This window comes from Mesoplodon mirus (assembly GCF_964341445.2).
Source record: "Mesoplodon mirus genome assembly, chromosome: 6".
Classification (NCBI taxonomy): Eukaryota; Metazoa; Chordata; class Mammalia; order Artiodactyla; family Ziphiidae; genus Mesoplodon; species Mesoplodon mirus.
The window spans coordinates 144,788,834-144,859,161 of NC_138982.1; the positions used below are offsets into that span (position 1 = coordinate 144,788,834).

General features: G+C 57.4%; 1 long non-coding RNA gene across 2 annotated transcripts; it reads right to left on the minus strand.

Annotated features, from left to right (window-relative positions):
* Positions 1 to 29,705: 29,705 nt before the first annotated feature.
* Positions 29,706 to 34,305, minus strand: LOC309806412. Of its 2 annotated transcripts, none has more exons than XR_014294379.1 (3): positions 34,080 to 34,305; positions 33,715 to 33,854; positions 29,706 to 33,470 (listed from the first exon to the last, which is right to left on the minus strand). It is a non-coding gene; the product is annotated as an uncharacterized lncRNA (long non-coding RNA). The 2 variants fall into 2 exon arrangements; XR_014294380.1 differs by lacking the exon at positions 34,080 to 34,305 and having other exon boundaries at positions 29,706 to 31,427; positions 31,884 to 33,470; positions 33,715 to 33,849.
* Positions 34,306 to 70,328: the final 36,023 nt, after the last annotated feature.

Here is a 70,328-nt window from a genome sequence, read left to right on the forward strand (position 1 = left end):
GAGGGAAAGGGAGCCCCAGGACCGGCCCCTGGACCAGCAAGGCTCGGGCAGCATCATCTGTGCCAGCCCGGCCTCCTTCATGCTTGCGGTCAGAGCCTCAGTCTGGGTTGGGGCGTTGGTGATTCTTCATTTCCACCCTCCTTCCAGGGTTCACATCCTACCTCTGCTTCTATTCCAGCACATTCTGCTGGAACGGCTGCCGAAGCCACACAGCCAACGCTTCCGTTGTCCATGATCCTGTAATCCCTTCGGAATATGCCGCCCCTGGACCAAGCAGGCCTGCCAAGCCCGAGCGTCCCCACCTGTCATTCTCCTGCCCCCTCCACCCCCGGCAGTCGGTGACTCAGTATCACTAATCCCCGCAGCTCTGTCCCACGAGAGCGACTTGGTTCTCTGCCGGGGCTGGAATCCAGCCGCTGCATCTTCAGATTCCATGTCGCTGTAACCGCCTCCACCTGCAGGCTGATTCCCTCCTCCCTCCCTGACCTCCAGGGTCCTCGATGCCCTGGTCAGGGGCAGACTCTGTTGCCTCTGGGGATCCCCAGGGCTGAAGAGGATTCTGCCCCCCGTCTCCCTCCTTGCCCACTCCCGCTGGCTGTTTCCCACCACACTGCCCAGCAAACACTTGGGGACCGTCTCCTGGGATGTGCCCGACAGGGAGAGCAGTAATGACCAATGGAAACTACAGGAAGCCCAGGCCTCCGCTGCCCAAGTGAGGCTGCTCCCGGGGGAGATGGCGACAACCCTCTGCTCAGGGCGCCTCGGGGCAGGACAAGGATGGGGTGTCTCCTTTCCAGAAGAACAGACCTGGGGTCTCCCTTTCTAAGGGTTTTCCAGAATCCTCAGGAGCAAAGATGGTCCTGCCGTGGGGCAGAGGGATCCGGCGGGAGGGGTCCAGGTTCCCAGCCAGAGTCACAGTGGCTCACGGCAGTGTCCGCAGTGAATGCCCGGCCCCAGCAGAGAAGAGGCCATCCCACCCCAGGTAGGGCCCGGTCAGTGTTCGAGCAAACAGACATCAGAAGGGGCAGTGCTGGAAGCGGGCTGGCGCAGACCAGGCTCTGCCTTGCTGGTGCCTTCCTGGACGGCCTGGCAAGACGCTCCTTGCCAAGCTCGGAGGGAGGGAGGGCACTGGCCCCCTTCTGAACGGAGGTGTTCCTTCCCCAGAACCTGACCCCTGGGGGGCTCTGGGCAGAGCCTGGTTCCATGGGTCAGCTGGTTCCGGGTTTGGACTTTGACAGGCCCCCTGGGACCCCTCGCTCTCACTTACTGGGAGAGCAGGCCCTGCCCTCCTCACCCGCATCCTCCGGGCGCCTGAGATTTTGAGCTTTATGCAAATTGAAGCCTATGTCATGAAGCCTCCTTCAATGAGCTCTTTTTCACTCAATACAAGCAGACCTGGAAATACTGAGGGTTTGGTTCCAGACAACCACAATGAAGCAAGTCACACGAATTTTTTGTTTTGTGTTCTGTTTACACTATATTGTAGTTTATTCAATGTGAAATAGCATTATGTCTAAAAAAAGTGCATACCTTAAATGAAAAATATCTTCTTGCTAAAAACTGGTAACCAATATCTGAGCCTTCAGCCGGCCATCATCTTTTTGCAAAAGTAACATCAAAGATCACTGATCACAAATCACCATAACAAATATAATAATAATGAAAAGGTTTGAAATATTGTGAGAATTATCAAAGTGTGACCCAGAGACGCGAAGTAAGCAAATGCTGTTGGAAAAATGGTGCCAATAGACTTGCTCAACTCAGGGTTGCCACAGACCTTCTATTTGTAAAAAAACAAGCAAACAAAAACCCCCACAGTATCTATGAATCACAACAAAGCAAAACGAGGTATGGCCGTACTGTGTTTCTAAGATGACCCACATTGTTGCATGTAACTAGGGGGCATTCTTTTTCAGTGCTATGTATTATTCCACTATCACACGATCGCATACGGCATCACCGGTGATGAGCAGAGAACCTGGAACATTCTTACATGTGTGTCCTGGTACGTGCATGGCTATATGTACCCAACTCAGGACACGTCTCTATCCTGCTTCCATTGTTCAACCAGCTGGGCAGAGCTGGTGCCACGGACAGGGAAGGGGGGGTGTAGGGCGTGGCAGAGTACACCTGGTGATGACAGGTGTCTAAATCAACGAGTGTACATTGCTCGAAGTTATTTGTCAGTTTCTTGATCATCGTAGCTTCATCCTCAAGACAAGGGGTCCTTCCAGGTCTGCACCTTGACAGCCCCTCTCATACCTGTCTCTCTGAGTGTGGATGGGTGGAGGTCAGAGGGCCTGAGCAGCGGGTCTGGCCATGGCCAGGCGGTCTTCCTCCCTTGAGGCTGTAAAATGGGCATGGGGGTGCTCAGAGGCTAAGGCCTGGTGCCTGGACCTCTCCAGCCATCCAGAGAAGGGCCTACTAGTATTTGTCAACCCACCGAAGACCGACGCTTTTGCAAAATACGGTAAAAAGGAATGTCTAGAAAATTGAAATAAAGAAGCCAAGGGATACAAACTGCAAGGCCAGTGTTCTTACTGCTGTGTCCACAGCCATGGAGCCACTCGTGGGCTGGTCATCAATGTCTGTGAGCATCGCTGGCATCGCTGCTGGTCCTGCTGTGGAGCAGTGACACGCGGTTCTCAGGCCTGGAGGCCACCTTTGCACAGCTGTGCTGCCCACAGCCCAGCCTCATCTGTGAGGGAGGAGACAAGCCAGCACCAGCTCCGGCTTCCAGAGCTCCGTGGGCGCCCACATCTGTGTGTGTTGCTGCGGTTCCCCGGGGGTGGGGAGCTGGGGAGGGCGTGAGTCGAGGGGCCGGGCCCGCCGCGCCCAGACATCAGGAACTGGCACTTGGGGCTGGATCCAGACCACCGATGGTGCGCTGTTCAGGGCGTATCATTTTGGGGGTTGACTTTTTTCAAATCACATACAGTAGTGGGTTGAATAGTGTGCCCCTCAAATTCATGTTAACTTGGAACTTCAGAACGCAGCCTTATTTGTAAATGACATCTTCGCAGGTGTCACCAAGCTGAGATGAGGTCATACTCGAGTAGGGTGGGCCCTACTCCAACGACTGGTGTTCTTGCAGGAAGAGGGAAATTTGGACACAGAGGAGAAGCCACGTCCCGACGGAGGCAGGGATTGGAGGGGTGCAGCCACGAGCCAACGAACCCCGAGGATGGCCGGCAACGCCAGAAGCCAGACGAGGCAGGAAGGATCCTCCCCTTGAGGCTTTGGAGAAAGCACGGCCCTGCCCACACCTTGATTTCAGACTTGCAGTCCCCAGAACTGGGAGAGAATACTTTCTCGTGCTTTAAGTCTCCAGTTTGTGGTACTTGTTACAGCGGCCCCGCGAGACTCACACACCAACACTCGGCTGTCGGGAAGCATCCCGTCCGCGGTGGTTTCTGCATCTTCCGAGCTCGTCTGAGGCCCTCTTGGCACGTGGCCAGCACTCACTGGAGCTGATGGTGGGCGGCTGCCACCTTAGTGGGGAACCCACACTGTCCCCAAAGTCCCCCCCACCCCGGCCACTCGGGCACTACCGCCTGCAGGGCCTGGGCCCGGGGCTGGCCACCCCCTCCTGACCACAGGTGATCCCGGAGGGAGGGTGGGGGGCCGCTCTGGGGCTCAGCCCCTCCCTGCTCTGGCCATGCAGCAACACCACCTCCAGGCCAGCCACCCCGCACCAAAGGAACGCTCTGGAAAACCTCGCCACCAAGCTCCACTTACGCCTGAAGATGGGTGGTCTATGATTTCCAACAAGACGACATTCCCACAAACCCGCCAGACAGGCTGAAATTCCAAAGGCTGACAGTACCAAGTGGTGTTGCTGGAAGCCCCTCATCCTGCTGCGGTGTGGGGTGGTGAACGGACTCCCCACTTGAGAGGCCCCCCAAGACCCAGGGATCCCACTGCTAAGTACACACCCAGCAGACACCAGTGTGGCATCCTAAACGGTGCGTGCAGGAACGTTCAGGGTAGTCTTGGTCCTCCAGGCTTATTCACAAACGGGGACCACCCGCACACCCCCGCGCTGACAGAGGGAGAAAGGCATGGCAGTCTGGTCGCTGGCGATACAGCCCTACAGAGAAAGAACCGACCACCGCTGCCCAGGGCTGCGCGGGGTGTGTGAGCGGTCATGGAGCTGCGTGAAGGAGCGCTTCCTTGCGTGAAGTTCAAGAAGGGGCGGACGGGGTCTGATGGAGGTCAGAGGTAAGGAGAGCGGTTGTCCCTGGGGGTAGTGACCGGGAGGGGACACGGGAGCACGAGGGGCTCTCGGGGTGCTGGGAGTGCTCTCGATGTCAAGCCCGTCACAGGGACGGTGGTGACATAGGTGTAGACACATGAAGATGCATGAGCTGGACCCTTAGGATTCTGACTCTTCTAGTATGTAAGTTACACCTCGACTTCAAAACGCGTCTTTTAAAAAGTCATCCTAGGCGTCTGCTTTTGCCAGAGTCAAAACCCACCTGGAAGACCGCTGGCGTGGAGCTGGGGGCAGAGTCTCCAGGACCTGCCAGGGAGCCCCCGGTCTTACTCCGGGATTCTCTCTGAGAGACTTCAGTGACCAAGCGGGCGTCAGGGGGACGGAGCCCTGGCGGCCTTGCTTCTGAGCCTCCCTCCGGCTCCACTGAAGCAGGGGCTGCGCTGGTCTGCCCCGTGTGACAAGTGTCCGCTGCGCGTGCGGTGTTCCAGGCAGTGCTGACGGTTCAGGGCTCCAGGGACCAGACGTGCGGGCTGTGCCTTTAGGGTGCCCACAACCCCTGGAGGACAGTGACCAAAGAGGTGAACTCAGGACCACGGGAGGCCCCCAAAGCCCTGGTGACCTTCTGCCTGGGCAGGAGAATGAGGAAGTTCCCAGGGCCAGGTGACGGGGACAAGCAGTAGTTCCTGGGGCAAAGACGTGGGGGGATGTGGGGAGGGGGTGCTTCTGAGCGTGACGCCTGGTGAGATTACTGGGGGGCAGGAAAGTCCTGGGACGCTCGCGGGATTATTGAAGAGAGGGGCCAGGCGGGAAGGACCCCACCCCCCAGGCCCTCTCCCCATGGGGTGCCCAGATCAGCCAGAAGCTCTGCTGTGCACCCACCAGGTGAGACCCCGCACAGCTCCTGGCCTCTGAGACTCAGTTTCACCATCTGCAAACCTGGAGGAACAGTGGTACCTACCTCCAAGTCGGAGTGAAATTTAAATGATGAGGCCACGCCAAGCATTTACGTCATTCCAGTAGGTCAGGGGTGACCTCCTTTGACAGGCAGGGAAATGAGGTTTGCATGAGGTTCCAGAACAGAAGAACTGACTCAGTGGTGGTGATGGGGGTTGCTGAATGGCACGAAACTGACCCGCCTGATTCCTGGGCAGATGAAGCCTCATCTTCAATAGAACCGCTTGGGGTTTTCTCTGCGTTAACAGCCCCAGTGTCTGTGTTCTGATCGCAGACCCCCTGGGAGCTATAGGGCCACTTGATGAGCGCCTTCCATGCGGGAGGACAGGCCAGCCTGGGCTTATCTTCCCTGCGGGCCGGATGCCTTTCTAAATCAGGGCTTTCCAGGCAGCCTGGGGCTCCTTGAGTGGTCCAACATGGCCTGGTTATGCCAGCCTTGTCGTCAGCTCTGGGCTCAATCACCTGCCACGAACCGCAGTTTCCCTGGAGCCATCTGCGGTGAGAAGGGTCACGCCAGTCCCCACGCATGCCGGGTCTGCACAGCACAGCCTAAGGAGCTGCTGGAAGCCGCCTCGTCTGAGCACTCAGAGCTTGGCTGGGGGCTGACCTTGGCTTTGGGAAAGCACCCCCAGCTCTAAGGGAGCGGACAGCGCTGTCAGCTTCAGCAAGTTACCAACCTGCCCTCCCCAGTCAAAATTCACCTGCACTCCCTGGTAAAGAGAAACATTTCTGAAATCAAGGAAGATTCTAGCTGGAAAAGGCGGGTGATGCATCTCAAGGGCTCCAAGCAGAGCAGACCCAGGTGTCACCAGTCTGAGGGGGGCCGGCCTTGAGAGGCACCCTTGCAGCAGCCGGGATTACATGGCCGGGAATGGGCCAGGTCCACCAGGAGGGGTGAAGCTGAGGGAGCAGCGGGGCCATCCCTGCTTTCACGCCCTGGTGGTCCTGATGTCCACAGCCCCTTCCTCTCTCAAGGCGTTCCAATTTGGGAGATAAACCACAGAACCCTGACTGATGGTGCCACCCTCTGTATGCCAGGGGCACAGAGGGGCTGCACCTGGGTCCTCCTGGGGGAGAAGAGGTAATGCTGGGAACAGCCCCCCGTCCTGGGCTGGCTGTCAGGGGCCTCCATCCCAGCAGGGAGGTCTACACATGGCAAGGACACCCTGGGCGCCCAGGGGCTTAAGGAAAATGGAAAGTGGGTCCCTTATGTGAGCTTGGCACACCCAGTCCCAAGGAAGAGTTCAAAATACCCCCATCCAGGTTCGCCCCCTCCGTGAGCTCCCCGGCACGGCTTCCAGAAGGCTATTTGAGGACTATGTTCCCGGGCAGAGCTCAGGACCCCTCGGCATGAGGCCTGGCTCTCGTAGGGCCTCAGCACACAGTGAGGGCTCATGAAGGGTCACCGTGATGGTGACAGCAAGGTCCTGGCCCTGAAGAAATCCCCTCATATGTGGAGGGACAGGGCTGCACCCCAGCGTCTCCCAAGCCCTGAGACCTTGGTGTGGCTGCTTGCTGTGTCTGGTCTCCACCGCTTGTTCTCGGCCCCCTCTGTGACTTTCGTGACCCCCGGCTCCCACTGAGGGGAGCATTTGCTCCCCGGGCTGACCCATACCCCTGCGGTGGGGGGATGGGTGTCAGGCATTCGGGTTCACATCAAGATGGGAGGAGTGACGTCCCCCCCCGACCCCCGGTCCATCACTGTCAGCACTGGGGGCCTGCCGAGCGGCCCGGTGGCATTCAAAGACGTCCGTCTATCCGTCCGTCCAGAGCACCCCTCCAGCCCCCCACACCCAGCTCACCACCGCCCCAACTCCGCAGAATGAAGGTCCCCAGGAACCAGCCGCTTCCCTGCCCGCTCCGCCCTGCACAAGGGTGCTCCCGGCGCCCAAATCCTCCCCCTCTTTGCCGTCTGCCCGTGGGTCTGGGGCCTGTGCTTTAGGCCACACTCAGGGCTCCACGCCCTCCTGGCTCCCTTATGGCCACTGTACAGCTGCACGGAGGTGGGGAGAGAACCTGCTGCTCCAGAAAGCCCGGGGGACCCATCCCCTGCAGAGCCTCAACAAGCTCTGGGGCTGCGGGGACCCCCAAGAGCCTGATGGTCTGTCAGCCAATGACCTCTCTTAGGGGCTCAGAGGTGGACACAAGCTACAGGGCCGACCCAAGATGTCAGCGCAGCAGAGCGGAGTTGAGGGGTCGAGGGGGGTTCCCATCTTGCCAGACGTCCCAGCGCATTAGCAGAAATGCAAAGCCTCCCTGTGACCCTTGCAGGTCAGGCCACTGCAGCCAGACAAGAGGTGTTCATAGCGCCTCTGACGGCCTCCTCCACGAGCTCACGCATCGGCGGCAATTCTTCCATCAGGGCCTCCCAGCATGGGAAACGCAGCTCTTGAGGGTCGCCCCTCGAGCCCGGTATCCGCTGATCACTCAGCCCACGTGGGAGTAGCACAGTGGCACGTCCGTGGGCCCAAGGTCCCGAGGCAGGTTCCTGTGGAGAGCTGACAGCCTGAGTGTTGGGCCTTGGGGACACCGTCTGGCTGTGGGCCCCGGGCAGGATCCCTGGAAGAGGAGGCTGGGGGCAGGACACGGCACAAGGGTCCTGGGGCCACCGAGACAAAGCCCCCAGACCCGGTGGCTTAAACAACAGACAGTGGGTCTCTTTCAGTCTGGAGGCCGGAGTCCCAGATCCCCGGGCGGCCGGGCTGGTCCTTCTGAGGCTGTGACAGAGAACGTGCCCCGGGCTCTCTCTAGCCTCCGGTGTTCAATGGCCGTCTTGGGTTCCTTGGTTTGGGGCATCCCAGCTCCAGCCTGAGAAGATGGGGGCTCGGGGGATCCACGCGATGCCAGCTGTTCAGGGCAGGATCCCCCCCCTCCACTTACCCCGAGACCCCACCTTGGTGACCGTGGACTTGGCCCCATTGGAGCCCTGGCTGTGCCGACCACAGAACAGGGCTTGTGGCCAAACTGTTGCCCCTCCAAGCCAAGCGAGGGAGGGGCAGGAGAGCCTGGTGACAGAGAGATGACAGGGTCCGAGGAAAGCCGTGGCCAGCCGGGTCAGCCCTCAGCACGGTGGCCTGGAGCTCTCATCCTCGTCCTCACCTGCGGAGGTCAGAGCTGCTCAGAAATCTGGAGGGGAGGGACTTCCCTGGTGGTCCAGGGGTTAGGGCTCTGCGCTTCCAATGCAGGGTATGGGGTTCAACCCCTGGTCGGGGAACTAAGATCCCGCAAGCCACGAGGCTCAACAAAAGAAAGAAAAGGAGGGAGGGAGGGAGGGAGGGAGGAAGGAAGAAAGCTAGAGGGGAGGGGGCTGAGGAAACACAGGGAAACAGGAACACTGGGCCGCGGAGGCCGGGCAGAGAGCAGATCGTGTGAGTGCAGGGTTCTCAGCTGCGTCCTTCTGTGGCCACGTCTAGAAGAAGCCAGCTGGACGGAAGCAGAGATGGGGCTCATTCAGTGACTACTGTCGGGGGAGTGTGGAGGGGGATGGAAGCAGGGCTGTCCAGGGTCACCGCCGTGGGCCGTCTGGGGAGGAGAGGTCCTGTCCCTGGCCCTCCGCTCACCCTCCACAGACAAGGCAGCTGCCAGGAAGGCCTGAGCCCCACAAACACTGAGGGTGAGGCCTCCAGGGAGGACACTACCCACCCCAGGGAGCCCTGCGAGGCCCATTCGGGCTTCTTATTTTAGTTTGGGGTTTTCTTTTCCTTTCAAACCAAAGCATCTGAGACCGATGACTGTACGATGTGTGTCAGGAAGACCACGGCCTGAAGCCGGACCCCAGAGGGGCCTTGGGAAGTGCCCGTGAGAACCAGCGAGCCCAGGAAGCAGCGAGGGCATCCCAGGTCCTGTCTCCCTGAAAGCCACGTCCAGTGCCCTGCCGCCTAGCGCTTCCTTCCCACGAAGAAACCTCTGTCCCAGAGCGGGCCGCGTTCTCTTAGAATCCACCCAGATTTTGTAGTTCCGAGTTTAGACTTAGCCTTGAGAGTCTCAAAACCACAGGAGGATACGACCGAGTGAATCTGAACTCTAATTCTTTAAATCTCCCGAGTGTGTCTTAAATGGGAGAACCCAAAAGTCCTTTCTCAGAGGAAAAAAGTAAAGGACCATTTTTACATTTACAAGATTTTTTAACTGAAACAACAAATGAACTGAATTTGTTTCCCATTCTAAAAGGCATGCTTTCCCATGAGCCCCTGAGCACACAGGGTGGTGATGGGCAGGCGAAAACCAGGACACTCGGGGCAGAGGGGCCTGCGGGCTTCAGGGTCATGGGCGGGGGAGAGGGGTCCGCACGCAGCCTCCGCTCTCCTCGTGCTGCTTCTTGCCTGACCGCCAGGTCACAAGGCGTCCACACTTTCCTTTGCGAACAAGTGCTGTCCCTCGCGGCCGGCTCACCAGCCCCCGGGCCCTCCTGGCCCCTCCCAAACCCTTCTCTCTTTTCATGCAGTTTGTTTCGTTCCCTGGGTCGTAGAAGGCATTTGTGGACCCACTTCTCAGATGGGGACACTGAGGTGCAGACAAGGCTTTTGCTGGACCCCGGGTCACATGACCAGTTAGGCGCCAAGTGGGGACGCCTCCCCCCCTCCCCCTCCCACACGCCTCCCCCCGTGTCCCCGCCCAAGTGTCCGGGAGGCGTTGTCCTCCACTGTGGCCCTGGCTCCACCTCGCTGCTGGCTCCATGGCCATCCTCACCCCTCCATGCTCTGCAACGACCTTCTAAGTGAAGGCCACTGTTTAAATATTAAATAGTCCTTGGAATGCCTGGGCTCCCGTTAAGACCCTGAATCAAAAGAGAAAAAGAAACACTTTAAAGATCGCTGAAGTTTGAAAAGCTGAATTATCGATGTCTGTGCTCCGAGGCTGCACCCACGTCCCCATCTCCTTGGCCTCGGGCGCCCGGCTGCAGGGCGGCTCTGGGGTCCGCTGGGCACACAGGGCAGGAGTGTGCACGGTAGGGGAGGGGGCTCTGGCCAGGCCCGAGGTGATGGGCTGGGGGTCCTGGTGCACAGTGGTGGGACTGGATGAGGAGACCCCAGGACCCTGTCATGGCTGCGCCTGCTCGGTCACCAGGGGGAACCCAGGCCAGGACAGTGACCGAGCACCAGCCCCCCACCTCCAGCGCTAAGCTCAGCAGGGCCAGCTGTGCAAGGCCCCCGACGGGGAGGGAGGGAGGCGCCCCGCTTGTTACAGGCACCTCCAGCTACCACTCCCGCCACAGACCTCACGCTTTCAGCACAGAAAGAGACCTTCCTTTGTGAGCGCCGCTAACAGGCCCTGCAGAATTGAGCAGGGCAGGGTCCCGCACCCCCACCTGCCCAGGGGGCTTGGACGGCGCCTTCTCCCCTGGATGCTGTCCTAGGAAGGCCCCCAAAGTGACGGCCCTGGAGGATGGGCGAGCTCCCTGCAGACACCCTCCCCGTGTCCATCTACGTAAGGGGTGTGAGCAGCCACAGGGCCACTTTGCCACGTGCTGTGACACATCGCAGCCAAGGACGTGAGGCCCAGCCGCCAGCTGGGAGGCCTGCTGAGGCCGAGGGGAGTGCATCCTCGGCCCGCCGCCCACACCACGGTCACGGTCACCGGGGGGGCCCGGCCCAGAGGTCTCCCTGTTCCTCGGACCCCATCACTCCCAGGCCCACAGCACCCAGCGTCCTGGACACACCTGGCATGTTGCAGCTGGATATTCTGTGCCCCGTGAGCGGTCTTTGCTCTGGCGCCTCTCCTTCCATCAGCTCGGAGCCCAGGGGCACGTGGCCTGTACCCTGGATCACTGCCTCTACCGTCCCGCCCCGTCTCGTCCACTCCCCTCTGCACCTCCCGGAAAGCTATCCCTTTCCCCAGACCTGCCCCGTGAGCTCCTGGCACTGCTTCCGGGGCGCCCCTGCCCCCTGCCCGGGCACAGGGGCCGATGCCAGGGCCTCTCAGCCGTGGAAGGAGGCGTCCAGGCCACGGCCTTGGGTGGACGCCGTCCGGGTGTGGGCACCAAGGACACTTCCCGTGGCCCTGACTCTGCCGTCCGCCTCCCCTCCCCCAGCCCGGAGCTGCCCCACATGAGTCTGGGCTCACCTGGGTGCCAAGGCTGAGCTCCACTGTGGGGACACGTCCATGGTGACCTGGTCACGCTGCAGCCGGCCTGCCCGTCCTCTCCCTGACCGCAAGCAGAAGGGTCCTCCGCACCCTCCCGGGCCTTAAGTAACTCGTCCAGGGTCGCAGGATGGCCAAGACACCCGTGTCCACGTGGGAGGGGGACGTGACTGCCTACGGCTTTACGCGGAGCAGGAAGCGCTGGGTTTATGAAGCACCTCAGCTGGCGTGGAGAGGGGTCTTCACTTCAGAAACCCCAGGGCTCACCATGGGAATCCTGAACACTCTGGGGGGAACCCCACCTCATGGGTGCAGACGTGGAGGAGGTGGGGTGTCTGGGGTCACTCTGCTTCTCAGTGCCCCTGCTTGGGGCGGGGGGCAGGCCCCATGACCCCTAGTCCCTGGGGCTAGGAGACTCCTTGCACCCAGGGACCTGGGGGCTCTGCAGTGGCTCCCACCTGGGTCCCGGCCTTGCCCCTCATGATCACGGGTGTCCTAGGGGAGCTCCGGAACCCCACGACCTTTCAGATTTTACCCCCCAAATTCTGCCTAGCTGTGTGGCCTTGAGCAAGTCACCACACCTCTGTGTTCTCATCTATGAAATGGGCAGAGGAAAGCCATCCCCAGGGGCTGGTTGGAAAAGCAGCTGTGAAAAGGTGTAGCCGGTTGGATGCCTGAGAAAGAAGCGGACAGACAGATGGACACAGCACAGCCGGTCTCCTAGCAGAAGTTCAGGACACGCCAAGAGCACGAGGCCGCGGGAGGTGGGGGCCCCTGACCACAGCCATGCACATCGTTCGTTCTGAGGTCACCCTACCATCTGTGGAGCACAGTGCACCTCCCGGTGCTGGGAGGGTGAGCGAGCTTAGCGGTCCACCCACACGGAGAGCTGGCCCTGTGTGGAACATCACACAGCCGTCTCACTTACACACATTCCCCTGTGGAGGCCAGGCCATGATCCCTTACGTTGACAGATGGGGAAACCGAAGCACAGAGCATTCAGTGACTCCCCACCAGAGACATATGTGTGAAGTGGCCAAGCAGCACTGGGACGTGGGCAGCGTGGCCCCCCACCAGCCCTGCTACCCACGGTGCCTGGACGTCCAGAGCTCAGCCCCTGATGATCAGTGATATCTGTCCCGCATCTTTTCATGTACCTGTTGGCCATTTGTGTGTCTTCTTTGGAGAAATGTTCATTCAAGTCTTTAGCCCATTTTTCAAGCAAGTTATTAGTTATTTTTGCTACTAAGTCTAGGAATCCCTTATATATTTTGAATATTAACCAGTGATCAGGTCTGTAGATATGTTCTCCCATCCTGTAGGTTGCCTTTTCACTCTGTTGGTTGTTTGCTTTGCTGTGCAGAAGCTGTTTAGTTCCGTGCAATCCTGCTTGACTAATTGTGTTCCCGTTGCTTGTGCTTTTAGTGTCAAATCGTTGCCAAGACCAATGTCATAAAGCTTTTCTCCTATGTTTTTTTCTAGGAGTTTCACAGTTTCAGGTCTTACATTTAAGCCTTTAACCCATTTTGATTTTTGTGTCTGGTGTAACTAAGTGTTCAACTTCATTCATTTGCGTGTGGATATCCAGTTTTCCCAACACCGTTTGTTGGAGGGAGTGTCCTTTCCCCATTGTGTGCTCTTGGTTCCCTTGTCAAAGACCAGTTAACTGTATATGTGTGGATTTATTTCTGGATTCTCTATTCTGTTCCATTAGTCTATATGTCTGTATTTTTATGTCAGTACCGTACTGTTTTAATTACTGTGGTTTGTAACATATTTTGAAATCAGGGAAATGCAAAGTAAAACCACAATGAGATACCACCTCATACCTGTTAGGACGGATGTCATCAAAAAGACAACAAGTGTTGGTGAGGATGCAAAGAAACCGGAACCCTTGCCTGTGTACTGCTGGTGAAAACGCAGAATGGCACAGTCACTACGGCAAACACAATGGAGGTTCTACAAACAACTAAAACCAGAACTACCGAATCATCCAGCAGTCCAACTTCTGGGTATTCATCCAGAAGAATTGAAATCAGGATCTGGAAGAGGTATCTTCACTCCCCTGTTCCCTGCAGCACTGTTCACAACAGCCAAGACGGGGAAGCAACCTAAGTGTCCATCCGCAGATGAGCAGATAAAGAAGATGTGGTCTATACGTACAACAGAGTATAATTCAGCCTTTACAAGGATGGAAATCCTGTCGTATGTGATAACACGGAGGAATCTGGAGGACATTATGCTGAGTGAAACAAGCCAGCACAGGACAAATAAGGTAGGATTCCACCTCCATGAGGAAGCTAAAATAACAAATTCATAGAAGCAGAGAGTAGGAGGTGGTTGTTAGGGGCGGGGCAGGGGAAATGGGAGTTTCTGGTGGATGGGTAAACAGTTTCAGTTACGCAGGGTGAATAACCTCTCGAACTCTGCTTACAGCATTGTGTCTGTAAATCCTGAGATCTGTTAAGAGGGTAGATCTCATGTTAAGTGTTCTTACAGAAAAAAAAAAGGAAAAAGTGGGGCAGAGACAGCAATCTCACCCCCGAAAACAGCTCAGTGGGGGTCCCAGCTGGGGCAGGCGTCATTTTATTTAGAAAATCTTGCCCAGGGGAGCAGGGGTTTTTCCCAGCCTCACCTTCTTTTTTTTTTTAATTTTTAAATTCTTTTTATTGTTATTTATTTTTATTTTTTGGCCGTGCCGCACGTGGGATCTTTGTTCCCCGACCAGGGATCCAACCCGCGCCCCCTGCGTTGGAAGCGCGGAGTCTTAACCACTGGACCGCCAGGGAAGTCCCTGGCCTCACATTCTGAACAAATATGTAATCATGTCCTTTTCTTATTGTGACATTTAGTGTTAGGTTTGGGGTCACTGGGGGCCCCCCGCTTCCGGGGCGGTGCTGATCAAGGGAGAGGGTGAGGGTGGAATGGGAGGTCTTCTGAGAGCCGCCAGCATCCCTGGGCCCCAGGCTGGGCTGCCCTGGCCCAGCGGGGGCTGCTGGCTGAACTCCAGTGTGGCTGGCAGGGTTGGGGTGTGTCCCAGGAGCAGCGGCCTGGCATCTGTCCCACCCCCTGCGACCCCCGGGCAGGCCCAGAGCCGATCCCAGCGTGACCCTCTCCTCGGCTGCGGGAAACGCTTCCCCATATCTGACTGGAGGCCCCTTTGCCTCGCAAACCCCTCTTCTCTTGTCCTCACGTCATCTCCTGGGGTGACAGCTGAGAGGCTCAGCCACATAGTGAGGGCGCACAGGCCCTCTCCTGGGGGCTGGCAACATTGCTGAAGGGAGTTCCCGACCTGACTTTGTCCGCCGGGCATTGCAGCTGAATGCCCTTGATTTTCTCAGCCCTCTGCTTCCCTGAGGGGCTGCTCACGGCAGGGCCGGGGTGGGGTCTGGTCCCTGCAGGCGCAGGCCATCCCTACCTCCTGGCCACTCTGCGGGCGGCAAGACAAGGGCAGAAGCAGCGGCCCCACCAAGGACCAGGTCCCGCAGAGCCTCCGCCTAACCACAGGCGGCCACTCCCAGAAGCAGCTCCCTGTGCGCGGCGGCCGCGGAGACCACGGGGCAGGTGGGCAGCAGGAGACCGTGCTTCCAGCTGTGGCCGCGGGGACGGTGCTGCAGGCACTTGGCCGCTCATTGCCCCTCCTGGCTCTCCTCTATCCCGCCCCCTCAGCCCCTCCCTCACCCTGTTCCCTGGAATCAAACCTCTAAGGAATCCCCTGTGCCCCAAGTCCTCGTCCTGGCTAAGACGAAGGTTCTAGGGCCCGAGGGCCTGAGCAGCTGCCTGCACACCTAGCCATCCCTCACTCAGAAGTCACCCAAGGCTCCAGCTGTGACAGAGTGAGCTCTCAGTCCCCACCCCCCCGCCCCAGGAGACCCTGGACTGCCACATCCCTGGAGTAAAGGCCACGGTCCCATCAGGCAGCCTCCACAAGACACCTCTGCCAGGCTCGTGGCTTTTAAAGGGCTGAGTGCAGAGACAGAGCATTACACAGTCCGTGCTGCCAACCCGGCGACTGACAGCTGTGCACTTGACCAGCAATGCCGAATCCCCCCTCCCAGCAGCCTCCTGCCCTTGCCCCGAAAGCTGCCGCGGGCAGCCCATGACACCCCCTCCCCAGGAAGTCTCCACCCTGGGCACAAGCTGGCCATCCAGCATCTCCGGCTGCCCCCCACTGGGTCCCCACACAACCAGATGCCCAGTAGCCTACCTGGGTGACCCCAGACTTGCTGGTCCCGTTGAGTCCACAGCAGGACATCCTGAGTCCACTTGACCGAGGTGAGCAAGTTCCCGAAACATTCTGTCAGCGCGGCTGCTGCCATTACCTGTTGGTGATCTCTCGCCGATACCTCCTCCACCATCGCCAACATCTCACCAACACCGACACCTGCCCCATCATCCCCACCATCACTGCAATCCTCAGCTCTGGCAAGAGAAGCCTGGCACACAGCAGTGCCCAGTGTTCATTCGATACATGGGGTCTCAGTTCAACTTGAAAGTCTTCATGAGTAAGGACTAGCTCGTAGGCCATTCATGGAGCTCCCAGGGAACCCAGCCCAGAGCCAAGCGCCAGGAGGCCCCCCATGAAGATCTGAATGAAGAAGGAAGGGAGGGAAGGGAGCAAAGAGGGAGGAAGGCGGGAGGAAGGATGGTGGGAGGGGGAGGGAGGAAGGTCCAGGCCTCTTGGCCACGCAGCCGTGACCCAGAATGGAGCCTGGGATTTCCTAGAGTCGGACGGGAGATGAATGTAGTTCTGACTTCTCCTTCCTTTAAAATCAGGACTCAAGAGGTGCCTTTGACCTTTGATCTATTTGAATGACAAATAGAGATCAGAGAAGAGAAGCTAGGTCTCCGCTCTCCCCACCTCAGCAGCAGCCTGCTTCCCCAGCCAAGCAGGCAGCTCCCGGCGCGCCTGTGCCCACAGCATCTCGGCAGCTCTGGCTGAAGCCACAGGACCTGGAACCTACCAGGAAGTGGCAAGGGGCCTTGAGCCCACCAAGGCAGGATAGGAACCAACCCCTGGTCTCCAAAAAGGCCGGGTAGATGCCTCGGAGCCCAGGAAGGGGGAGGCGGGGGTACAGGGGCAGCCCCCTCCCTCCACGGTGCTCCTCTGAGACTTCGGTGTCATTCCAGGTGTGGTCATGACCTCATCAGCAGTCCTGCCATCAGCTGTGAATCACAAGGAGCACATTTAACGTGCTGGGTCCCAGAAAGCCCTGGTCTGGCCGCTGTCCACCACAGCCTTGCTCCCGGCCGGCAGCTCAGCCCAGCCCAGCCTCACGGCCTCTGCTCCCCGGTGTGGGGAGAACCAGCGGACAAAGGATCAAACAACCACATGCTGGCTAAGAGGACGAGAAGGACCCTGCATCGTGCTGCCTGGGGGGTTGGAAGACAGATTCAGGAAGGAATGAGCTACAGCCTCGGTTCTGCAACTGTGTCTACTTCCTGATGCTCCTCTGGCAGAGTCACCACTTCCTTCCTCAGGCCAACAGTCACCATGATGCCATCCTTCCGGTGCCCAGGGGTCCCCCCCGTCACACACGTGCAACACACCACAGATGATCATGCAACATGCGTGCAATGCACATGCAATTCACTCACCCAAGACACACATGGTCACACAGCACATGCACAGCACACACCAGCCAGCACACACTCAGGCAATGCACATGTGCATGCTCGTGCTTGGACACTTTGTGCAGATGAGAATGTGCTGTGTTCTGATAGGCGGTCCTGTTGAGGCCTCAGACTAAGGCTACCCCCTCCCCTGCAGGGTCAGAGCTGACTAACCCAACTGACCACATGGCGGGGGGAGTTCTTTTTTGCTGCAGGCCCTGGAGAAGCTGCAGACCCTGGAGAAGCTGCAGACCCTGGAGAAGCTGCAGACCCTGGAGAAGCTGCAGGCCCTGGAGAAGCTGCTGGCTCTGGAGAAGCTGCTGCTTCTCACCCTTTCCTCATCTGCCCTAGATGGAGACTGAGGCCTCTCCAGCCTCGACCCTCCTGGTATCCTGAGCAGTGAATCATCCCACACACCAGCCCCACCACCTGAGGAAAAGTTTGTACAGATTCAAGTGCAAAAGCAGAAAAACCATGAAGGAGCCTGGATGGTGTCACCCGCTTTCCTGGCTCTGGACTCTCACACGCTGTGTCATATAAAGGGTAACAGGCCAGGTATGTATGCCTTCGACTCTATGATGGTCCAGAAAATGCAGGACAGTGAAAAGATTGGTGGTTGCCAGGGCCTGGGTAGGGAGGGATGAATATGTGGGGCACGGGATTTTTAGGGCCGAGAAACTGTCCTGTATGATTATGTAACGGGGCACACACGTCACCATACCTTTGGCAAAGCCCATAGAATGTGCGCCCCAGAGAGTGAACCCTGATGTCAACTATGGAGTTTAGTTAATGACGGTGTATCAACGCCAGCTCATCACTTGTACCAAGTGTAGCCACCAAAGCCAGATGTAAACAATGGGGGCGGGGAGGTGGGAGTCTGTACTTTCCATCAATTTCTCTGTATAGGGGAAAGTGCTCTAAAAAAGTTGTCTATGAATTTAAAAAGGAGGAGGAGGAGAGTCAGGCTGGAGCGTGGTCACTTGGGACGAATCCAGCTTGTGTAGGTCACCAGCTGCGCCCCTGAGGCCCCCCGTGCCCCTCGACACGGCTCCACACGGGCCACCTCGGGATCTGTGCAGCCCGACAGCCTGGGTGGCCGGCCGGGCGTCCGGAGCCTGCGGGCCGGGCTGGGACAGGCCGCCAGGCCAGGGCCTGCCAGCTCGGGTTTGCTTTGACAAATCTCCACTTGGCTTCGTGGTGCCAGAAACATGATTTATGGGAGCACAGGCGAAGGAGGTTCCTGGCGGGGGGCCCGCTGGAACGCGGTGTTTGGGGCATCCCTGGAGAACCTCCCTCGGGGAAGGAGCCGATGAGGACCACCCGGCCTGCCCCCTGGAGCTGGGTGCCCGCGGCCTGCCTGGGGCCAGGGCTGTGCCCACCGCACAGCCGGCACCACCTGGCCCACAGCAGCCCTCGGGGCCCCAAGAGAGTGAGCAGCAGCAAAGCTCTGCTCTTGACGACGGCGACTGGGCAGGACTCCTTCCTCTTTCTCGCCCGAGGCCCATCTTTCTGAGCAAATTCATTTTTCTAAGCACACACTCCCACATTCCTCGATATTTCTCTGCAGAGCGTTGCTCTGGCCAGCTTCTCTCAGCCAGGATTCCAGGCGTAGAGGTGGCCTCACAGCAAGTCATCCAAGGGGCTGTGTTCTCCGTTCTCCCAGGCTGTGGGCAGCCGGTACCTTTCATGATGGCGGGGGACAAGGTAACTCAGGGGGTCTCAGGGCAGCGCTTTGCTCCCTCTTGGATCCCCAGGGGAAGGACATCGGCCAGCTCCTCTACTGCCAGGGCTGTTGTTTCCTTGGATACATCGGAACAAGCCCGACCTCCACGTACAGGAAGCCTGAGGCCCGAGGAGGTGAAGGATGTGCCCACGGTCTTATTGGTGAGGGCGGAGCCAGGCCGAGAGGGGACCGTGTCACTTGCTGTCCTTGGGGGGGCAGCCTCCTCATGACCCACCTTCCGCACCTCCTGGTAACAGGTGGAGCTGATCTCTCAGGTTTACAGGAGACTCTACTGGACAAGTGACCGGGTGTCTTCAATCAGTGAGTGACAGCTGGGGTGGAGGGGAGGAAGAGGTGAGGGAAGCGAAGGGAAAGGGGAGGAGGGGAAACGAAGGATTCAAAGAGCCTTCAGGGTCCTAGCAAACTGTGGACCAACTCTGAAAAGCAGGTGTCCTTTAATATTCAGAGCTACTTATTAAAGTAATTTTCTGAGGAAATGAGGTCCAGGGATTGCTTTAAAAGAAACTAGGGAGAGGAAGGGGTGAGGAGAGCGGGGGAGGGGGTTATTAGGTCAAATAAAATTGTCCATGATACTCTTCACTCTAATGTTGTGTGTAAAGATTCTTAATAAATAGTTTAAAATGTTTGACAAAAAATTAACAACAGCAAAAAGCAAGCCTGTCCTTCCTGTGAGGCTAAATTCTCTACAGCCCCCTAACTCTAAACCAGGGTCAAAACAACAAAGGGAGATGCATGCACCCCAGAAACGCACGAGGAGAACCCAGTGACACTTCCATTATGCTGTTTTGTACCTCATCTTTCTAAAGTGTTTAAGATGCCTATATTTTATAATGTACAGTATTTTAGTATGCTGGTCCACGTGACTTGCAAAAATAAATGCACCTGCATATATTGAGAGTATTTCCTCAAATACTCCTTATTGTTAAAAAATGGGATGTCAGTGTCTTAGTCAGCTCCGGCTGCTATGACAAAAACACAACAGACTGGGGGCTTAAACAACAGAGACATTCATGTCTCACAGCTCTGGAGGCTGGGAGTCCAGCACTAAGGCACTGGCAGATCTGGCATCTGACGAGGGCCCACTTCCCGGCTTGTAGACGGTGTCCTCTTGTGTCCTCACTGGTGGAGAGAGAAGCAAGCTCTCTCTGAGGTCTCTTCTTAAAGGGGCACTGATCCCATTTACAGGGGCTCCAACCTCATGACCTAATCACCCCCAAATGTTCCACCTCCTAACACCATCACACCGGGGATTGGGGTTTCAACATAAGATTTTGGGGGACACAAACACGCAGTCCATGACGATAATAAAAACTTGGAGGCCACCCTTCTGGAGAACTCCCACGGCACCAAAGGCCCTGCCCTCCTTGACCCAAGGCCATCCTGAGTTCCAAGTGAGTTCCAAGCCCACCACAGCCTGAGCCACAGCTGAGCGACTGTGATGTGCCCTTGGTCCCCAGCCAGCTCTGACCCTCTGCCCGCCACCATCACCCTGATGTCGTCCCCAAGTCACAGTCTTCCTGGGAGCTGCTGGTGCCCCTGAGGTCCGGCTGCAGCTTCCCCCACAGGACAGAAATGCCAGGGTTGCATTTCCAGGTACATCCTTTAGAAATCACCCTCCAACAGAGAGTTGGGGACTAAGGCCCCCGACACCCCATCCAAACAAGGCCCCAAGGGAAACCACAGGGGAGACGGAGTGTCCCCAGCAAAGCAATTCCAACACATCCTGCCCTCTCCACCCACTCAGAAAGCATGCTACGCAGGCTTCCGCAAAAGCAGAGGCCACCAAGGGAGGGGCCTGGCCGTCACTTCTTCAGAACTAAACACTAAAGAGATTTTAGGAATGCCAAGAATCACAAATTTCACTCAAAGGTCACTTTCCTGTCATTTCAGATCACAAATCACAAAGTCCGTGCGTGTTCAGTCTTTGGAAATGTCCTAATACTCGAGGAACCCTGACTGGTCGGTTTAACCTGAGTGTGGCCTTGTTTCAATCCCTGTTGAAAACTTCCTTAAATCTGCCAGTCCCACTCCCTGGCTCGGGAAGGAAACAGAAGGCCTAGCTGACACTTTGGGGGCCCAGAATATTCTGGAGCTCTGGTTTCACTGCTCAGGGCCAGCAACCATGCTGACCATAATGTCCTGAGCTCAGGATGGCCCCTTGAAGTTACTCGCATTTTCCCTAAATCCCTTGCATTAAAAAAAAAAAAAAAAATTAAGAGTTCCAGTGGCCGCCTTCTTAATTCTCAAAACACTTATTTCGGGGCGGAACGCCAGGCTCCAGGCCTGGGGAAATCCCCTCTGCCTGAACTTGGCAAGTAGGCTGACGTCTGCGCCTCCATCTGTGGGAGGAGAGAGGGCTGAGCCCCAGGACCCGCTCACACATGCACACACACATCTCAAGTACACACACCACTCACGCACACACATCGTACACGCATGCACGTACATCACCCCCCCCCAAATCACTCATACACACCTGTACTCAGTCACTCACTCGCACCTTAATCTCCCCCAGCCGGCCTGAGACCCACAGAGCCGTGTACAGGTGCCTGCACCCCTGTCCCAACCATCATCGACACATAAGAAGCCGACAGCTCCAAGGGCTTCCCCTCCCTGCCCACGTGGCTCTGCGCCCCCAACCCATGCCCACCTCCCACCCATCCCAACCCCCTCACCTTCCGTGCACCTTCTGAGACAAGAGGGCATCACCGGATGGCCGAGCCTCCCCTGGTCCTGCGCATCCCCGCGTCTCCTACTGTAACCGTCCTGGCCCCCTCCCCTCCCTCCCTCCCCTCCCCCTCCCTCCCCCTCCCCTCCCCCCTCCCTCCCTTCCCGCACTCCCCTCCCTCCCCTCCCCTCCCTCCCCTCCACTGGGCCGGGGCTGGGGGCTCCCTGGCCCCCCACCACTGCACCAGACCACGGTCCCTGCATCCTCCCCAAACCCGCACATTGAAGCACATCTCTGCAGACCGGAGCCCCTCCCCGTGATGCCCTGCGGACCCCAGGGACCCAGCCCCCCCTCCCTGGCACCTGCTCCTGTCGCCCTGGCCGACTAGAGCTCCTGGAGCCCAAGGCCCACGCTCCACGGATCTGACCCTGGCCCCTCCTCTTGTGTGTCCCCACCCCCCTCCTTTCCCAATAGAGATACGTCAAAAAGGCCTTGGAGGTGGACGGAATCTAGAAAGACACGGCGGAGGGGGCAGGAGAAAGGGCTGGAGTGTATGTGTGGGTAGATAATACATCTGTACGTGTGCGTGTGCACATGCGAGCGTGTGCACCTGTGCCTTGTGTGGCGCCTGGCGTGTGGGGCCTCAGGAGACAGGTGAGCGGTTCTGGGTGTGGCAACTGTCCATCTCCTCTAACCTGACGCAGCTGGGCCACCCGGCCTTGCTGGACAGCAGCTCCCTGGGGAGACCAAGACCTGGGACGTTAAGCACGTGCGGCTCAAGTTTGTTAACTGAAAGTGTCAGGAGTGCGGTGATGCCAGGGCCTCGGCCTGAGGGGACGCAGCATTTTCCAGGGGACCATCAGCTGACAGAGGGGGCTGCCCCATCGGCACGGACCACTTCCCAGGGCAGTAGGGCCGCTCCCTCAGGCCTGGCAGCCCCGGGTGTGGTGTTTGGAGACGCCAACACAAGGTGTGAGAAGTCGGCCGCAGAGGCCGGGCAGGAAGGGACGTGAGAAAGGGTGGCGCGGGGATGGCAGTGACCCAGGGACCGGGTGTCCCACCCACACTGGAGCCACGCGGGAAGGTGGACCACTTGCAGACTGACTTTCAGGAAAGCTGGATGTTTAGGTGACATTCCCTCCTTTTAAACATAGGCAATTCATTTTTAAGTGTTTAAAACGCTGCCGACCAGAATGTCAGGAGTCACGGTGGCACCAGCTCTGCTCTCATCCAATCACTTCGACTTGCACACGGGGAAACTGAGGCTGGGGAGGTGGGCAGCATGCTCAGGGTCACGTGGGTGCTGCCTGGCAAAGCTGGCCTGAGACCCAGGTCGTGCCCGCCCAGTTCCACCTCCTCTGATGACTCCGGCACCTGCGGATTCCAGGAGACAAAACTGAGCACTCTCTCACCATGCGTTTGTTCTTTTATTTTGAATTGTTGAATTTTATTTTATATATTTTTTATAGAGCAAGTTCTTACTAGTCATCTATTTTATACATATTAGTGTGTATACGTCAATCCCAATCACCAATTCATCACATACCCCCACCCCCCGCCACTTTCCCCCCTTGGTGTCCACACGTTTTTTCTCTACATCTGTCTCTATTTCTGCCTTGCAAACTGGTTCACCTGTACCATTTTTCTAGGTTCCATATACATGTGTTAATATACAATATTTGTTTTTCTCTTTCTGACTTACTTCACTCTATATGACAGTCTCTAGATCCATCCACGTCTTTACAAGTGACTCAATTTCGTTCCTTTTTATGGCTGAGTAATATTCCATTGTATATATGTGCCACATCTTCTTTATCCATTCATCTGTTGATGGGCATTTAGGTTGCTTCCATGACCTGGCGATTGTAAATAGAGCTTCAATAAACATTGGGGTGCATGTGTCTTTTTGAATTATGGTTTTCTCTGGGTATATGCCCAGTAGTAGGATTGCTGGGTCATATGGTAATTCTATTTTTAGTTTTTTAAGGAACCTCCATACTGCTCTCCATAGTGACTGTATCAATTTACATTCCCACCAACAGTGCAAGAGGATTCCCTTTTCTCCACACACTCTACAGCATTTGTTCCTTGTAGATTTTCTGATGATGCCCATTCTAAATTGTGTGAGGTGATACCTCATTGTAGTTTTGATTTGCATTTCTCTAATGATTAGTGATGTTGAGCAGCTTTTCATGTGCTTCTTGGCCATCTGTATGTCTTCTTTGAAGAAATGTCTATGTAGGTCTTCTGCCCATTTTTGGTTGGGTTGTTTGCTTTTTTGATATTGAGCCGCATGAGCTGCTTGTATATTTTGGAGATTAATCCTTTGTCAGTTGCTTCATTTGCAAATATTTTCTCCCATTCCGAGGGTTGTCTTTTGGTCTTGTTTATGGTTTCCTTTGCTGTGCAAAAGCTTTTAAGTTTCATTAGGTCCCATTTGTTTATTTTTGTTTTTATTTCCATTTCTCTAGGAGGTGGGTCAAAAAGGATCTTGCTGTGATTTATGTCATAGAGTGTTCTGCCTATGTTTTCCTCTAAGAGTTTGATAGTGTCTGGCCTTACATTTAGGTCTTTAATCCATTTTGAGTTTATTTTTGTGTATGGTGTTAGGGAGTGTTCTAATTTCGTTCTTCTCCATGTAGCTGTCCAGTTTTCTTAGCACCATTTATTGAAGAGACTGTCTTTTCTCCATTTTATATCCTTGCCTCCTTCGTCATAGATTGGTTGACCATAGGTGCATGGGTTTATCTCTGGGCTTTCTATCCTGTTCCACTGACCTATATTTCTGTTTTCGTGCCAGTACCATATTGTCTTGATTACTGTAGCTTTGTAGTATAGTCTGAAGTCAGGGAGCCTGATTCCTCCAGCTCTGTTTTTTTCCCTCAAGACTGCTTTGGCTATTCGGGGTCTTCTGTGTCTCCATACAAATTATAAGATTTTTTGGTTCTAGTTCTGTAAAAAATGCCATTGGTAATTTGATAGGGATTTCACTGAATCTGTAAATTGTTTTGGGTAGTATAGTCATTTTCACAATATTGATTCTTCCAATCCAAGAACATGGCATATCTCTCCATCTGTTTGTATCATCTTTAATTTCTTTCATCAGTGTCTTATAGTTTTCTGCATACAGGTCTTTTGTCTCCTTAGGTAGGTTTATTCCTAGGTATTTTATTCTTTTTGTTGCAGTGGAAAATGGGAGCATTTCCTTAATTTCTCTTTCAGATTTTTCATCATTAGTGTATAGGAATGCAAGAGATTTCTGTGCATTAATTTTGTATCCTGCAACTTTACCAAATTCATTGATTAGCTCTAGTAGTTTTCCAGTGGCATCTTTAGGAGTTTCTGTGTGTATAGTATCATGTCATCTGCAAACAGTGACAATTTTACTTCTTCTTTTCCAATTTGTATTCCATTTATTTCTTTTTCTTCTCTGATTGCCATGGCTAGGACTTCCAAAACTATGTTGAATAATAGGGGCGAGAGTGGACATCCTTGCTTTGTTCCTGATCTTAGAGGAAATGCTTTCAGTTTTTCACCATTGAGAATGATGTTTGCTGTGGGTTTGTTGTATATGCCCTTTATTATGTTGAGGTAGGTTCCCTCTATGCCCACTTTCTGGAGAGATTTTATCATAAATGGGTGTTGAATTTTGTCAAAAGCTTTTTCTGCATCTATTGAGATGATCACATGGTTTTTATTCTTCAGTTTGTTAATATGGTGTATCACATTGATTGATTTGCATATACTGAAGAATCGTTGCATCCCTGGGATAAATCCCACTTGATCATGGTGTATGATCCTTTTAATGTGTTGTTGGATTCTGTTTGCTAGTATTATGTTGAGGATTTTTGCATCTATATTCATCAGTGATATTGGTCCGTAATTTTCTTTTTTTGTTGTATCTTTGTCTGGTTTTGGTATCAGGGTGATGGTGGCCTCATACAATGAGTTTGGGAGTGTTCCTTCCTCTGTAATTTTTTGTAAGAGTTTGAGAAGGGTGGGTGTTAGCTCTTCTTTAAATGTTTGATATAACTCATCTGTGAAGCCATCTGGTCCTGGACTTTTGTTTGTTGGAAGATTTTTAATCACAGTTTCAATTTCCTTACTTGTGATTGGTCTGTTCATATTTTCTATTTCTTCCTGGTTCAGTCTTGGAAGGTTATACCTTTCTAAGAATGTGTGCATTTTTTTCCACGTTGTCCATTATTGACATGGGGTTGCTTGTAGTAGTCTCTTAGGATGCTTTGTATTTTTGCGGTGTCTGTTGTAACTTCTCCTTTTTCATTTCTAATTTTATTGATTTGAGTCCTCTCCCTCTTTTTCTTGATGAGTCTGGCTAGTGGTTTATCAAGCGTTTGTTCTGAACTTTAGTTTTTTTCCCCTAAGGAAGTAAAGGAAACAGGTTTTCTTTCTGTTGTGCTGGCAGTTGGTGTTCCTCTGAGTTTGGCTCTGCCAAGAGGAAGATTCGAGGCTTCGCCTCAGATCAAGGCCCAGCAGCCTCAGAGGTTTCACATGGATGCCGTGTCCTTGCCACCATCTGGAGAACGTGCCAGCTGGTCAGGGAAGGACCCGTGTGGCTCGGCCAGGACCGCGCCGCCTTCTAGAGCAGCTGATCAGTCCTCCGGTGACACCCACTGGACTACAGCCACACCTGGGCCTCCCTGCTCCACAGATTCACCTGGGCTCTCCCTCCCCAGGCCAAATCCAGGACCCTTTTCTGCAGCCCTCTGGCCACACCTGTCATTAGCCACCCACCTCCCTGCAAACAGTGTCAGATTTGCTGCTTCCTGGAAACTTTCAGCGTTTATCTGTCCATATCTCCCCTCCCACTGAAGAATGATAGCTCTGCAGGTTTGTGTGCTTCCGAGTTAAACCCCGGAGTCTGCAGCTTATCCCTGTCGGAGCTCAGCTTCTGGAGTCCCATCACGTCTCCCAACATCTGTTCAGTCTCCACAATGATAGCAACACCCTCAATGTTCCCAAGAGATGAGCTGGCCGGAGCGTGGATTCACGGGCCTGGGTCTTGGGGCCAGCCCCCCGTGGTCCCCAGTATGCCAGGCAGTGCATGAAGCCACGTGGACATGATCGCTCTTCCTGGAGCTCCCCTTGCATGGGAAGACTCGGGCAGGAATGGACAGTGGTTATGTAATTATTTAATCACTAGGTGATTTAAAGTAAGCTAAACACACAGATCTAGGACAGCCAGGACAGGCAGTTCACAGGGATGGCCACCAGTACCTGCTGTGGCACTTCCCCCCTGATTTGAGGCAAATGATGGGCTTGACCAACCCCATGACCTTCCCACATTTCAGGACAGAGCCCACGGGGGAGGTCAGCAGCAGGATGCCTGCAGGCCCCGAGCTCCCAGCCCACGAGGGGTGTGCATGGCCTGGGCACAGGTGGACACACGTGGTCATCTCCAGGAGCTGCAGCTGGCCACCCCACTGCTCTCCATCCTCCATGGCATTTTGGGAGGGCCAGAGAGACCCCATGGACAGCACACGGCTTCTGTGGTCACCAGGGCAGCTTTGTAACTGGAATCAAGCCCCTCGTAGCTGGAGCCCCACCCGTGGATTTGCCTCCAGAGCAGGTTGTTGGGAGGGTGAACCACGGCAGCCCCTCCCACCACTATCTTCAGGCAGCCCAGAAACTCACTAGAGTCACCCACTGACCAACCTCTGTATCACTATTCACCAGCAAGACAGGGGAAAGAGAAAATTCTAGATGTAGTAATTTAAAGTACAAAAGACATGGTTTCCTCTGATCTGACTAAGATTTATTTCTTGCCATCAGTGGGAATGGAGGTTTCCAAACACAGGTTAAACCGATTCTCTGAAGAATACAGTTACAATTTTTACACCCTTGAATCTAGTGGCCTAAAAATATTGTACCAGCTACACCAGTTAAAATGACTTTGCACCATCAAGTGTGGGATTCTGCTCCTGGTGAAGGAGAAAGCCTGCTACGCACAACAGTGAGGCAGGAGCAGCCACCGCTCTGGGAGGAGCTCCACCACTGGACAGAGGAGGAAGAAAAGCAGTCCTCGTGGGCTGAAGGCTGTGGGAGAAATCCTGGAGAGGAAAGAGCTGGAGAAGAGGATTCCTGATTCTGTGCATGAAGCTGGTCCCATCCTGGGCTCTCTGCTGAGCCCTGCTTGGGACTGACCTACAGCAGCACAGCAAAGACCTTGACAGCCGAACTGAGATGGAGACCACGGCCCACAGGAGGTGAGATGGAACTTGTGGTCTTACCCAAGTGGATGCACTGCTTGCTTAAAAAAAGAAAAACCAACATTTTCCAGAGGATTTTAACAAGACCCAGAGTCTACACAACACAATCTTGAAAATGTCCAGGATGCAATCCAAAATTATGCCACATACAAGGAATCACAAAATTCTCAAGAGAAAGACAAATCGCTAGATGCCCCCAAGATGACCCAGATGCTGGAGTTCTCTGACAAAGACTTTAAAGCACCTGTTGTAACCATGCCCCATGTGGTAAAGTAAAATACACTTGAAATGAATGGAAAGATAGAAATTCTTGGTAGAAAAATAGGAACAACAAAAAAGAACTGAATAGAAACTTTAGAGCTGAAAGATAAAATATCTGAAATTTTAAAAAGTCACTGGATGGATTTTGGTAAAAGAAATTTTCACATATTGAAATACAGGAAAGTCGTTCCGGCTTATACATGAGTTAACTTGATATTGATGCTGACTAGAACAGCCTGTTTGTGGCCTATCGAACATACACTGTACATCTGCTTTAATTATTAAAGAAAAGAGCACACTGACCAGAAGTAAACTATGTCCATGTTAAAAATAAAGATTAGGGCTTCCCTGGCGGCACAGTGGTTGAGAGTCCGCCTGCCGATGCAGGGGACACGGGTTCGTGCCCCAGTCTGGGAAGATCCCACATGCTGCGGAGCGGCTGTGCCCGTGAGCCATGGCCGCTGAGCCTGTGCGTCTGGAGCCTGTGCTCCGCAACGGGAGAGGCCACAACAGTGAGAGGCCCACGTACCGCAAAAAAAAGATTAAATGCCCCTCTTCTTGGGAGGCCAATACTGGTCCTCCTTTGATGATAAGCCTCCCCCTCAGGTGCCAAGTCCACAGATTCGCTGGGTACGTGCCAGTCTGGTTTTTTTTTGAAACCTTGAAGAAATGTATCCCTGACTTGTTAATGTTCTTTGTTCTGACAAGATAGAAAACTGTGCTAAAAACTCTGCTTCTCCAGAGCAGTTTCTCAGCATAATCTGGGAAGTGGGCTTCCAGGTGAGTCCTCAGTTTGGCTCAGATAAAACTCTTTTCTAGTCTTATTATTGATTGTTTATTGATTATTTTCATTGACAACTTAATAGCAGAATGGCAATGACAGGAAAGAGTCAGTGAACTTATAGACAGACCAATAGAAAAGTTCCAACCTAAACAACAGAGAGGAATATAAAACTGAAAAAGAAAATGAACAGAGCCTTAGGGATCTGTGGGACAATATCTAACATTTGTGTCATTTGAGCCCCAGAGGAGAGGAGGAAAACATGGTGCAGAAAAATATCTGAAGTAATAATAGCACAAAATGTCCCGAATTTGGGGGAAGAAGTAAATGTACAGTTTCCACAAGCTCAGCAAATCGCAAACAGGCTAAAGTCAAAGAATACCATGTCCAGACACATCACAAGTAAACCACTAAGAAACAAGGATAGAGAAAAAGCCTTGAAAGCAGCTAAAGAAAAATGATACATTATACGTATGGGAAGAGCAATTCAGATGACCACGGATTTCTCATCAAACACCATGGAGGCCACAGAAAGACACGAAGGAATGTTGAATGTGTCTTGCTAAGTAGAAGTCAGTGTGATACTAACATATGGCCTTCTGGAAAAGGCAAAACTGGAGACAGAAAAAAGGTTGCTAGGGGTTGTGGGGAGGACGGATGGGTACACAGAGCACAGAGGACTTTTAAGGCAATGAAACTGCTCTGTGATCCCGTAATGGTGGATACATGTCATTATACACTTGTCAAAACCCACAAAATGTACAACACCAAGAATGAGCCCTGGGGACTTCCCTGGTGGCGCAGTGGTTAAGAATCTGCCTGACAATTCAGGGGACACGGGTTCGAGCCCTGGTCCAGGAAGATCCCACATGCCGCAGAGCAACTAAGCCTGTGCGCTGCAACTACTGAGCCTGCGCTCTGGAGCCCGCGAGCCACAACTACTGAGCCTGCGCGCTTAGAGCCTGTGCTCTGCAACAAGAGAAGCCACCGTAATGAGAGACCCACGCACCGCAGTGAAGAGTAGCCCCCACTTACCGCAACTAGAGAAAGTCTACGTGCAGCAACAAAGACCCAATGCAGCCAAAAATAAATAAATAATTTTTGTTTAAATTAAAAAGAAGAGTGAGCCCTGATGCAAACTGTGGACTTTAATTAACAATAAGGTAGCAACACTGGCCATCAGGTGTAGCAGGTGCACCCCACTAATGCAGGATGTTAGTGACAGGGGAACCTGCGAGCCAGGGGAAGGGGATGGGACCCCTCTGTACTTCCTGCTCAATTTTTCTGTAAACCTAAATCTGGTCTTAGAAAGTCTATTCATTAACAAGATATCAGGCGCAAAATAAACAAGTGCAAAATTTTTAAAAACAACCAAAAATGTAAAAACCAACATGGAGGCCAGAGGGCAGTGGGACAGTATCTTTAAAGAAGGGAGGAGGGAAAGGGGTCTGTGTGGTTATAAGGCTTCTACGTGTTACTTGAAGTGCTAAATATGAACCCTAGGGACTTCCCTGGGGTCCAGTGGTTAAGACTTCGCCTTTAAGTTCAGGGGGTGCGGGTTCGATCCCTGGTCAGGGAGCTAAGATCCCACATGCCTCGCGGCCAAAAAACCAAAACATAAAACAGAAGCAATATTGTAACAAATTCAATAAAGACCTTAAAAATGGTCCACATCAAAAATCTTAGCAAAATTTGAACCCTAAGTAGACTGAAAGGTTAAGGTTCTATTATAATCGGGAAGCAACCGCTTAAAAAATTACAAAGAGCTCTAGCCAAAAAGTCAATAGATAAATTTAAATGAATATGGCAAACCATTGAAATAAGAACAAGAAAAGAGGGACAAAAACCAGGGGGACAAACGAAGCAAACCGTAAAATGGAGATGAAAGCCAGTCAAAAATGGAGATGAAAGCCAGTCAGATGGACGATTAGGGTCAAGGTCAGTGGTCTGAACTCCCAGCCCAAGGTTCAGGATTACAGCCCGCGTTTACTAAGAACAGTTCCGTGGTAAGCCAGCAACCAAATTACCAAGCGGGGCACCAGGCGGGAAGTGGGGAGCAAGGCTAAAGGCAGGAGAGTCCTGGATCGGGGACCAGGAGGCGAACAGTGACCCAGCGCGAACACTGAACTCAACAGGGGCCACGCGTGACGTCTGAGCCTCTGCCCCAGGGCTAGGACCGTGGGGGGCTTCCAGGACCCCAAAGACTGGTGGAGGTGCTGTTTGGGGGCCAGTGGGTCTGCTGGCCACACTCCGCTGGGGCACCCCATCCCCCCAGGCGGGCTCCCTCATTCCCTGGTGGGGCAGCATCCTGGGGTCCGATGTCCCTCTACTGTGGGGGGACAGGAGCGGGTCTCCACCCACGGAGCTGGAAATCCCAGGTGGACTGGTTTGCTCAGCGGCCCCAGAGCTCCTGTGAGTACCCCCCAATCCTGAGTCATTTTGGGGTCCCCTGAGAACATTCCATGTCTGGCCAGTTGCTGGGGGTAAAAACGTCCAGACTCCCCTGAGGGAAGAGGGGCTGAAGGCTCCTGTTGGTGGATGTAGCGGGGGGTGGGGGTGTCCTTGTCTCTCGGCTGGACTGTGCCTGGGCTCTCCCCACCCCCAGGCTGCTGCGCTCGGGCCTCTGGGTAAGGAGCGGCTGGATGGCCAGTGGCACCTCCCTGGGCGAAAGACTGCTCTAAACAGGGACAGCGTGAGGCCGGCAGGGCACGTACTCTGCACCCACAGGGTCCCCAGAGAGGGCCAGTGGGCAGCCGCTTCACAGGACTCGAGGCGCTGAGGGTGGGCGCGTTAGCGGCTTGGACAGCTGGGCCAGCTTGGACGCGCCGCGCATCTCTGCACGCGTCTGGGGCTGTGTCCCGGGAAGCCGGAAGAGAGGCCTGCGGCTTAGTAAGATGGAGCTGTTTTTATGCAGCTGCTTTCCCGGCACAGCCACTGCCCAGGGGAGGGGAGGGCCTGGGGGCCACGGGGAGCGCAGCTCAGGTGAAGACGGGAGGGTCCGAGGCCAGGGCAGCCCCCACCAGAGGAACGGAGAACAAAGCGCCCTCCCCCGGGCTCAGCTCCCCATCAGACATGAGGGCTGGGCCCGCGCGCTCTGGGGCCCCAGGAAGCGGTGAGGGGAAGAGGTGGGGGGGGCAGGCTTTGGTGTCAGGAGCCTCGGTGGGAGGGGGCAGGGGGCTGCCTGGAAGGGGCCTGGTGGTGCCGGGAGGGGCTGATGCTGGGGGCGGTGGGAGGGGACAGGCATGTCCCGCAGTAAGGCCCTAGGGTTCTGAGGCCACCCTGTCCCCTCCCCGTCTCCTTCCTCCCCTCTCCCTGTGCCCCCACCCCATCCTTACGGCCTCTGAGACTCAGAACGGGTCTGGGTACCCTGCTTTCCCACCCAGGCAGCAGGGCCGGTGAGGTGGGCTCGGCTTCTGTCCAGAGCAGCTGGGGGGCCAGGTGGGGGTCTGCATGAGGCTCTGCATCCCAGGGAGGGTACCGCCACCATGACCCTCCTGAGATAAGCGGCCGAGGTGGGCGAGGACAGCGGGACGGAGGCCGGGGGCTGGTGGGGGGCCGTCCTGGAAGCTCAGACCCCGCAGGTCGCCTGCACGGCCGTGTGGCCCCACCCTAGGAGCGGGCAGCGGCCCCCGCGTCTGTCCGTCGCATCATTTTCTCCCACAGGGCTGCCCCGCCCAGCGTCCCTTTCCTGCAGGGCTGGGGCTTTCCAGCCATTACTCACCGCTTTCCCGGTGTCTGTCCATCTAGGCTCTCGTCCATCTGCGGCTGCTCTGACTTGCCTGGAGCTTTTCATGTATCTTCACGCTGGTTATGTAAGGAGAACTTTACACGTAACCGGGGGGCTCTGCTGTCCCAGGCCTGGGGGGCTGCACCAGCTCCCTAGGGCGCTGGCCGGAGTCCCCAGCGCTCGGACGGGTCCATGCAGTGGGCGCCCAGCCTGCTCGCGCCCCCCATGCACCCCCTTTCTGCCTCTGCCTTCCTCCCTCCTCTGGTAATCAGAGAATAAGGAACGCTAGGCCGAAGGGCGGGGGCGGGCCCCCCAGCGGGCCCCCCACCCCACCCCCGCCTGGACAACGATGCTTCTGGGACCTCGAAGGAGAGACGGAGCGAGGGTCCTGCTGAGAGGCCAGATAGGGGGTGTTGAGGCAAAAGCAGGAGGCTCGCTCGGGTGGGTCCCCCAGAAGCAGGTGCTGAGGCAGTATTCCAGGACAGTTAAAGTGGGAGGTGACCCCAACGCACCAGGAGAAGAGTGGGGGAGGGCAGGAGCCAACACATCCCTGGGAGACCAGGCCACCTGGAGACCGGAGGAAGAGAGGGTGTGGCCAAGGCCCAGGTCACGCTGCAGAAGCCGCGCTACAGAGAGGTGCAAAAGCATCTCAGACGCAGCTGGCGGTGAGGGAAAAACGCCTCCGCTTCCCCCAGGCTCAGCCTCTGGGCTCCCAGCAGAGCACGTCGCTGGCCACACCGGGCCGCAGGGCAGCAGGGCCTGGGACCCCCAGCCTCTGGGGTCCGGTCTGCCCCAGGAGCCGGGCTTGGCGAGGGGGTCTGGGGGCTCACGGGCCCAGCATCTCACATGCCCTGAGAGGCTGGGAAGGGAGGCGTCGGACGGGAGACCGCGGTCAAGGCCGCAGACGCCGCAGAGCCGCGAGTGCCTGGGCACGTGGGACAGTGAGGCTCCCTTTTCTGCAGGGGGCGGGGGCGGCCTGGCGGCGGCTTCCCCCCGGGGGGGCCCCGCTCTTCCAGAGCCGTGCCCTGGTTTCCCTCGCCAGCGTCTCCGGAAGCCAGGGCTCTCCGCTTCCCGAAGACTCCAGAGGCCTCGCTCGTTTTTATTCCCAAATAGGAAGTCTCTGCAGCCCTCCGGCCAAGTATGTGGGGCGCTGACTTCATTTCGCGCAGAGACTAGCCGGCAGGAAGGTCATGACCTAAGTGGACGATGAGCTGATAAGAAGCCGGAGGGGAAAGGCATCCGGGCCTCTTCCCGGGACCCAGCAGGGAAGGGGCACGTGAGGGGGACGGCCTGAGCTGCGGGGGCCTGTCCTCCGGGCTCCTGAACACGGACAGAAAACAGCCCCTCCCCCAGATATTCCCACTTAAAAATCCTACGGTTCAACCTAATATTCCCACGATGGGGAAACCGCCCTAAAAAGAACAGTTTTCGGCACGTACACATGGTCACCATTTGTCGAAACGTGGCATCCCTCCATGTGCTGGAAGACGTTGGATCTGATCGCTGCCCGGTGCTGACGTTGAGACTAAGTGGCTATTAACTTCACGTCTGTGCTCTGAGGGGTTGCCAGTGTCGGGCCCTGCGGGGCAGAACCGTCTCCCTGACGTCGTGGCCGCTGTCCCTCCCTCTGAACCGCCACTTCCTGTGCGAGAACGGCCCCGGGTGTCCCCCGCGGGTCTGAGGGGGGAGGGAGGGGGTCCCTGCCCTCAGACAGAGCCAGGCAGGCTTGTCCACACAGAACAACCCTGTCTGTGGTTTTTATTATTATCTCTGCAGCCCCACCTCCTCAGTTCCCCCTCCTAACCTGGAGCCTGGAAATCAACAGCACCGCGGGTTCCCAGGACATCAGCCTCATCAGGGCCTTTTCCTCCCAGCACCAAGGACCTCACTTGGCCCTTGGGACGGCGGCAGTGATCATGGGCCGGAGCTCTGGGCCCAGAGCGCTGACAAATCACGTGGTTGCTCAGGAAATGCACGCGGGCTGGGGAGACAAACAGGCCCTCCGCCAGGGGCTTCCTGGAGGAGGGGCAGCTAAGAGACGGGGGACATCATGGTGGCGGGAGTGAGCCATGGGGCTGGGGGCCAGGCCAGGAGGGAGCAGGGCGCCAGGCTGGGAGGTTCTCGAGCGTCGCCCGTCATTGCCCACGACGGCCTTGTGAGGCCAGCGGGAAACTGAACTCGGGAGGGGCGGGCGCTTGACCCCAACGGTGGCCTAGGAAGGGCCAAACCAGGAGCCCCCCTCACCTGGGGCTCCACCGCCACGGCCTCTCCCCAGGAGCAGCAGGAAAGCCTGGCTCAAGGAGTCCAGCTTGTCCAAGGCCACACAGTGGTCCGCGGGGGCCAGGCCTGAGTGCAGCCCCTCTGGCTCCCCTGAGATCCAGCTGCCCGGGGAGGACGGAGGAGAGGCAGCGGCTCCCGGGTCCGGACGGTGGGGACACGGGTATCGAGGGGACACGGGTATCGAGGGGACAGAGCTTGGCCGTGGCCACCGTCCCGGGTGGAGATTCCACACGTGAGCAAGTGAAGGTGGGGCGGGGGGACGAGGCGGCGGGAGAGAGGACAGAGGCCCCGGGGCACGGGGAGGGGACCGCGGCCTCCAGGTGAGGGTCAGAGAGGCTCCTGGCCTGGGTGGGGAAGGGGGACCTGAGTTCGCCAGCCAGGCCAGGCCAGTGACCCTGAGTGGAGAGACAGACCCGTCACTGTCATCACCTGTCCCTGGTGATGGCCCTGTGACCACGTCAGCTTCTGCTGTCACTCCCATTTCCCAGATGAGGGGACCCACTGGCCCGGGGTCACACGACCGGGGCCTTTCCCTCTGTTAACCAAAACTCCAGCAATGGAGACCCGATTGACATAAAAAGCGTGTTTGGGGCTTTGTTAGGACTGCAGCCCGGGAGACACAGATTCAAGAAACGCCTGAATTGTGCTCTGCAGGACTACAGGATAGGGGAGGCTTGGAAAGGAGAAAACCGAAGGCTACAGCTAGTTACGCGAGTTGTTTATCAAGAATTACAACTGGATGTAAGTCAACTATACTTCAATAAAAAAGTAAAAAAAACAAAGAATAATTGGAGCTGGTAAGAAGTGAGGTGCTTGTTAAGTGAGGCTTGGTTGGGATCTGAAATGGTTGCGTAGTCACAAGGGGAGACCTTGAGATCCCAAGGTTGCAGCTGGCAGCTGCCATTCTGAGTACGGCTAGGGGTGCCTTGGGTCTGGTGCAGTTCACAGAAAGTTCCAGTTCTCGGTGGGGCAGGGACGTGTCTGACACCAGATCCTCAATGGCCTCCGAAGGACATTAGTCACACACTTAGCTCTGTGGGCCCGGGGCCCTGGCTGAGCTCAAAGACCCACAGGGGGTTCAAGTCACTCTCAACATCCTCTGGCCCCAAAGATCCCTTCCCCGCCCTCAGCCACCAGGTAGAGCAGGCGACCTGGCCCCGGGCCCGTGCCGGCCATCTGCCATCCGTGTGGGCTGTGGCTGGCCTGTCACCTGCAGGGCCCAGGGCCCTGAGCTAGTGGGGAGGGCAGACCCAGACATCAGCAGTCATCGGGCAGCCACGTGTGAATGTGCAGGGCCAGCGTGTGACCTCGTGGGTCAATGTCTCCGGGCTCAGGCCTGCCACTGTCCCAGGCCGGATTATAGGAGGGTGACACAGCTTCCAAGGAGAGAAAGCCCAGCTCTCTGCTGGAGGTGCCCACACCCAGGCTCCCTGCCGCAGACATGAGGGTGGAGGCCGCCCTGTGTCCCCGGGTCACCCTGGGCTTCCCGGGGCCAGCCTCCACCCTGGGCGGCTGTCAGGGCTGCCGAGTGTGGCCAGCTCCACGCTGAGGGCATAGACTAGGGGATTCTGAACGAATCCCACCACCCCTCTGCTCTCCCAGGCGCCAGCCTCCTGGCCCTGCCTGGTGTCACCTCCCCGTGGAGCTGCCAGATCATTCCCCGCAGCAGATCGGGACCCCGAGTTGGCAAAGGCTCAGGACGGGGGCGCAGTGCCCAGGGAGGGGGTGTCTCCCCTGAGTGCAGACAGAGGGGTGGGGGGGTCCTGCATCGCTGTGGACCCATCAGTGCAGGAGGGCGATGAGGCTGTGGTCCCCAGGGACCCGGCGTGAGGCAGGTGGGGGCATGGCACCTTCCTCCTGTAGTGTCCACGTCCCCATGTGTCACCTGGACGGTTCGCTGTATCTTTAAACCACCCGGCAGCCCTTCATGACGGGTCCAGCGGGCCACCAGACTCTGTCCCACACCTCCGCTCCCCTTTCTCCCTCTGTCAGCCCGAGCGTCCCCACCTGGCCGCCCTCTCGCACCTATAGGTTGTCAAGTGACCCACATGGCCCACCTTCTCCCCTTTGCACCAAAGCCAGTGTGGATGGATTCTTCCGGCTGCAACTGAGAATCTGAACAAATTCAGTGTGTGCTGGGCTAGGGGTGCGTTTTCAACCCACATGTCGTGGCTTCAGTCCTGGTCTCTGCTTCTCTGCCCCACTCTGGGAGATCCTTGTGCACGTGTTGTCCACCCGCTGCACCTCTCAGCTCCTCCTGTGTGTGTGTGTGTGTGTGTGTGTGTGAGCTCACGCATGTGATTAAACCATCACCTCTTTCCTCCCTGTTTTTTTGTCTGTTTTCTGGGTTTTTTTTTTTTTTTTTTTTGCGGTATGCGAGCCTCTCACTGTTGTGGCCTCTCCCATTGCGGAGCACAGGCTCCGGACGCGCAGGCTCAGCGGCTGTGGCTCACGGGCCCAGCCGCTCCGCGGCATGTGGGATCTTCCCGGACCGGGGCACGAACCCGCGTCCCCTGCATCGGCAGGCGGACTCTCAACCACTGCGCCACCAGGGAAGCCCTTTCCTCCCTGTTTTGCCTTCTGGCAGCTTCCTCAGTCTGTCTTCCACTTCGCTCACCCTCTTTTCAACAGGTTCTCAGTCCTCTCCCATCTTCGGAGTTTTTTGTCTCCGTGACTATATTTTCCGTTTCCAAGACTTTTGCCATTTCCTTACCCAGCTGGTCTTGCTCTGTATCTGCCAGTTGGCCTTCCTGGTTCCTTTGAATGGATGTCATTGCTTCATTTATTTCTCTGAGCACCGTAGATTGTTCAAGAGCTTTTATCAGACACTTAACTCCATCTGGGATGAAGGCGTGTTCTCAGAATGGATTTGGTTGGCTCTTCCTTTTTGTTCTTTTTTTTTTTTTTAATGAGGGAAAATCCACATAACATAATATTAACCATTTTGAAACAAACAATTCAGAGACATTTAATGTATTCTCAGAGTTATGCAATCATGACTGTCTCTTAACATAGAAAAAGAAATCTTCTTTTAGATTTTAGATTTTTAGGGTTTTAGATTTGTGTTTGCAGACTTATTTTGAATAGTTGTTTGCTGTTGTTTTGTTGTTAGGGTTTCTGCTTTTGCTTTGTTTTTGGACCCTCCCTGTCTAGAAGGTGTGCGGCCACCTCCAGCGTCTGTCCAGCCCCAGGGCTTGCAACGGGCTTTGAGCTGCTGACCTGCAGCCATTCTGGCCCTGTTGTGGGCCTGCTGGGACCACACTTGACTGTGCTTCTCCCCCGCCCACCCCAGTGTCCTGCCAGGCTGGAGAGCACAGCATGTTTCCAAACTAGTCACTCACCCTTAGTTTTGGGCCTGGGTCCCGGCAGCTGGGACCCGTCACAGGGGCCGAGTGCAGACCCACCAACCTCCACCCAGAGTCCCCGGACCTCAGCTCTAGCCCTGCTCACAACCCACTGAGATGATCCCACGTCCAGGCTACAGAGACACTAACCGTCTTGTTGAGCCCTGTGGTCCTCCACCACCGACCTGCAGGGCACAGAGGCGTGTGGGATGTGAGCTCAGAGACACATGTCTCACTGGGGCCTGATTCCTTTCCTTTCCCCCTTTTTTTGAGCGGGTGAAAACAAACCCCTCCAAGTTGGGCATTTGGCAGCAGGGCTGTCCTGAAGGAGGAAAGGTCTCTAGTCTACCTCGGGGGCTCCAAGCAGGGGTGAAGCCCTGAGAAAACCCCCGCACACTGAACCCCCTTCAGACATCAGAGGCAGGACACACGTGCCAACATCCCCAGAGAAGAGACTCGGCATCTGTTGAGGGGTAAGGACTGTCATATCTGTTTAAAAGCAGGAGCCAGGGAGGGCGGGAGAGAGAAGGTGGGCCAGGCCACAGGTGGAGAGAAGCTGGGGGGGGCCAGCCCCAAGGGGCCGCAGGAGAGAGCTCAGGAACCCCGGCTTGGGTGGTAGGCTGGCTGCGCCCTGCCGCCCTACAGACAACCCTCCCACGCCAGGCAATGGACGTGCCCGTGACCCCTTGTCCCCTGGTTTAGGGAACGTGCTGTCCCTGAACAAGCCCAGGAAGCCCTGTGGGGTCTCTGTGGACGCTTGTTGGGACCACTGATGGGACCCTCCACAGACATCAGTCCTCTCCGGCATCCCCGCAGACCCACTCAGGTACTTTGGGGCGTCCTGGGAAAGAGTTTGGATCAAGATATGGGAAATCGGTTCTCTAAAAGCCAATTAACAAAATGACCTTAATTTACCAGTTTTCTGAAAGTCAATTCCCTAAATGATCCATTTACCAAAACTTCAGACAGATATTTTAAACCTGGTCTGCGCAGTAGGCCACAGCTGTTTGCCAGCAGAAGTAGGAGCAGAGGTGGATAATTCTGGCCAAATACCTTAGCCAGGGTCAAGGGCACATTCAGAAGAAAAGACAGTCAGTCAAGCTGGACCAATGCATATTGGCAAAAACGGCCACCAGAAAGAGAAACTTTGGGGGACATTCTCAGTTATTCACAAATAGATCACTTGGGTCCATCTGGCTCTGGGCATATGGGTAGCAGCAAACTGATCTAGTTCTGAAGACACAGTAGCAAGTAGAAGTCAAGGGTGCAGTGGAATCCCAGCTGTTCCACCGCTGCTAGCTGTGTGACCTCAGGCTAGTCCCACTCCCTCTCTGTGCATTGGTTTCCCTGTCTGGGTGACTGCAAGGATTAAAAGGGACCACAGAGCCCAGTGAGTGTCTTCGGAGGTCACCACACTCCAGGTTCCCACTGTGTCTCCGCCATCAGCACTCAGGGCCATCTTTGGGTCCATTCACAAGCTGGCCCCTCAGCGCATCAGGGCTTGTGAGCTCTGCAGACGCTTCCTTGCCAGACCCTGGGGAAGGGGCAAGCCGAGGGGGCTTCTCCTGGAAACCCCCAGAAGAGCTCTCCTGCTGCTGTGTCGAGACACGGGCGATGTGCCAGCCGCCCATCCCTCCTGGCGCCCCAGTTCAGCAGTTTTTTTCTTTCTTTCTTTTTTAATAATTACTTTATTTGTTTATTTTTGGTTGTGCTGGGTCTTCATAGCTGCGTGCGGGCTTTCTCTAGTTGCAGCCAGCGGGGGCTTCTCTTTGTTGCAGTGCACGGGCTTCTCATTGCAGTGGCTTCTCTTGTTGTGGAGCACAGGCTCTAGGCGCACAGGCTTCAGTAGTTGTGGCACGTGGGCTCAGTAGTTGTGGCGCATGGGCTCAGTAGTTGTGGCACACGGGTGTAGTTGCTCTGCGGCATGTGGGATCTTCCCGGACCAGGGCTCGAACCCATGTCCCTTGAATTGGCAGGCGGGTTCTTAACCACTGCACCACCAGGGAAGTCCCAGCAGTCTTTTTCTTTCTTCCTTCCATCCTTCCTTTCCTTTTTTCTCTCTTTCTTTCTCTCTTTCTTTCCCTCTTTCTGTCTTCCTCCCCCGGTCCCTCCTTCCCTTCTCTCTCTTTTAGCAGGTTCTCTGCAGCAGCCTCCCTTTCTCTCACTTCCAGCCCCACTCATGTAACCAGGCTGCCCAATCCCACCCTCAGCCACATCCGTGCTCCCAAACCCATCCGAGCCCTCCTAGCATTTAGTCTGAAAATCTATACAGATGTGAACTGGAAGAGGATTCAGAGGCACTTAATCCTCCCTGCTTCCCCCCACCCCCACCCCCCCAGACCAGCGCCCTCCCCTGGGGCCTCTTCTGGGCTGGGGTCAACCCGCCAATGCTCAATCCCACTGTAGTGACAGCCACTCCAGACTTCCCTCCAGAGGCACGGTGCTGGGGGACAAGGGCCTCTCAGCAGTCACTGCGAGGCCAGCCAGTCATCGGGCGACCTCATACCCTGCACCTCACCTGCCCTTCCTGGGGGTGTGATCGGCCCCACCTTGCGCCCCTGAGCTGGTCCTGGGCACCTTGGTGCAGCCGAGCTGCTGGAGCTTTCACCGCCTGCGGGCACAACCTTTAAACGGCGTCTCCACGATTTTGACGTCATCGTTCGAGCTCTGTTCATCGTGGTCCCGATCAGCAAGTCCTCGAGTGTCGTCGGCGTGTTTGCCTCGGCGGGGCTGCTGGCCTGTGACTTTCCGACGTCTGCTCTGAGCTCCGGTGTGAGTCTCGCCTCCCTTCTTCATTGGATCCCCCAGCTGGTGCTGCCCTCCTGGCTCTGCGCCGCGATCCACGCGCGCCCCGGCCCCTGTGTGGGCAGGAAGGGACTCAGATCCTGGGAGAAAAGCTCCGTTCCGAAGTCCCGCTCAGCCTTTGAGCCCCACAGGCCAGCTGGGAGCTGGTGCCGTTCATCAGAACCCAGCCGCCCAGCAGCCACAGCCAGGGTGTCACCAGCAGCCACACGCGGCCGCCAGCAAACCCCAGCTGCCTGGCTGACCTTCCGTGTCTGTGTGGCTGGCCCTACCTCCCCCGCCTGGCACACACGGTGGGCGTTCCCGCCTCTGCTGCCGGCCCTTCCGTCCCCACCTCAGGACGCCCAGCTCCCGCTGCCTCTTCTCTGAAGCTGGTGTCACAGCAGGTGATGCCAACCCTGCACCAGGTACACCCCGAGCCCGGCACCGTTCCCAACTCCAACCTCTTCTCTCTTCGCCCTGCTCCCAGCCTATCTGGCCTGAAAGCCCACCCTCACCTCGCAGAGTCAGCCAGCGCCAGGCCAGCCCAGGGGCTGTCACAGAGGCTGTGCACTTCCTAGAGCTGCAGGGACGCTAGGAGAGTCACACGCCGATTCACTCAGCAGGCGGGAGAGGGGAGAGCGAGCGAGGTGACAGGATGGGCCGGACACCTGCCCGGCAGCCTCCGGGGCCACAACGCCCTTCCTGCACCTGCTGGGAGCAGACGTGAGCCCCCACCTGGGTGAGCAGCGCCTGGCACGTGGGAGGGGCCCCTGCGTGGTCCCGCTGTTGTGGACACAGTGACTCAGCCGGGCGTCCCGGGACCTCGCAGTCCAGCGGGAATGCAGGGGACGCTGAGAGTTGGGGGACAAGAGCCTCTGGGAGGGACCCCTCACAAGCCCTGTGCTCAGACAGCACGACAGGCTCCGGGCCCCCGAGGCGCCTGCTGGTCCAGGGCAGGGGGGCGCCCCTCCCTTGCCGGGCAGCGTCTGCCCTGTCTCCGAGCTTCCACGTGGGCAGGTGGGTCCTGCACACCCGCCACCTGCCCTGGGGCCTTTTCCTGATTCAAGCCCCCATGGCTGCACTTCCGCCGGGCCTCACCTGTCCGGTGGGGGGGGGAAGATGAATGGCTGGGCCTGAGGCCCAGAGCCCCCAGGCCTCACTGCGTCCCCGCCTTGGGGCTTTTACACGGAGAAAGGCCCTGACCTTTCTCCTCGCTGCTGGCGGAATGTGGCAGGGGCGTGTCCACCCCACAGCGTCTCTCCAGTGCCCAGAGAGCCTTGGGCCAAGGTGGGGCCGAGCAGAGGCGGGCCCGCGGGCGGTCCCTGTGTCTCTCCGACATCAAACCCGCAGCAGAGTTTAACCAGCTGTGCAGCGAGCCCTCAGACTTTACTCACTCATCGTGTACCCGTCCAGCCAGCCCTCCTCCGTCACCCCGTCTTCCTTTGATGCATTTCAGAGTGTGTCACGGCTGTGTTCTTTAAGAGAAAAACCCAAAATCTAACGTCTGTCTAGGAGGGAGGCTGGTGAGTAAACTACAGCGTAATCCGGATAAGGGGATGTTGTGCCACCTAAAAGGAGAGACGTTCCCAAGAGAGATAACGGGTGAGTGAAGACCAGCTCAGAGCAGGGAGCAGACCGCCCCCCCTGTGCACCACGTCCATGTCCCCAGGCAGCAGCTGGTACTCCCCGGAGCCAGCCCTCACCCAGCGGGTCAGCGTCCTCAGAGAAATGACCCAACTTCCTGTCCTTCGTCTTTGGAGGGCCGATGCTCAGGGGTGCCCGGCAGGACTGAGCCCCGACGCCCCAGGGAGCTCCTGCACGTGGACCGGCAGCGCCCGGCATGCGACCCTTCCTCACCTGCCCTCTCGTGCCTCCTGGGGGCCCTATCAAGTGACCCACCTACCCCCACGTCTGCCTCAGGGGACCCCCAACTAAGACACGTCTCATAAAATACAGCGACAGGCATGGAAGGCCCCCCAGGCCCATGGTGACAGTGACAGCCTCGGGGGTCCCCAGGGTGGGAAGCTCACCGCTCACTCTTCCTTCGATTCGTTCTGCTCCGTTTGAATCCTATGTCCTGGGCATGTCTAATCTACCCCAAAAGCACACTGTTAATAACAGTCAGAGACTCCTTCAGTGTTTACCCGAGAGAAATGAAAACACATGTCCACCGGAAGACCTGTGCACAAATGTTCACAAATGTTCAGCAGCTTGACTCCTAACAGCCAGGAAGTAGTAACGACCCGAACGCCACCAACAGGTGAGAGGGACCAAGGTGTGGTCCATGCACACAACAGAGTGTCACTCAACCTTGAGAAGGAGTGAAGCGCTACCCCACTGCCCCCGGGTGACGTCAGAAACGCGCTGAGTGACCGAAGCCAGAAAAGGAGCACATGCTGGATGGTCCCAGTTACAGGAAATGTCCAGGTGACAAACCTACAGACAGGAAGCAGACCTGTGGTTGCCCAGAGCTGTGTGGGAACAGGGATTAGCTGCAAAGGGGCACAAGGGATCTTTTGGAGTGATGAAAATATTCTAAAAGTGAGTTATGGTGATGGCTGTACAACCTGGGAAATTTACTAAAAATCACCAATTAAATACATTTAAAACAGGTGCATTTTTTATGTTTCTTTTTTTTTATTGATGTATAGGTGATGCCCAATATTATATAAGCTACAGGTGTACAATATAGTGATTCACAATTTTTAAAGGTTTTACTCCATTTATAGTTATTATAAAATATTTGCTATATTCCCTGTGCTGTAGAATGTATCCTTGTAGCTTATTTCATACCTAATAGTTTGTACCTCTCACTCCCCTGCCCCTATATTGCCCCTCCCCCTTCCCTCCCCCCCACTGCTAACCGCTAGTTTGTGAGCCTGCTTCTCTTTTGTTTTATTCACTAGTTTGTTGTATTTTTTAGATTCCACATGTAAGTGATATCATACAGTATTTGTCTTTCTCTGTCTGACTTATTTTACTTAGCATAATGCCCTGCAAGTCTACCCATGTTGCTGCAAATGGCAGAATTTCATTCTTTTTTATGGCTAGTATTCCATTATATATATGTACCACATCTTCTTTATCCATTCGTCTGTCGATGGACACTTACGTTGCTTCCATGTCTTGGCTATTGTGAATAGTGCTGCTATGAACACTGGGGTGCATGTGTCTTGTCTAACTGGTGTTTTGTTTGTTTGTTTGTTTGCGGTACGCGGGCCTCTCACTGCTGTGGCCTCTCCCGCTGCGGAGCACAGGCTCCGGACGCGCAGGCTCAGCGGCCATGGCTCACGGGCCCAGCTGCTCCGCGGCATGTGGGATCTTCCCAGACCGGGGCACGAACCCGTGTCCCCTGCATCGGCAGGCGGACTCTCAACCACTGAGCCACCAGGGAAGCCCTAACTAGTGTTTTTTAAAACAGTTGAATTTTAATTCAGGTGGTGGTGCCACCCATGGGCGCCCACCTGCTCCCTGGGGCAGCAGAGGGAGGCGGCAGTGGGGCCTGTGCGGGGAGCCCTGGGGGCCGCGCTAGTCCCCGAACACCTGAAGGCAGCTGCCTGGGTCATCAGCTTCCCGCCGACACCTGGGATGTGGCCTCATGGCCACAGCAAACTCTTCCCTCGATGTCATTTCTGTAACTCAAACAAGAAAAACTTAAACAAACAACAAGAGGCAGCCAAGCGGGAGCCACACACGGTGTCCTGGCCGCAGTGGGGACATTCTGTCTGGAGCCCCGCAGCTCTCTGTTTGTGCAGGGAAGCGGCGTGACGGCCGCGCCCGCAGCTGGCATCTTGGCCCTGCAGGCGCCCTGCGGTCGCCCTCCCTCAGATGGGCTGTGACCTCAGCAGCACATCTGCGGAGACGGGTGGGAGGCCCGGCTGCATCCTGAAGGCTCCCCAAGCCGCCCAGAGCTGCAAAGGTCTCCTGCGCACTCCCTGGGGAGGAGCCAGCACCCAGGAAGAGCGCGTCCCCCCGTCCCAGCCCCTTCTCAAGTTCTGGCCTCTGCCTGCCACCCCCTCCCCCCACCCCCCATCGCCCTCCTCAACTGTGAGCAAGGCCAGCCCCAGACCTGGGGCGCCCACCCCTGGGGCAGACGGCCCCGAACACACAGAAGAATGAAGAGGGTGACGACGGGTCCCAAAAGCGCCCGGAGGAAACGTGAAGCAGGAGTTCTGAGCGGCACCCCTTTAGCTTCTTAAGGTTATTTATCAAACTTAATATAAAAATAAAAGGAACTTTGAAACGCAATTTTTTTTAGCCATTTAAGCCTTGATTCTAAGCAGAAGCAAATTCCCTCAAACCATTAATGCTGTAGTTACTGACTTCGTGGGGATGATTCTTCTAAACACTTTAAACTTCTTGCACGGCACAGATATAATCATCGCCAAAATTATGGCTACAGTTGCACAAAATAAGTTCTAAAACATACATGTTCACTTTTTTTAAAATTTATTTCCACACTTGTTTTTAAACCCTCCTAGCTTATACCTCTGCTTGTTTTAAAGTCTTCCTGGAGCATGATATTAGGTTGATATGTCCTGGGGTTGCAGAAGTCCTATAAGACCCAAAAGGAAAGCATTACCTTCTCAACCGACGGTGATCATGTGATGAACCATCCACTCGTTGATTGATTTTTTTTTGACATTTTATTAGGAAATTGTCAAACATATACCAACATAGAGAGAAGAGCGTAATAAACATCCAGTGCCCATCACACCCACAGCCATTGTCAACACTGACCAATGACCAATGGCCTCTGTCTACACCTGCCTGTCACGTGCAAAGGTCCTGAGGCAGAAGTGGATCCATGTGCTCCAGGCTCTGCCATCAAAGTGCAGCTGGAGAGAGGAGTTGGCAGCCCCAGGTGGCTTCTACAGAGCTCAGATCCCTGACGGCCTGAGTGAGTGCAATTAAGCACCCCTAAGATGGTGCTTTGGGTGTCTTACAAGCCACCAGAAGGCCCTGAGCCAGCCCAGATCTGCTTTACATTATCAAAAGGTAACTCAGAGTTTAAAGGTAAAGCAAGGGGAGGAGGCCAGAATGACCCATGGAGTATGGATTAGGTCAGACACAGGAGTATAAACTCATATTTGGCTTATGAAGATACAGATGCTGACCCAGAGAAATGTTTACAGGTATGTGTCTGCACACGGGTCAGTGTTCCGTTGCTCCGTCAGCCTAGGGGGCCAAGAAGCAATGACCCCAGCAGCAGTCAGCAGGTTTCTCAGAAGAGTCTACAGTGAAAGGAACCAGGGCTCCTGGAGAAATAGCAGGAAGTACACGAGATGAGCCTGGAGCATCGCGGTGCCAGAAAGTAGGAAGATGTTGAAAACAAACAAACAAAACAAAATCCCACCCTGATCAATGTATCAGTATCATCACAAAGGGACCACAGTGATGTGCCATATTAATAACAGGTAATAGCAGGGGAAACTGGGCACAAGGCAGATGGGAACCCTTGACACTATCTTCACAGTTTTCCTGTAAATCTAAAATTTAAAGTCTGTTTAAAACAAATGGTGGTCCTGACCACTCTGGGCATCAGGGTGGAAACGGGGAGGGAGCCGGGGGGAGGGGGAGGGGGGGGCTTTCACGGCCAGAGAAGCCTTAGCGCCACCATCAGGATCTTCCTCTGGGGGGGTGCGGGCCTTGGTCCCATCCTCCTGCTGCCACCCCTTGGATGTCCTGAACCAGACAGACGGGTCACCAGGGGAGGTGGTAGAGGGCAGGCCCCTCCGGGCTGCTGCAGGTCCCCTGCACAGGGGAGGGGCCATCACGGGGCAGCTTCTGCGTCCTGGGCTGTCCTGGGGAGGTGGGCGGCATCTGCTGCCTGCTAATGTCATGCAATTTGCAGTGCAGGGGCGGGAGGTGACCTGGGGCAGGAGCTCTTGTCGGCGGCAGGTCGGCGGTCCAGGTGAAAGCTGTATGCCGGTCACGCTCGGGTCAGGCCCCTTGGTGCTTTATCTTTTATTTATTCTCAGTGCTGCAACCCAACTTTTGGGTCTCACAGAGAAAAACAAAAACAAAGCAGTCAGGCTCTTCCCCGGCCCCCCCGCAGCCAGGGCTGTGTGTGTACCTGCAGCCTTCCCACCTCGGCATTCAGTGACTTCTGTCGTGGTCCTTACACCAAGGAAACTGGTAAAGGCTGCTGACCTGCTAAATGCCCAGGTCTGCTGTGCCTCTCTGGACTCTATCAAACATGATTCTAGTTGCCAAGAGTGTGGCTGAATATTTGTGTCCCTAAGGAAAAATTCTGAAGGACCCTGCGATACTGTGATTTATAATAAGAACATATGTTTGGTCTTCATCCTGTTCCTGGCACAGAGATCTCAGCTCCCTTGGGATTTCATAAGTGCTATTCTTCATAACAAGTCCCTCTCAGCCACACCTGAGTTTATGTTAATAAATGTGATTTCTGGAAAGCCCCTGGATAACCACTGGGTGGGGGCTGGTTGCCAGGGGATCCATCTCCTTGAGATTAAGGTTGGAATTTCCCCTCTGAGGAGGGGAGGGGGATGGAGATGGAGTTCGATCACCAATGGCCAATGATTTAACCAGTCGTGGCTATGTAACCGACCTGCCATAAAATCCCAAAAGGATGGGGTTCAGAGAGCTTCCAGCGGGGAACAAGTGGGCGTCCTGGGGGGCAGGGAAGCCCCGGCCCCTTCCAGGGGCCCCGGCTTGTCTCCCACCTGGCTGTTCCCGAGTTGTATTTTACAATTAATTCGTAGTAGTACGGAAAGCGCTTTCCTGAGTTCTGTGAGCCATCCTAGCAGATTATTGTACCCGGGGTGGTCACAGGAACCTCTGATCTGCAACCACGTGGGACAGAAGTGAGCGACCTGGGGACCGTGGCCGGCTCTGAAGTGGGTGTGGTCCCATGGGTGAGCCCCCAGCCTGTGGGGTCTGTGCTGACTCTGGTAGTTGGTGTCCGCGTTGAATTGCCCTGTGGACACCCCGCTGGTGTCTCCAGAGCCTTGGAGCGTCGCTTCCTGGAGGGAAACCCCTGCAGGTGCCAGCCCTGCGGGGAGCGGAGGACCGGAAGCCCAGCTTTTCCCATTGGGTCCCTTACACTTCCTCTGCAGACCCCAGTCCCTGCCCTGTGCGGGGTGGGGGTGGGAGGGGAGCCCGGGGGGCCTTCCTGCCAGGTGCTGCCTGAGAGTAGGCCCAGGGCCACAGGGCCCCAGGCCGTCCTGGTCACAGCAGGAAAGGCCAGGAGGAGGCAACCCAGGGGCCCAGGGGTCACAAGGCCAGGCTGCGAGGCCAGTCTCACCCAGAGGACATTCCTCCTGTCCTGGGCCCCCCTCTTCTCCAGAGCCAGACCCTCATCTTCCCAGTGACCCCAGCCGTGGACGCCCTGTCCAGTACCCACGATGGGGACCCGGGGACCTAGAGTGTTTCTCAGGGCAGAGCTCCACCTTCTTAGAAGCAGGTGGGGATGGGTCCGCGGTCCTCGTGGAGGCCCTGGGGAGGGGACAGGGAGGAGACGGGGTGGGCCTGGGGAGCAGAGGGAGAGCGTGTAGGAATCCTGGCTGTGCCCGGGGCTCTGCAGCGCGGGACGGCAGGGGTGGGAACCGTCCCCAGGGAGCCCTTGGGCAGAGCCAGTTCAGAGCACGCTCTCCCAGGCCACCGGGCGGATGGTAGGGTTGCAGTCCCCACTCAGGCAGAGGGCTCAGTGAGCTGCCAGCTGGGGGTCAGAGCCCCCAGTGCACGTGCCACGGGCTCCCCCTTTGCAGGCTCCCCCGAGCCCTCCTCCGAGTGATGGCTGCTCCCGGCACCTGCGCGCTCTTGGGACCCCCACCCCCCACCCCGACCAGGGCCATCGGTGATGGGGGAGGGCAAGAGCATCTATCTGTTCCAAGACCTCAGCTAAAGCAGATCTCCGTCCTGGGCTCCCTCCTGGGGAGAAATGAACCGGGAGGAGGGCCGGACAGAGGGGCCTCGCAGGCAGGCTGACGCAACCCCGGCGCAGGGCAGGACCAGGCCCATCCTGGGCTTCCGTCTGAGGCCAGCACTTTCTCTGCAGGACAAGCGCGAAGAGCCTCCCACTAACTCTTCAAAGCTGATGACGCTGCTCTGGTTGGTTTGGCTACTGATCCGGACACACCTTGCAAAGCACCACTGCGTCCACCTCACGGCTGCAGCTCGGCCCCCATCTCTCTCCCGGGTCGGGGGTCCGTCAGGAGTGGTGCCGCTCCGGGTGCCAGGGCCCCCTTGCCCCAGAGAAAGCCCCACGCCAGCCAGTGCCACATGTGCACGTCAACTCACGTGCACACAGACGCCAACACAGCACTTGCATCACACGCGTGTGCACACATGTGAGCTCACACACACAGAAGGCAGCCCCCAGCTGTGCACCCGCCGCCCCCACCCCCGTGAGACCCCAGGCCCTCCCAGCCGCGTGCCAGGACAGCCCGGCCTGCCCAGGCTCTGCAGGGTGGCCTTTGGATACTGAGGCCACCCCGTCCCCACCCGGAGCCCGGGCTCCAGCCCAGTGGCTACGGAGAGCAGGGTGACAAACAGATGGGGGCTCAGCCATGCCCCCCCAGGACGACAGGTCCTCTGTATTGCCTTGGTGTTTCTGAGCGGCTGCCAGGCCAGGCTGGCAACCCCGTGGCCAGGGTCAGCCTGAGCCCTTCCTCGTCTGGCTGGGGCTTCTGGAAAGAGGGCCCTTCTCACGCTGAGGGTCAGGACAACCAGCGTGTGTGGTGAGAAGGTGGGGGCGGCAGGGCCAGGCCTGGGGGCTCCCTCCACGCTCCCCCCAAAGCCACTGTCCCAGACATGCTGCTGACCTCACAGGCTGGCCAGAGGGTGACAGGCGGGGGGACGGCACCTCAGAAACACAGAGGAGGAATATTATTCAGGCATAAAAAAGGACATTCTGACACCCTCCACAGCATGGATGAATTTTAGAGATGTTATGTTCAGTGAAATAAGCCAGACACAAAAGGACAAATACTGTGTGATGCACATGTCGCTAGAGGGTCCATCTGCCCCCCGCCTGGTCTGTGCCCACCGTCAGCTGGCTCCCTGGCTTTAAGCTGTGGATATGCTGAGCCGGAGGGGCAGCTTCCTAGGCCCTGAGTCCCCATCACCACTCCCGGGGCGGGTGGCCAGGGGCCCCATCAGCTCCAGGAATCTCAGAATCGTGCAGAGACTCCCAGACAAGGGCAGCCAGGGCCAGGAGAGAGGTCTCCCAGGGGCCACCGTTGCTGCAGGCCGGGCCCCAGGAGCAGCCCAGCTCATGATCCCCAGCTCCAGGACACAGGAGAGCCAGCGGGGGCCCCAGTCCCAACACTCCCATGCTCCCTGGGGGGTGGGGGCTGGAGCAGGGACCTCCCAGGAGCGGCTGCAGTCCCACTGGCACCCACACTCTCAGACTAGGATCTGAGAACTGGGTGGGAATTCACCTTCCAGGCCGTTGGGTTCAAGGCTTTATGGGTGGTTTTACATCTGCTATCACAATAACAAATGACACGGAGAGTGTACACTGTGCCTTGAGATACTGGCTCACGAGAATATAATACAGATGTAATTTAAGGCGAAAACATAAATTGCCAGGGTGTGCCAACGTCTTGTGTGGGTGATCAAAAGAATTTGGTGGCTTCTCAGCTGGAAGGCAAGTCTCTCTGAGAGGCAGCGTGGGGGCTGGGCTACGACCCTAGTATTTTTAGCTCCAGCTGGGGGAGTGGGCAGGACAGAAGGCCCTTCCTCAAAAAGGACCCAGGAAGGGACTTGGGACAAATGGCCAGCCGCCCACAGAGGTCCTGGGAGGCTCGGCCCGGTGGGGAGTCCGGAGAAGGCTGCCTTGTGAACACTTTGTGGCCGTGCGCCCCCCCTGAGGTGAGGCCACCCCGAGGGCAGCTCCAGACACGCCAGGTGCGGGGAGGGCGAGGCGAGGCCAGTCTCATGGGGGAGGGTGGACAGATGCCACCGGCCAGGACTGACGCAAGGGGAGCCTGCCTCCTCACCAGACAGTGACCTCCTGTCCCGCCCACTGAGCCGCAGGAATGTACTGGGGGTGGCGCGAGCGGCCTGCGGAGCCCGGAGCCTGGAGCGGGGCCTCCTGCCCTCCCCGCCTCCGCGGCCTCCCCAGGCTGTGACGGGCCGTCGGGGCCCCTGGAGACCCAGACGCTCTCTGGGGTCTGCGCCACGGCAGAGGCCGCCACGACGAGGGTGGGGAAGCATCCACGGCCTCCTGGCTTTTCTGAGTTTTCAAGGAAGGCAACCATTTAAGAGTAATGCCATTTGACCCCAGATTAATTACTTTCCCCAAAACTGGTTCTCGGTAGCTGTCAGGCCGGGGCCGGCTGTGGGCTTGTCCAGAACGGGTGTCTGGTTCGTGCCCAAATCAGCTTCATGACGTCACCCCCCAGCTCTGCCCGACCATGACATCCTGACGACACATGCCACACACCGCTGACTAAATCCCACACACCACATACACACACACACACCACCTACTACCTACCGCACACCACATACTCCACTCCACACACACACTCATCCTGCCCCACACACCCTCCTGAACACCAGGCCCATCTGTCCTGGCCCCGCCCAGGACCCCCAGCCCCAGGTCCCCAGCAGTGGCTGACCGCGTGCAGCGGCCCCCGCCCCCATGTGTGGTGACGGCGGGGGGCTGGGTCGGGGACGTGACTTTCCTCTGAACAGGCTCCTGCAGCAGCAGAATCTCCCAACACCTTCTCCAAGACCCTGGGAGCTGTGAGCCTGGCTGGGCCTGGCGGGGTGGTCAGCGTGAGCCCCGTGCCCCGAGGGCTGCAGGACGCTGGGCTCTGTGCAGTAGGTGGACAGGCTGGAAGCCCTCAGGCTGCTCCAGGGACCCCACCCAGGGCCTCGCCCAGCCCCGCAGCCTAGACATCCATGTCCCCCAGCCCACGGCACCACGAGGCCTACATCCAAGGGCGTGCAGAGAGCCAGCCCCGCCCTGCCCTCGGGGGGAGCGACAGTGGTCACAGCTGCCCCAGCGTGGGGACCAGAGAGGCCTGCCCCCCCTCGGCCGGGCACCACTTGGGACAGGGCTTCAGAGGGCCACCTGGCTGTCTCTACAAAACCGACAGCCGGCAGTGTCAGAGCTGGGTGTAGGAGGGAGGCCACCAGCGAGAGACACACAGGAGGACGCCCGACACTGACGCCTTGGCCATCAAAGAGCGGGTGGGGGAGGCCCCTCAGTGGACACGCGCCACAGGTGCCCTCGGTGGGCGAGGAGGCCCAGAGGAGCCGCGGCAGGTGGAGGGAGAGAGCCCTAGGCGACAGGGCCGACAGCGGGGTCATCATAAGCATACTTCAAGGGAGAGCGGAAGAACTGGTTAAATAACCACATACGCATAAAAGCAACTTGACAGAGAGCAGATGCTCTTTCCTGGTGCAGACGTGGAAGCTGCTATAATCTTCACAGGGCTTTTCCGACTTCTCCAACATCGCAAAATAAAAAAAATAAGAAGAGGTGGGGGAGGAGGAGGTTGGGAGTAAACAGCAGGTGCTGGGAGCCCACAAAGGGCAGGAGCTACAGCCACGCCAGGAGGAGGAGGTGGCCTCGAGGATGGGGCTTCAGCCAGACAGGGTGGGGACAGGGGCAGGGGGGAGGCATCCCGCTGAGCCCGGGGCTCCCTCTGCCTCTCACCAACATCCCTGCCCCCATCCTCTCACCCCCCATCCCTGCCCCCATCCTCTCACCCCCATCCCTGCCCCCATCCTCTCACCCCCCATCCCTGCCCCCATCCTCTCATCCCCCATCCCTGCCCCGATCCTCTCACCCCCCATCCCTGCCCCCATCCTCTCACGCCCCCATTCCCAGCTCCCACCTCCACCCCCAGCTGCAGCAGGAGCCCACCTGTGACACGGGCTGCGCACGCCCGAGGGCTCCAACAGGTGGCCGGGGCAGGACACTTGGGCCCCCGCTTGGACCCCACAGCCAGAGCTGTGCCCCCACTGGCAGGTGTACGTGTCCCAGCCTCTCCCCACTAGGCCCATTCATTCTGCCGGCCAGGCGCGGTTCTGGTGGCCGTTGGTAGGAGGGCTCCGTGGGCGGGTGGCCCAGGTCCCGTGTGCCCCCTTCCTCTGCTCCGGAACACAAGGGGTGGCCGGTGTGGGCCCCTGGGTGCCACATCACCAGAGCCTTCCGGGGACAGATAAATACCCACCCAGCTCGCTCACGTCCCCCACTCCCCTTGGGTACTCCTGGGGCAGTAGAGCCGGGGAAACAGGCTGATTCCGGAACCTTCTGAGGGTGGGACCCTGGAACCAAGATCCTTTCAAAGAGCAGGAAAACCTTGGCCGAGGGTGGGGTTTTCCTCCTGTTTTCAGAGCCCTGGTGGCCGGGCCAGGGGCCGGCCCTTGTTTGGATCTTCAAAGAGACCTAAGCTGCCCCAGTGCTGGGCACCCCACCCAGCTCCTTTGGGTCTCACGGTCCAAGGTCCGAGAGTTGGACCTCTGCTCTCACAACCGGATGGTGATTCCTGACCACAAGCCCTTCAGGGGACAAGAACTCACAGACAGGGGCTTCCCTGGTGGTGCAGTGGTTAAGAATCCACCTGCCAAGGCAGGGGACACAGGTTCGAGCCCTGGTCCGGGAAGATCCCATATGCTGCGGAGCAACTAAGCCCGTGCGCCACAACTACTGAGCCTGCATTCTAGAGCCCGCAAGCCACAACTACTGAGCCCGTGCGCCTACAGCCTGTGCTCTACAACTACTGAGCCCACATGCCACAACTACTGAGCCTGCATGCCACAACTACGGAGCCTGCGTGCTTAGAGCCGGTGCTCCGCAACAAGAGAAGCCACTGCAATGAGAAGCCCGCGCACCGCAACGAAGAGTAGCCCCCACTTGCCGCAACTAGAGAAAGCCCGCGTGCAGCTACGAAGACACAATGCAGCCAAAAGTAAATAAATTAATTAATTAAATAAATCTATTTTTTAAAGAAAGAAAGAAAGAAATCACGGACACACCTGAGGGGTCAGAGCGACTCTGGACGCCCAATGGCAGTGACCCTCCGGCAGCCCCCAGTCCCGGCCCGTCCACCTGTGGCCTGTCTGTGGCCGGCCTTGACTGTCACGTCAGATCTCCAGACCAGCAGATACTGTGCCTTAAACGCCTCACTGCCCGAAGCCACCAGACTTCCTGTGTGCCCAGAGCACTGGCTGTTGCGTGCAGAGTTTCAACCCCATTTCGTGGCTGGGCCCTCCCCCTAAATGGCCGTGTTACAACAGTCTGGCTAGACCTTGAGGAAGACGCCGTGGACAGGGCCCCAGGGACACAACCAGAGCCCGGGGGCCGGCGGGGGAGGGGAGACCAGCCCCCATCACAGCAGCTCCTCCCCGGGGTCCGGCGGGGCAGGGTGGGGCGGACAGGCCTCACTCTGATGCAGGGCTCACGGCCCCTTGGGGATATTGCTTGGTGGCCAGCGGCCCCATCTTTGGGAACCGGTTAGCTGCGTTTGCACTGGAGCGGTTTTCAACTCCACGGCACGTGGCACGTTTCCTGTGAGGTGACGGCTGCACGCGGTAAACCCAGGTCTTCACAGACAGCGAGGGTCGCTCTGTCCTTCCTCGCAGACACCTGGTTGGGCAGTGGGGGTGTCTGCACCCCAATAATCTTGCGGGGCCTCTGAAGCCCCCCACTGTGGGTCTCCCAGCCCAGCAGGACTGTGCTCCCGTGGGGATGCCAAGGAGCTGGGGGTGGAAGCCAGCCTCGCTCTGGAAAGCAGGCTGGGCCGAAATCTAGCAGCGCTACGCCTGGGGACCCCAGGCCCGCGTCTTTCCAGCCTGGAGACGTCTGAGCCTGGGTAGCACCCCCCCGCCCCCCGCCCGGCACAAGCCTGCACGCTCATGCACACACGACAGGCGGGTCTCAAGGGCCTGGAAGGTGACTCGCAAGCTGGCTCACAGCCCCCCACTCTGAAGGGCAGGAGAGGGGCCGGGGCTCCCCCTCAGTGGCTGTGACCATGGGGACCCTTCGCCAGCTCCCGGGAGTTGGAGAAGGTACCCGTGTCTCGACAGACATCGTCCACAGAAGCCCCGGGTTGGGGGGCTGCCCCTGGACCTGGGTTCCCCACCAGCACCCCAGATATTTTCAGGAGACCTAAGGGACCAGAAGGGGTCACTGAGAGACCCTCTAATCCACAAGGGGTCCTTCGTATGTTCAGTCTGCAACCTGTCACCGTGGATCCCGTGTTCAGGCCGGGGGCCAGGTTCCCTGGGACAGGACGAATGCAGCTGCTGCCCGTGTGGAGTGTCCAGTCCAGAGGGGAAAAGGAGTAATCAGGGACCTGGGGCGGCCGCAACAGAGGACCACAGGCTGGGCGGCTCCAACAGCAGAGAGCTATTCTCAGCCTGGAGGCCAGGAGTCCCAGGTCAGGGTGTGGGCAGGGCTGGCTCCTCCTAAGCCCAAGGGAGAAACTGTCCCAAGCTCTCCCCTAGCTTCTAGGGGTTTGCTGACAATCTTTGGGGTTCCTTGGCCTGTAGGAGTATCACCCCAATCTCTGCCTTCATCTTCACATGGCGTCTCCTTTGTGTGCCTGTCTGTGTACAAATTTCCCCTTTTTATAAAGACATGGTCATATTGGACTAGGGCCTGTCCTAATGACCTCATTTTACCTTGATCGTCCACAAAGACCCTCTTTCCACATAAGGTCACAAACAAAGGTGCTGGGGGTTAGGACTTCAGCATCCTTTGGGGGACACAATTCAACCCATAACAAGCAATAAATCCCAATACATAGGTAACCTCAAATTGCGATCAGTGCTTTGGAGAAAAATATGGAATGCCCCAAGGCAACCTACTTAGGTTTCAAAATATTAGCAACGCACTGTTACTAGGACGCTGTTCTCTATTGCTCTTACTTGCTGTCTGCAGCCCACCCTGGCTGTCCTCCCTGCTCCGGGGGTCTTGGGGAGGGGGGGGGCATTGGGGAGCACAAACACAGGAACCCAGGCAAGCCCCTGCCAGGCTGACCAGAGAGGGCAGGGGACCGGGGCCACAACATGGAGCCCATCCTCCCCCCAGCAAGAGAGAGAGTCGGTGCATTTTGTCTGTGCCCAGAGCAATCAGGAAGCCTGCGGTTTGCGGTGTCGGCCAAGACCGCAGTGCTGAGGACAAAGTGGCCAGCCTGACTGCTTCCCCTGCCGCCTGAGAAAGGCCCTCGGTCCCAGGGTGGCCGGTCAGTGCCACAGACCCTGCCACCACCCGCCGGCCAGGCGCCAGATGCTGCAGACCCACGGGGCTGCCGCAGAGGGTCCAGCTCCGGGGTTCCGGCTAGAATGTGCCCTCCTGGCCTCAGCCCCTGCCCGACGGGGGGGGGGGCTGTGAGTGCCACTCTCAGCAGCTGCCATCAGCGCCCCCAGCCCCCGCCCTCCCCCGGGAGCCTGCTCTGGGAAACGCGTCCCCGCATCTTTCTGCAGGACCAGACCTGCGAGCCAGGGGATGGTGATTTCCAAAGGGCGTCTGCCAGCGCGGAAGCACCTCACACCCCCTCCCAGCTGGAGAAAACGTGCTCTGAGGTGCCTGGGGGGTGGGGGCGGGGGGGGCACAAGGGTCTGGAAGGGGACACGCCTGCCCTCCCAGCGGGACGGCAGCCTTTGAAGCCAGAGCAGGAGGAGGCGGGGCCGAATGGCCAGGGACCGGCTTTGGCATCAGCCAGGTGAGGCTCTGAACCCGCTTTCTGGTCCCACAACCCTGACCCCGTACCTCACCCCTCGCAGCCCCCGCTGAAGGTGTGTAAAGCGGGGCACAGGTGACAGGAGGCCAAGCGGGCCTGGACGGAGACACCATCATCCCCTCGGCCCCTCTGCAGACGGAGAGGCAGTGCCTCTTTGAAACAGCACTGTACCAGATTTCTGGAAGTTTGATACATATTCATATCTCCTGAGAACACTCAGTGGATTGGTCTTACTTGGTAGGGGGTTTTGTTGTTTGTTTACATCCTAAACAGCTTTATCGAGGTATGATTGACACACAGGAACTTGCACATATTCAGAGTGCACAGTCTGACATAAATACACACCATGGACCTCTCACCACAATCAAGAGAGTGAGCACCTCGGCGCCGCGGCCCCTACCCCCTACCCCCCACCCCTCACCATCTCCAGGCAGCCACAGATCCCCAAGCTGTCACTACGATGAGTTTGCATTTTCCAGAAGGTACAAGTGGAATTGCACAGTGCAGCAGGCTGTGTTCTGGCAGCTTTTCACTTACATCCTTGAGCTCCGTTCACGCTGTAACACCGTCCTCCACGCGATGGGTGCCCACAAGTGTGTCTCTGTCCACCTCGTGGTGGACATGTGCTTTATTTCCAGTTTGGGACCGTTACAAACAAAGCTGCAGTGACAATTTGTGTGCAAGTCTTTGCATGAACGAAGGCTCTCATTTCTCTAGGAATGGAATGGCTGGGTCATATGGTTGACGTACGTTTAACTTTTTTTTTTTAAATTAATTAATTAATTTTATTTTTGGCTGTGTTGGGTCTTCATTTCTGTGCGAGGGCTTTCTCTAGTTGTGGCAAGCGGGGGCCACTCTTCATCGCAGTGCGCGGGCCTCTCACTGTTGCAGCCTCTGTTGTGGAGCACAGGCTCCGGATGTGCAGGCTCAGTGGCCATGGCTCACGGGCCCAGCCGCTCCGTGGCATGTGGGATCCTCCCAGACCAGGGCTCGAACCCATGTCCCCTGCATTAGCAGGCAGATTCTCAACCACTGCGCCACCAGGGAAGCCCACGTTTAACTTTTAAAGAAACTTCCAGACTGTTTTCTAAAGTGGTGGTACCCATTCATACGCTCACCAGCAAGGAACAAGAGCTCCTGTGCATTCCCAACCTCATGGGCCGTTGGGATCGTCAGTCTTTTAAATTCTAGACTTTCTAATTAGGGCACAGTGGTGTCTGGTGTGGTTTTAATTTGCATTTCCCTAATGACTAATGTTGAACTTATTTGCTTATTTACCATCGTGTGGCTTCCTTGGTGAACTGTGTACTCACATTTTTTGCCTGTTTTTGAAAATTGGGTTGTTTTCCTATTTGGGGGTTCAGGGAGTTCTAGATTTAAGTCCTTTATTGGACGTACGCTTTGCAAAGTTTTCTCCCAGTCTGTGGCTGGTCTTTCCAGCTTCTCAGCAGTGCCTTTGGAAGAGCAAAGCTCCTCATTTCATGAAGTCCAATTTATCCATTTTCTTTTATGGCTCATTTTGGTGTTGTATCTAAGAACTCTTTTCCTAACTCAGAGTTACAAATATATTCTCCTATGTTCTCTTCTAGAAGTCTTAGTTTTAGATTATATATGTAGGTCTATGATTTTGAGTCAATGTTTGGTTTATGGTGAGAGGTATGGATCAAAGTTCCATTCGTGTGCCCCTGGATATCCATTGTCTCTGCGCCATTTGTTGAAAAGACTATCTTTTCTCCATTGAACTGTGTCTGCGCTTTGTTGAAAGTTGTCCGTATATGTGTGGACCTGTTTGTGGACCATCTGTTCTGTTCCATTCACGTACTTGTCCATCCTGATGCCAACACCACACTGTCCTGACTGGTCCTTGTGTAATAAATCTTGAAATCAGGTTATGTCCCCCAGATTTATTCTTCATTATCAGCTTTATGCTAGATATTCTCAGTCATTCACGTTTCCCCATGACTTTGAGAATCAGCTTGTCAACTTTGGCAAAGACCCTGATAGGATTTAGGCTGGGGTTGCTTTGAAGGACTACATCGATTTGGGGAGAATTGTCATTTCAACAATATTGCATCTTCCGATCCATGAACACAGTACATCTCTCCATTTATTTAATTCATCTTAATTTCCTCCAGCAATATTCTGTCATTTTCAGTCAGGATCTGCACATTGTTTTGGTAAGCTCTATCCCTGAATGTTTCATATTTTGGTGTTACTTTTCATTTCAGTTCTGAATTGTTTGTTGCTCGTAAGTAGAATACAATCTATTTCTGCACGGTAGTGTTGTATTAACTTTGCTGTACTTACTAGGTCTGGAAGCTTTTTTATACGTTGTCATAGTATTTCCCATGTAGTTGATCCCATGATCTGTGCATAAAGACAATTTATCTCCTCCTTCCCAATCTAGATGCTCTTTTTCTTTTGCTTGCCCCTTGGCAGGGTAGGATGTCTAGAATGACATTGAGTTGAAGTGGAGAGAACAGACATCCTTGCCTCATTCCTGATCATGGGGATTAATTAGGGGCTGAGTTGTGTCCTCCTCAGAATTCCCACGTGGGACTCCTAACCCCTAGGACCTCACAGTGTGAGCTTATTTGGAAATAAGTCTTTGCAGACGTCATTAGTTAAGATGAGGTCATACTGCGGGGGGACCCTAAATCCGGTCTGACTGGGTCCTCAATCAAAGGGAAAATTTGGACACAGACATGCACACAGGGAGAGCACCACGTGAAGACGATGGTAGAGATCGGGTGATGCTTCTATGAGCCAGGGACGCCAGAGACGCCAGCACACACTGGAGACTAGGGGAGAGGCCGGCCACAGACTCTCGCTCAGAGCCCTTGGAAGGCACCGACCTGCCGACACCTTGATCTTGGACTTCCAGCCTCCAGACTGAGAGAGAGCAAAGCTCTGTTGTTTAAGCCACCCAGCCTGTGGCACTTTGTCACAGCAGCTCTTACAAACTTATACAGGGAAAAGTACCCAGTCTTTCACCACTAAGCAGGACGTCAGCTGTGGGTTTTCCACGGATGCCCTTCATCAGGTTGAAACCCTTGTTCTTGCAAGTGAAATAAAATGAAACGGTGCCAGTCAGTATCTGGGCAGCGTGGCTTACCAGGCGTGTTCCGGGGCTGCTTGGCCACCCTGCCTGTCCCACACCGCTTGCGGTCCCCGTTCCCCACCCTGGCCTGGCTGTGTGGACACTGCAGGCAGCACACCCCGCCTGGGTGAACTCTTCGGCCTCGGGCAGGTCCCTCTTCTGTCCTCTGCTTCCTGGGGCACAAAGGGCAGGGGGAGGGGACCTGGGGTCTAGATTCTTTACGGCATGAATGCAGCTTCCCCTCCCGCTGTCTGGACCGGGCAAACCTGAGGCCTGTCCGCTCCCCCAGGCCGGGTGTGGACCACCCTGCACAGAGCCGGTCCTCATCCAGCTCACTGAGGAGGAACCACTGTGGGCTGCAGGGCCCAGGCCCGCTCCGGGGAGCTGCCAAGCCAGGGAAGCAGACCCATGAGGAAAACCGTGACCGAGATGCAAGGGCCACCGTGGGTGGAGAAACAAGCCAGGGGATGTGGGGAGCCTGAGCTGCCTTACCTGGTGTGCAAGGTGTCTGAGGAACCTCCCAGGGCACACCTGCCTGCCCGGGTGGTTCAGAGGCTGGCCCAGAAAGTGTCCCCTGGCACCCAGTGTTCCAGAGCCCAGGCGTGGCCCCTCGGCCGTGGCCACTTCCACCCTGACCCTGGCGGGGCCTGGCTGGGGGTCCCGGGGGAGCCTCGGAACACAGAGGGGCTGCTTTCCAGGTTTCCTGTAACCTCAGCCCGTCTCCCCCGCCCACATGCACAAACCTGACCCGAGACTCCGGGGGGTCCTGGCTTGGAGACCCCCAAACTCTCCCTCCTACTTGGGGCTTCTTGCAGGGATAAGTGCTGCCGGCTGTGAAAGTAGCCCAAATTCAGGCTGGGGGCAGGGCTGGGACGCCCTGAATCTAACTGGGTCATGGGGCCCTGAGCCCCCATCCACCAGGGCTCCAGAGGGACACCCCAGCCCCCAGAAGCTGGCTTCTCCATGGTGTTTTCACCGCTGTGGCCAAACCCTGACCCTCGGGGGCATGTCCTGTGCGCCCCCTCCCCATGCCAATCGAGGTGGCATGTGGGGGCCGCCCAGCCCGGAGAGCTTCCTGCCACACTGAGAGCGGTCCCGGGAGATCATATTTCAGCGATAACCAACGGCCAGCGTTGCCCACAGAGGCTGCTGGCCAGCCTGCTGTTCCCAGGGGTGTGGGGGGGGCAGGAGTCATGGGGGCTTCTTGGCGCCGACCAGAGCTGCCCCCGGAGCAGTCACCCTGGTCTCAGTGGCAACAGCGCTCCTGTCCACTTATAACTCCCGCCCGGGGGCTCCCAGACCCACCCCCAACCTCCATGGCGGTGAGGGGAGCACCTGTCCCCCCGTTCCCATCCCCGGGAGCTGGGGAAGGAGGAAGGCAGGGCCACGTGGTCCTCGACTGGGTTCCCAGGGAAGAGCCATCCGCCCCGGCCACTGACCTCGGTCACCAGTGCTGCTCGGGTCCCTGGGGAAGGTCACTCGCCTTCCCTGTTACTGGCCATCTGCTTCCTCGGGGATGGGCGGCCGTGCTCCAACCCCGTGCCATCCCCGAGTCCCTCCAGCCCTCCTGGCTTCCAGGTCCGTCCCCAGGCACCTGGTTCTCCCCTGCCCCGGGGCCTCCGCACTCCCCCGGCGGCAGGGTCTTATTCAGTGATTCGTCCACGGGCTATTTCCGTCCCCGTCTGAGTCTGCTGTGTCCCGCCCGGCCTCCGGGGTCCACTAGGGTGCCAGGCAGCGAAAGGACCGGGGTGAGAGGAAGACGGGGCCGGGGTCGTGCTCTGGAAAGTGAGGCTCCCCCGCTGCTCCTGGAGATGCAGCGTCAGGAGTCCTGGCATGGCCACCCCAGGGGAGGCATCACCACGGGGCCAGTAGGGGCTGCTGGCCGGCCGCAGGGTCAGGGTGGGGCAGGCCCACGCCCCTGGGGCCCCCCATCCCCGCGTCCCCTCCTGCACGAGCTGTACCATGTCCTCAGGCCCCCGACCTTCAGCCGAGGCTAGTTCTCTCCTGTGAGGCCTCGGCAGGGGGAAACCCACTGCTGCCAGATGCCCCTTGACCTGCCCTGGGGTCCCCCGACGGCGGGAAGGACCACGAGGTCTCAACGTCCAACCGGCCCCACTGCGCAGGAAGCCTGGGGCTGCGGCCCCCTTCAAGCCCACGGCCTTGCTGCCCTGGGGTCCCCGGAGACTCGGGACAGGGCTCGGCCTCATCTCACCACAGGGGAAAGAGGCCCACTGGACTGCAGTCCTGCCGAAGGTCCTGGCCGGCGTAGCCCGCTGGACTGCAGTCCTGCCCCAGGTCCTGGCCGGCATAGCCTCTGCCCTGCCCAGCCCTTCCTGAGTGAGGACTATTGATCTGAGGCTGGGCCGGAGCCTGCACCGCTCCTTCCCTTTCTAGACCAACAGATCAGCAAAGCACTGGGCACTGGCGTCTTCTGGAAGGCTGGGCATCTCCCCTGGGGGACGGGTTGGGCTGAAGGCACGCCACCCAAGCTTTGGCCCTGCCCGAGGCCCTGGTTGCAGCCCCGCCCTGGGCCAGTTCCAGGAAGCCCAGTCCGGTGGCTCAGGCCGTCCTGGCCTGGAGTGTGGACGGAAGCTGGCCCTGGGCCGGGCTCCCGGATGGTGGAGACGAGGGCTGGGCTGGTCCGCTCCCCGCCCCCCGGGACCCGAGCCCTGCAGGCCGCAGCCCGGCCCCCCAGGTTTGCTCCCAGCATCGGATCTGGGCTCCCCGGGGCCAGCGTGTTTCCTGAAGAAACTTCCTCAGGAAGCACAGCTTGCTCCCCCATCTCCTGTGTTCCCAGAACTGGCAGGGAGCTCAGAGGGCAAGGGGCCTTCAGGGAGAGGGCTCATGACGGCCCGAGACCCCGGCAAGCGCCAGCCCCGCCCGTTTCCCCAGCTGAAAATGGGGACGTGCCTCCCCATCCCTCCTGGACCCCCCAAGGCCCCAAAGGCCAGCTCCCCAGCATCCTTCCCTGGTCCCAGAACGTTCCAGGGAGAACAGCCAAGAGCCTGCAGAGCCTGTGTGGCCCCTGACTCCCGGCTGGCCGCGCTGTGCCCCCTCCTGTCACAAGGGTTGAGGTGGCGAGTGGGGAGGGGTGTGGAGAGCAACCTTGGGGCACCGGGGCTGGGCAGCGCGGACGCTCCCGCCTTCCCGGGGCCCCGTCTGTACCACAGAAGAGGGGACGGCGTCCACACCTGGTTGTTGCAAGGACGGAGGGTAACCCTCTAGAGGCCCCTATCCTGCCTGGCTCCACGGAGATGCTGGGGACACACAGGCGCTGACGCCCTGCCAAGATCGTGGCCCCCACCGGCAGGCTCGGGCCAGAGCCGGGCATCCGCTGGCATCGGGAGTCCCGGGGGTGGGAGACTTCGCAGCCCCCGGCACTCGGTGGGACGGGGAGGGGTTGCTGCTGGCATCCGCAGGGTGCCCGGCACCCACGAGGGCAGGTGGGGGCATCATGAGAGAGGAAGGGGCTCCCGGAGGCTGTGGTTCGCGGGAGGGCATGGAGCCAGGGGCCCAGCCTTGCTTCCTGGAGCACAATCGCCATCTGTCCAGAAGGTTCCCTTCTGCTTTCACTGATTAAAACGATGAAAAGAGCACTGTGAGCCTCCCTGCTACACACACTCACCACCTCGAGGACTAGGACACCTCAGCTCAGAGGTCACCCTCGCCCCGCCCCACCCAGAATCACCCTCCTCACACCCTTTCTTCCTTAAAAGTGACCGCGTGCACACGGACGCGGCCGTCTACCCCAGCTCCGCCTGCTTTCAGCAGCCTTGGAAGGGACCCCCTCTCCCCGCCGCAGGGGCTGAGGACACGCTCTGTTCCCTCACCCGGAGCTCGTGTGGCCTCGGAGCTGGGGTCCCTCACGCTCGGTGTGTCCGCGTCCAAACAGCTGTTCCGCCCACGTCCCCGGCAGGAGGCCCAAGCGTCTTACCTGCCCAGCCGGGGCTGGGCCGCGACAGGGTCCCCACACGTGAATGAGACCACCTCCTCCCACATTTCCTGACAAATGACTGTGACATGCCTGCTGGCGTCTGGCGCCTGTTTTTCTATTGGGTTCTTGATCTTTTTCTCACCGGTTCCTAGTTCTTTATTTTTCCGTGTTGATCCTGTTGGTTGTAAGTGCTACAAACACCTCTCCCCCAAGGGCAGCTGTGCTTTACATTTTCCTAAGGTCATTTTGATAAACGTATGTCCTGTTTTTTTAATTTTTATTTTTATTTTATATTGGGGTATAGTTGATTTACAAGGTTGTGTTAGTTGCAGGTGTACAGCAAAGTGATTCAGCTATACATATACATATATCCACCGTTTCTTAGATTCTTTTCCCATATAGGCCATTACAGAATATTGAGTAGAGTTCCCTGTGCTCTACAGCAGGTCCTTGTTGATTACCTATTTTATATATAGTCCTGTGTGTATGTGAATCCCAAACTCCTAATTTATCTCTCCCCCCACACCTTTCCCCTTTGGTAACCATTGGTTTCTTTTTGAGGACTGTGAGTCTGTTTCTGTTTTGTAAATACGTTCATTTGTATCATCTTTTTAGATTCCATATATAAGTGATATCATATGATATTTGTCTTTCTCTTTCTGACTTACTTCACTCAGTATGATCATCTCTAGGTCCATCCATGTTGCTGCAAATGGCAATATTTCATTCGTTTTTATGGCTGAGTAATATTCCATTGTATATATGTACCACATCATCTTTATCCATTCCTCTGTTGATGGACACTTGGGTTGCTTCCACGTCCTGGCTATTGTAAATAGTGCTGCTAAGAACACTGGGGTGCATGTATCTTTTTGATTTATGTTTTTCTCTAGATATATGCCCAGGAGTGGGATTGCAGGATCATATGGTAGCTCTATTTTAGTTTTCTAAGGAACCTCCATACTGCACAAACATATGTTCTGAATGGATAAACCTGCCATAGGGACCAACCCTCCCCTGTGGTTAGAGCTCTCTGATCTTGTTGACAAACCCTTCTGCTCCAGGTCTGTAAACGTTCACCCAGTGTTTTCTCCATGAGGCAACATTCTTGTCTCCTTCTGTAAGTGGCGGCTCTTCCTTCAGGGGGAGAAACTATTCCTGGGCTGAGTGCCACTGGGAGGAGGGTCCCTGCCCTCACTTCAGGCTTCACGAGCTCCAAGGGACCCTCCCGCTTGGTGACAACTACACCCTGGAAAGGACAGCTGCTTGGGGCGTCTCACAAATGGGGAGGGTCCTCAAGGGACACCCCAAAACAAAAAAATCAAACAAACATGAGCCAGGCCCCAAACGGCCAGGGTTTCCTCATGGCCTGACCTGGACCCTGGAGTGGGGGCCAGTGTGCACTGCAGCCCAAGGGTCTGCAGGACAGAGGGAGCACTGGGGTGGCGTCAGAGCTGACCCGGCTACGGGGCCCTCGAGGCCAGGCTGGACAAGGTGGTCCCTGGTCGTATGGTCAGCGAGACACAGGTGCAGCCCATGCGGACACAGGCCCTGCACTGGCCTCAGAGATCGGAGGTAGGACGGCCCCGCCCTGTCCTCGCAGGTACATGGCCAGCAGGAATGCACAGCCCTGGGGCCCAATGAACTGACCATGGAGGTGGATGCATGAGCCCAGCCAATGCCAGGTAGACTTGAGTCAGCACAGCTCATGAGACAGACAGCAGTGTCTGGGCCGGGGGCTCCATGGCTCAGCAGAGTGATCTGGGGCTGCAGGCTCGGCTCGTACATGGAAATGCATCAGGGATGAAAGAGGAAGCAGAACGACCATATCGCAGCCCTGCACGAGGTCACACACATTCCAGACAGCGCAGCGACGGCCGGCGAGGGGGTCTCAGACGTGCTGCCACCAGACCATGGCCGGACCCTTCGGACAAACCCGGAGCATCGGACTAGCACACAGACAGCCACACGGTCTGGACGCGGTGACCACGTGGCACTTGGACTGTGCCCATTCTCCACCAGTGCTTGCTGCCCAGGGCCAGGGTCAGCGGGGCCCCTGCCCTCACAGAGCACACCATCGGGGTGCCAGCAAGCACCAGGCCCCTTCCCCGTCCCCACTGCCCTCCATACGAGCCATTTTTCCAGCACTGGTCACGTTGTGCTGTGGCCCAGCGTCCACACCCTCCCCTCTGCTGGACCAGCATGGTCTGTGGACACGTCTCTTCACGTCTCTGAGCTTCAGTCTCCCCACCTGGGAACCTGGCTGATAACAGCTCCACTTCCAAGAAACGTTGAGTGAGAAAAACAGGAAAACGGAAACAAAAACACAGTGCCCAGAGCTCCCAGGAAATGGTATGGACTATGTTGTGTCCCCCAGATTCATACGTTGGAGTCCTGGCCCCCCGCACGTTGGAATGTGCCCTCGTTGGAGACTCTTTACAGGGTCTTGAACCTTCATGGAGGTTAAATGAGGTCACTGGGTTGGGTCCTAATCCCACAGGACTGGGGCCTGATTGAGAAGAGGAGATGAGGGGCTTCCCTGGTGGTGCAGTGGTTGGGAGTCCGCCTGCCGATGCAGGGGACGCAGGTTCGTGCCCTGGTCCAGGAGGATCCCACATGCCGCGGAGCGGCTGGACCCGTGAGCCATGGCTGCTGAGCCTGTGCGTCCGGAGCCTGTGCTCCGCAACGGGAGAGGCCACAACAGTGAGAGGCCCGCATAACGCAAAAAAAAAAAAAAAAAGAAGAAGAGATCAGGACAGGGACGCACGTGAGGACACAGGAGGAGGCGGCCGTCTGCACGCCCAGGAGGGAGCCCTCGGGAGGGACGGGCCTGCTGACACCCTGACCTCAGACTTGCAGCCTCCAGCACAGAGACAGTTGGTGTCTGTGGTCTGAGCCGCCCCGTCTGTGGTATTTGTCACAGCAGCCTGAGGTGACTGAGATGGTGAGAGCCGGACCCACGCAAGCACTCCCCCTGCGAGGCAGCCTGGCCCATGCTCTGAAGCGGGCCCCTCCACCGCACCACCCTTGACAGGCGTTCTGGTCCCTCGGCTCCTGTGGGGAGGGTCCTCCGTGGAGGCCGCCAGCCTCATTCTCCCCGGCACTTGCTGACAGCTGTCACTCCTCCCCAGCATCCACCCACGGTGCCACCGCTCACGGCCTGGGGCCACCGATCCCCGTGGAAGTGACAGTGTCAAAGGGGCCTCCTTCATACAAGTCTAACGGGGACAGGTTGGCATCCCTGGCTCGGATGCCAGTGCATGTCCAAGGGGGAGGGTCACATTTGCGCATCGGGTGACCCGCTCAAGAGCACCTCGGTGCCCTTGCTTCTTCGTCAGCAAAGACGATGCCCAGGACGGCCTCCCTTAGAAGGTGGAGCAGGTGCCACGCAGCGGGCCGTCCCCCGAGAAGCGGGGAGGCTGATTAGATGGGGAGGGAGCGGAGGGGAGGGGGCCTCCCTCCACGAGGAGCGCTGGCCTCTCCGTAGTTTCCCGGCCCCTGGCGTCAGGCCGTGAGGACCCGGGCGGGCGCGGATGCCACAGCAGCTCGTCCGCCTGCATAAGCTGCGTGTTTAAGCACACTCACACGTGTGTGAACATGCACACATCCCGTTACATGGGATGCGTGAGACGTGCTCGGAACACATGAGCAAGCCCACGGGACAGTGACTAGGGGCTGCTCTGGGGGCTGTGATGTCCGAGCCCATGGAGGGGCCCTGCTGGTCGTCACGCGGGCTCAAGGGGCCCCGGGCCACAGCTGACCCCAAACCCGAGGGCCGGGAAGAAGACTGTGCCCTAAAAGGGAGTCTTAGCCTCCACCCGGCCCCTGGGACCCCAGCGCTGGGGTGGCACGGGCTCTGCGCGCCCCAGGCTAACGCGGCTGCTCCCGCCGTCCCACTCTGGACACGCGGTCTGCTGCGCCGCCCTCCACGCGGGGCTCGTCCCCAGCTGCTTGTGCGGCCACCTCTCATGAAGACCAGGCGTCACCCTGGCCGCCTAGTCACCCCAACAGGAGCTCGCGTGGGCACCCGGGACGGAGGGCAGGTGGTTTCCAGGCCCCAGTCCGGAGCCGCCCCCACGACGGCCTTGACCGGCTGGGGCTCCAAGCCGCGGCTCCCCCTCCGGCTCCCGCCCACTTGCTCTGCGCCTTAGATGCCCGAGAGCCACAGGAGCCTGGGTTTACCTCTCAGCTGTCAGGGAGCGCCTGGCGCCGAGCAAGCGTCTCCCGGGGCCTCGTCCGCACCCGCTGGCCGGGCGGGCGCAGCGCGGACGCAGGCGGAGGGCCTCTGCTGGGCATCGCGGTGGCGACCAGTCTTGTGACTCACTTCCTTCCCCCGCCCCTCTCAGAAAGCCCGGGGGGACTTGGCGATCACACACGCGGACCCCGCTGCAGGGCTGAAGCGCGCCCACGGTTCCATCCGCAGCCCTGTCCTGCTTCCCACGCTGAGGGAGGGCGTGGCCCGTGGAGCGCGGCAGCCCATGGGGGGCCCCCAGAGGGGGCGGAGGCCTGCTCAAGCCTGTTTCTCTCCTTTCGCGCTCGCCCATCCTCCGTGTGGGCGAAGCCCCCTGAAGGGCCCTCCCCGCACCCCTCCCCACTGCCCACTCCCTCCCCCGCCCCCGGGGGCGGGCAGAAGTCTGCGAGAAGCTAAGCTCTCAGGGGCGGCATCTGCTTCATCTCCCAGCAAAGCCGGGAGCACCCCCTTGGCCCCCTGAGAACCATCCACCCGTGTGCTCCGGGGGAGACGCCTGGAGGAGGGTTCAGTTGGGGTTGGGACAGAAAACCTGCAAAAGGTAGGGAAGCTGGTGGCCACAGCAGCCCAAGTCGGGGACAGAGCCCCACGTCCCGCTGGACGGCTGCAGCCACATCGGAGAGGGCGCCCAAGAGAGACGCTCCATCAAGCTGGATTCCAGTCCACGTCTGCACACACGCCCACATGCACCCACACACGTGCACGCATACAGGTGGGCCCCCACACACCCGGCTCCCCAAGACCCAGCGCCAGAGACTCCTGGGACCAGGGCCCTCGGCCTGTCCAGGGCTCCGCTGTCCACCACGCTCCGCCCCGGTTGCTCTCCAGCCTGTCCTGGGCGCCCCCCCTCAGCCTCCTCCAGCTCAGAGCCCCTCCCTGGCCTGCAGGCCCCAGCAGCTCTACACCAGGGGCTGCGAGGAGAGAGGTCAGCACACGGCCCCAAGTGCTGCAATAGCCCTTGGTCTCCAGCTCAGATGGGGATGTCACCCCAGACGTGAAGCCAGACGCCAGGACTGGGTGATGTTTATGCTCTGCCCTCCTCACTGCTTCCCAGGAACAGCCTGCCTGCGGGAAATCTCTAGTAACCAGCTTTCTAGGAAGTGCAGGCCTTGCTGACGTCTGTCTCTAGGCAGGGGTGGGGACCAATCTCCAGGAAGGGCAGAGCCAGGGAGAAGCTGGTCCAGGGCAGTGCGATGCTGGAAACTTCTGCCGCCAGGGAGCAGTCCTGCCCTCACCTGCCCTCGGCGCCCACGCTCAGACAGGGCCCCTCTCCTGGCAGGGCACTGCCCTTCCTGGCAGCCCTTGCTGCCCACTGGTCCTGAAAGACCTGTGTCTACCCCTGGCCAGGCTCCCACACAGGGCCAGGGCCTCACTGCAGGTCCCTTCTCACCCGGTCGTAGCAGCAGGAAAGGTGTTCATGCCAAGGAGATTTCTGCCCAGAAAGAACACCCCCGCAGACCTGTTTCCGTCACCCCTGCCATCTGACCCAGAGAGTGTGGCCCATGGCCTCCGGGGCAGCCTGTGATTTCTGGAGAGAGCTCTGGCAGGTGCCCTCCCTTTCCTGGCCTGCCCCCCAGGAAAGGCATGGCCATTCTGCTACTGCGTGTGTCACCCCACCGCACGGCGATAGGGCCTGGTCGTTATCCCCACAGCTGAGCCTCGCCGGAGCAGCTGCTGGCCATCCATTATGGAACGTTCTCGGACATTCCAAACACCGAGCCCTGCGTATGTGTCCCCTTGTTTCCCCAACTTCCCTCGGGATGGCCTCCCTCCAGAGCTCTCCATCTGAGGGTAGGCGGCCTTCACTTGAACTCAGCACCGTTCACTGGATGCAGTGCTTCATCTGTCCAGACGCTGGGACCCAAGACCACAGCCTGATGGGGAGACGAGACAGAAGCTTCGAGGCCACGCAGGCCCTGGCTGGCCATCCAGGCCTCGGGATACCCTGCAGCTCCCACTCCCCTCCAAGCAATGCCCTGGGGGCTCTGCCCAGAACCTGCTCTTCCCGTACGACCCCGTCCCCGACTCCTCAGCAGCGCCGTGAACATCCTGCAGAGCCCAGCGCAGGCAGCACCTCATCTGTGCTCCTGCCGAAGCCCCAACTCCTCCTATTCGGCCAAGGTTCTACCGTCTAACTGCCCGACTCAAGCCCCAACCCACTCTTCCTAGAAATGTGACATTGGACACAGCACTTAACCTCTCAAAACCTCAGTTTCCTAACCTGGAAAAGAAATGACAACTTCAGTCTTTGCCCGGAGGGTCAGGGGGAGGCACCCAGGGCTCAGACAAGGCCCAGGCTTGGGGGGATGTGTTGAGCTCATGGAGACCGTCTGCCCGGGTACTTCGACGACTGACCTGCGTTCTGACCCTGACTTTTGGGTCCGAGGCTGCAGGGTGTAGCCCAGGGCCAGAGCAGAGGCCTGACATTGAGTCATCCCGTGGGAGTATGCCCAGCACGGGGGGAAGCCCCCGGGGAGGAGGGCACGTGGACAGCAGGTCTCGGAATGGCCTGCCCGTCTGTGCACCTGCTGCCATTCCTCCCTCCAAGTGTGAGCGCCCGGGTGAGTCAGACACACTCCAGTCTCACTGGGCAGGACAAGGGTGTCTGCTGGACCCCCGGGCTCCTCTGCAGCAGAACAAACAGGGCTCATGAGCAGACCCTGGTGTGTTTCTGGAGAATCCCAAGGA